Below are 68,498 nucleotides of genomic sequence, written 5' to 3' on the forward strand. Positions count from 1 at the left end.
GGGTCTTGGTGTTGTGCTGGGGGAGGAGGGGTGTTAGGGGCTGGGGGTCACCTTATATTTACATGAACTAGAGCACACCCTTGTTGTCATGGTTAGACCCAACAGTGAGAGGCAAACCCAGGGTGTCCATGTCCTTAGGATGCTCCAGCCTGCTCTGGGGCCACGAGTCTCACATGAGGACTGGCCGCCCTGTGTACAGGGGCAAGAGGGGGCCTCAGGGTGGGCCTTCAGGGGCCAGGTCCCTGTCCTGGCCAGGCTTTTAACTGCAGGTGCCCACAGAGACCACTGCCCTCCCCTGGTTTCCCCGGAGAGGGGCTTGGCTTCTAGCAGTCAGAGCAGGGCTCTCCCAAAGGGTGGGGCCTGGCTGACGAGCCACAGCACAGCTTCCTGGGAAGAGAAGGAGCCTCTGTGCTTTTAAAATACAACAGAAAAACAGCAGCAAGCACTTGTGTAAACGAATACAACTGAAGCCATGTAGAAGCGGAGAAAATGAAGATGACCCTTCTTTATTTAATCACACGCGTGTACAGCCATGTGGCTGGCAGGGTCCCCAGTGTGATCCTGGCGTAGTTCTAAGTCAGCGCAGGCAGACCCCTCCATGGAGTGCAGTGTGGTCCCCGTAGACTGGGGACAGTGTGCATGCCCGTGGAGGGAGACACGTGGGTCTGCCACACCTCTGCTGCTGGTGCCGCCTCTGCCCGCAGATGACCTGAGCAGGTGGGACCCAGTGGCTGGGTGGGTGTGCAGCGGGCGCATGCCCTGACTGTGTCTCTGTCCCCACAGACAGTACTACTGGTATGACGAGCGGGGGAAGAAGGTCAAGTGCACGGCCCCACAGTACGTTGACTTTGTCATGAGCTCTGTGCAGAAGCTGGTGACGGATGAGGACGTGTTCCCCACAAAATACGGTTCGTCTCCCCCAGCACTGGGCGATCATCCTCGCAGCGGGGCAGGGAGCATTCAGGACGTGTCTGCAAGTGACCAAGCCCCTGTGCTGGGAGGGGCAGAGGCACGGAGGGCGGCAGCTGCACCACCCCAGCCCCTGCTTAGCATGGAGCCACCTGGGCTGTGGGGTGAGGCCGGAGCCCTTGGGCAGGGGTCAGCCAAGCCAGGGCCAAGGGCCGTCTCCCTGGCCCTCTGGGCCATGCGGCTCCACTGGGCCCCTCTTGGTTTCTGCCGCTCATGCTGCTCTCACCATCCAGCTTGTGGGGGCTTGGGCTGGGTATCAGCCACCGAGCCTGTGTCCAGATTTTGGTGGGATGTGGGAGGGGCTCCACGCCACTCCCGTGCTGCCAGAGGGACAGCAGGGGACAACAGAAGAGGCCTGTGCCACCATCACCACCTCCGTCCTGGCCCGGGAGAGGGCCCCAAGTGTCCATCAGGGAGACACGGGGGCCCGAGTGCCCGATCACAGGCCCCTTCCTGAGGAGGTGGCCAGGATGGCCCAATGAGTGCCCAGCCCTCAGGGCAAGTGCAGCCTCCGGAGCCTGAGCTCGCAGGGAGGTCTCAGCAGCCCAGACCTGGGGTTGGCAAGTCCCTGTGGTGCCTGCTGGTGGGCAGAAGCTGTTGCTGCTGGGGCTTTGTAGGCCCTGAGGGTGGCAGGTCAAGGTGTGGGTGGCAGGCACCAGACCCACCAGGCTGGGTGCCAGGGGCCTGGCCTCTGTTGGGGCCAAGGGATGTCTGCAGCTTGTGACACGGTGGCCTCCCCCAGGCAGAGAATTCCCCAGCTCCTTTGAGTCCCTGGTGAGGAAGATCTGCAGACACCTGTTCCATGTGCTGGCGCACATCTACTGGGCCCACTTCAAGGAGACGCTGGCCCTGGAGCTGCACGGACACTTGAACACGCTCTACGTTCACTTCATCCTCTTTGCCCGGGAGTTCAACCTGCTGGACCCCAAAGAGACCGCCATCATGGACGACCTCACCGAGGTGCTATGCAGTGGGGCCGGCGGGGTCCACAGTGGGGGCAGCGGGGATGGGGCTGGCAGCGGGGGCCCGGGAGCACAGAACCACGTGAAGGAGAGATGAGCCCCCCGGGCCGGACAGGGGCGCACGTGTGCAAAGAGACGGTGGTGTGTGTCCTCTCCTGCATCTGCGTGTGCACACATGTGCTGGGCACGCGTGTGGTGAGGTCTGTGAGGGCCCCGGGCTGCGCTGGTGTGGGCTGCACAGACGCAGACGGCCCCGGCCGTGTCCTGTGGCCCCCTGTCGGAAGGATGCGTGCCATTTGTAGAGAAGAGCCTTTGGGCCCGTTCACTCGTGCAGCAGACACGCATGGGACTGATGCTTTGAGTTTTCTTCTGTGGGGTTTTCCTTTCTCTGGTCTCCGTGCAGCCCCTGCCCTCCCTCCGGTGCTGCTGGCCTCAAAGGAGGAACTCGTGGGGGGAGGGTGTGATTTGCAGACCTGGGTCTCTGCTCTGCTCTGGGGGTGGGGCTTGCTCTCACAGAGACCCTCCTTCCTTCTCGCCCCTCCTCTCCCGGCCTCGCTAGGAGTCTTGGCTGTTGGCAGCTCAGAGGTGGGGGAGGCCTGTGGTGCGGGGTGCCGTGCACCTGCTCCTGTTCCTGTCACCCCTTCCTGCTGCCTCCTCCATGCCTAAGGAACGCCCATGGTGCAGTCCTCAGGCAAGGCCAGGACAGGGCTGAGGCCCTGCGTGGAGATGCTGCACCAGCAGAAGGCTGAGACCCGCTTACCTTAGTTCATCTGTTCACTCGTAATAAAAATAATTCTCTCAGGTCAGAGCCTGTGTGCGTCTTAGTGTCTTGGTGACCCCCCCCACACTGTGGGCAGCCCGACCACTTCCTTGGTGGGCAGCCCCAGCAGCAGGCACCCCGGAGGCTGCCCCGAGAGTGGGGGTCAGAGCAGACTCGCCCCTGGCTGCCTGTGAGGGTCCATAGCCAGCCTGCAGGTGCCGTGGGGGAAGCACATACCCCGTGTCACTCGCTCTCCGCAGCTGCCTCAGCCCCCTGCCTCTCCCCATGCTGGTGGCGGAGACCATCAAATGTTCTTCTCCAAAGAGCTCTGGACCCGAAACAGTGGCTCTGCCGCAGGGGCCATTCCTGGCCGGGACAGCGTGGCCCAGGGGCAAGCAGGTTTGTGTCCTCAGCCTGGGAGTGGGTGGGCACGTGCTGCAGGAAGAGGGGCCCTAAGCTGAAGCCTGGAGCTTATCAGGACCTGAGTGGGCTGAGAAGCGGGAAGAGAGGGCTTCAGGTCAGGGCCTAGTTGGTTCAGACCTCAGGACTGTGGGCCCCTGCCAATGGTGCCTGCTGCACAGTGACCTCGGGCAGTCCCCCACCGCCCCCCCCCCCTTTAGCTAGTGGGGCCTGCCCAGGTCATGGTGCTCCCCTGGCCTCGGGCTCAGCCTGCATGATGCACCTGTGGCCAACAGGCCCCTTCTTGGCTTTCCCAGGGACCAAGCTGCAGGTCAGAGGCCCTTCTCCTGCCTTGTCTCTGCCTCCCACCCCGAGAGCTGACAGCCTCTGGGCTTCTCAGAACATGGCTGGAGTCAGCTGGGGGCATCTCCTCCGACATCCACACGTACCCTAAGGCCTTCACCGCCTGGTCCACCACCTCCCCACGAGGGCCCGCACTGACTCTGTGACCCTGGGCCACATGGTGAGTCAGTGCCTGGAGCCAAGCCCAGTTCCCAGAGAGAGGCCTACTGGGTGCCACCCACCCTTGTCTCCTGATGCTCTGCGTGGACCCCCAGAATGGAGGCCCCAGGACACCTACAGAACTTGACTGAAGGGGCTGAGTGTAGAAGGCTGAGGCAGGGACCGGCGCTGGCCTAGGTAGCAAGGAGGTCCACTGGCGAGGGAGGGCAAGAACGGGGGTGGGTGGCCTGGTGGGGCCACCCTCTCTGGCTGAGGCCCTGGCTGGGGTGTGCAGGGAGCTCCTGGCTGAGGACACAGGGAGCCAACCGGGCACACAGGCTGGGTCGCTGTGTGCTGGCGAACCTGGGGTCTGGCTGCGGAGCGGAGGCCGGGTGGAAGATTGGACTGAGAGTGCTGCGGGGCACAGGGGGCTGGGGGCCAGCTCCACTGGGGCTGAAGGGGCTAGGAGGACACCGGGATTCCAGCTGGAGCCTCCAAGGCAGCCTCAGATGGAGTGTGCGTGGAGCCTGCGGGACAGCCTTAGGAGGCGTCCAGGGCACGCGTTCGTGCCAGTCTCACACTCAGAATGCAGCTGCAGGGTCCCCAGGGCACATGGGAGTCGCGGGCACGAGTTCCTTTGGGAAGGGTGCCTGGGATGAGGGCTAGCGCTGGGCATTGGGGGTGCCTGCTTTTAGGCCATAGTCTGGTGGCCCTGTCCCGCTCCTGGGCTGAGGGGGACATCCCAGTGCTGTGCGCTGTCCTCCACTGGGATGGGTTCTTGCTGTAAGACCTGGAGTCTTGGTCAAGCCTTCCTGCCTCTGACTCCGTTTCCCTCCGTGAACAGGAGGCCTGTACGCTGAGGGGGGTCTCAGTGCTAAGGGCTCAGCCCTTGCCCCCAGCTGCAGCCGTGGCTCACTCAGTCTCTATGGTAAAAGAGATCTGTGTCCTAATCCTAAGAGACTGTCTCCTTAGATAGCACAGCAGGATGGAAGCTGCAGATGGAATCAGGTTCCCAGTCACTGACCTGAGGACGGGGAGGTTATCTGGATGGGCCCAGTGTTGTCAGGAGAGCCAAGGCACTGAGCAGGGAGGCAGTGGAGGAAGACAGCGCGGCGTGGGAAGGGCCTGAATCAGCAGTGCAGGCAGCTCCTAGAAGCTGGGAAAGGAAGGCACCCAGAAAGATCCGGCCCTGCTGACTAGCCCAGTGAGGTCCGTTTGAGGTAAGTTCGTTTTGCCTCCAGCCACGAAGTTCATGGCAACTGCAGCAACAGATGAAGGCAGATTTTGGTTCTAGGCCTGAGGTGCTGCTGTAGCAAACACCTAGAAAGGTGGAAGTGGCTTTGGAATTGGGCTGAAAGAATTTTGAGGGTGATAGAAAAAGCCCGTGATGTTGTTAAACAGGTGGTAGAAGGATAGAGGCGTGTGGGGCTCGAGGGGCTCGGAGGAACCAGCCTGGGCTTTGAGAAGAGTCAGAGCTGCTGTGACCCGCCCGTCCTTGGACATGTGGGGTTAAAGGTGCAGGTGGGAGCTCAGAGGGAAAGGAAGGAACGGGAGCCAGGGAGAGCCCCGTCCATGGGGGCAGAGGTGCAGCTGCACTCTCCCGTTGCCATGTGCGGGCAGCACTCGCGGGTGGTCAGCCTAGCCCCCTTGCGCTGCTCAGGTTGGCCGCCGAGTGAGGGAAGGACATTAGCAGAGGGGTGAGCACCCTGCCGTCGGGAATTCTCAGCTGAAGATGCTGATGTCAGGAGATTCACTGTTAGGAATGTGTGCTTGGAGTAACGGCCACACCAAGAGCTCCTGGAGGAGGGCGAGCCTGTGGCTGGTGGATGCCCCGGGTCACCCAAGCAGATGCTGAAAGCAAGGACAGCTGTGGGAGGTCTGTGGACGAGCCTTGGGTCTTATGGATCCAGTGAAGCCCCATGAGAACCACGAGGGGCTCTTACACCATCAGAAACTTGGCTGGCTTGGACTGAGGCAGAGGGGATGTGATGAAAGGCTCTAGGGCCCCCAAAAATCAGCAGGCAGGAAGCAGACTAAACTGTTCAGCTGCGAACACTTGCCACATTTCATAAAAAGAGAGTGTGGCCCTGAGGGTGGAGGTGTCAGCACAGAGGCAGAGTCGGGACCCCCAGGAGTTCCCAGGCCTTGCTGGGACGGAGGAAGTGTGCCCAGCTGGATTTTGGATTTCTTGGGAGCAGCGACACAGGCACCTTGCAGCTTTCTCTGTGTGTCACGTGTGTATGTATGCATGTATAAATGACTGGGTTTCACCATCACCCAAACTGGAGTACTGGGTAATCCTAGCTCACTGCAGCCTCAGACTTCTGGGCTCAAGCGATCCTCCCCCTTCAGCCTCCTGAGTAGCCAGGACCACAAGTGCGAGCCACCACGCCTGGCTGATTTTGAAATATTTTGTAGAGTTGAAGTTTCACTACCCAGGCTGGTCTTGAACCCCTGGGCTCAGGTGATCCCTTCTGCCTCAGCCTCCCAAAGTGCTGGACCATCACACCCAGCCAGACTTTCCTTGAAAACAGGAATGTCTGTGACTGGCATTCCACGTCTGTTCTCTGGTTGTATTTTGGGAGCAGGTAACTGGTTTTCCAGCTTTCGGGGTCCACAGATGGAGAGGAAACTGCCCCAGGGTGGAATGCCCAGAGTGTCACCCATACCTGATTGGGGTAGCTTAGAGGGTGCAACTTGCGACTTGTGAGCTGATGAGCTGTACGTGAGGTTTGGGACTGGACTGGGTGCTGTGTTTGGTGGAGACTGTTGGGGCCGCGAGGGGAGGGATGCATTTGCACATGGGATGGGTGTGAAGCAGTGGGAGCAGGAGGGTACTGTGGTCGGCCTGAGACATCCCTCACCACCGGTGATATCCACATCTAGTCCCATGGAAATGAACGTGCCACCCAGCAGCAAAGGGGAATGAAAGCAGCGATGAGATTAAGGCAATCAGCTGACCTTGAGAGGCAGAGATGATCTGGGCCCAGTGAGAGCATGAGGCCTTCATCGTGGAAGCTGGACGCAGGCTGGGATGCGCAGGACACAGCTGTGAGGAGGCTCCACCCACACTGCTGGCTGCAAAGGTGGAGACCCCAGGCCACAGGATGCAGGCGGCCACAGGTCCTCCCCTGGAGCCTCCAGGAGGAGCACACCTTGATTCTAGACCAGGGAGACCCCCTTGAGTGAGACGTGCCCAGTCCTTGACTCTGGGACTGTGAGGTATTGGTGTTTTAAGCTTCTTAGTTTGTGGTAACTTAACTGTGGCGGTGATAGGAAACCATAGGAGACAATGCATCTACCAAGCAGGCCAAGGCGTTCTTACATGGTCCTGGGGGCAGGTGCACAAGAGGGCCCAACTCCCCGGCATGTAGTCTTCCAGGTCCGGCTGGCACGAACATGGCTCCCTGGGTACTGTTCCCTGCACGTCTGTCAGCCCTGCCCGCTCTCCAGCAGGCCTCGCTGCCTGGAAGGTCGCCACTGGTTCTTCCTCCTGTTGCCGGCCTTCTCCTCTCTGGCTCTCTGCTGACCCTGACCCCTTGCCAAATCACACCAAGAGACTTGGGTTGGTGGTGGGGAGTTGGGGTGGGATGGGGAGAAGTCACGAGTGAGTGGGGTGGCACTGGACTTAGGGCAGAGGGCCTGGGCACACCACCACTGGAGGGCAGGAGGCAGGCAGGACGGGGAGGCAGGGCCAGGCCACCTGTGGTGAGCTCCCTGGCAGGGGATGGGAGCAGGGGAGCTGGAACACCCCACCCTGAAGCCAGCACACGGGCATCAGCCTCCTGGAAGCTCTGAGGCTTTGTGACACCAGGAATTGTTCCATCTTACAGCTTAGGAGGCTGGAGCTCTGTGCCTCTGCCTTCAGCTGATGGAAAAGCCCAGGGCAGGCTCCCCACGGAGCAGAGCTAGACCTGGACTGCTATGTGCAGGGCCCCTCCCTGGAGCACCCACCTCCCGCCTGCATCCTGTGCAGGAGGTGGGTCAGACTGTCGCCCCCTGCCACCCACCTGCCATCCCATGGATGGGCTCACCAGTCGGCTCGTTCACCAGGGCCCCAGCTCTCAGGCCAGGCCGTGGCAGGCTCTGAGCCCAGATGCGCCCATCAGATTAGCCACCTGGGAACTGAGGACCAGGACTGTGAAGCTGTCCTCTAGGTGGGCAGACCAGCCACCACATCCTTTTTCAATCTCCATTTTAATTTCTTCATAGAAATGATGTGAGGACTGACTGGTGTAAAGTGAGACTAGTGTCTGCCACATCAGAAGTCCTGCCATATTTGTTTTCATTTTTTATATAAACCAGCAGATTCTGGCTTAGCTCGCTTTGGGTTCTGTTACTTACAACCAAGAGAGCTTGGTGTCAGAAGTGGGACTGCAGGACACAGCCCCTTCCTGAGCAGTGGGGAGCTGGCAGGGCTCTTGACACACAGTTTCCTTTTGGGCCTCCAGTCATGTGCCTGAGAAGTCTGACTTCTCACCGTGAATGTGTAGAGGAGGACCAGGAGTGTGTGTTATCGGCTGCTCTCAGAGAAGCAGGTGCAGGACCGTGGGTCAGGAAGGCTTCCGGTCCAGGGCCAGTAGCCTGTGACCCCACAGACTGTCCTGTGCCTCACTGAATTGTAGCAGCCAAATTCCTTTCCTCAGCCTGTTTCTTAAGGTAAAATGAATGGGGAAACTGTAATCCAGGGATTGGAATGGATCCTAATTCCCTGGTCCCCTCCCAAGTGCCTTCTCTTCAGGGTACCAACCTCCTGTGAGCTCAGCCACTTGGCAGTCCAGGGTCAAACGGAGGACGGCTCAGCTTCCCTGTGTCCTGGGCTCTGAGCGGAGCCCTGAGCTAACTAAGCCTGACAAACATGGTGACCCCCTGGCTCCCTCCAGAGAGATGGGTACAGGCACAGCTTGAAGTTCAGGGCAGTGGCTCTCACCTGGGGGTGATTCTTTCCCCTACCAGGAGACTCATGGCAATGTCTGGGAACGTTTTGTCACAATGGAGGTGGGACAGCTACTAGCTTCTGTTGGACTGAGACTGGGGATATGGCCCCCACCGCATCGTCATCCCCCCGCCCCCACCCCAGCCACCGTGTGCTTAGCACCTGCTCCAATGATAGACAGCTGGGTGCAGTCCGGCCGCATCTGAGTCCTTCACATGGGAGGGGAATGTGGGCGTGCGCCTCCCAGGGCAGCTCTGCGGACGCCGCAGTCTCTGCCTGGACCCTGCTGAGGCCTGCTCCTGGCCTCCTCCAGGCTGCGGTGGACTCCCAGCCGCTGGCCTCACACAGCATTGGCCTCGACTCGCCCTTCTGCTGCGGCGGCAGAAGGGCAGCTGGGCCAAGGCGTCGTGCCAGTGGAGCCCACGGCCCTGGCTGCCCTCTGTGGCAGGCATGGCTGGGACCATCCCCGCTCTAGCTCCAGGGGCTGTGCTCAGCCTGGGCCCCTCACTCCCAAGGCTGGGTCATGGCACCCTATCCGGACCCTTCCCAAGTAAGGAGTGGGAAAAAGGCTCATTCTCCAGGAAAAGGCCCAGGCCCTGGGTGGCCCGTGCAGGCCTTGTGGGGTGGCAGAGGTGCCGTGCAAAGAGTGCTCCGCCCAGGCCCTGGCCCTCAATGGGAGCCCGCCTCAGGCTGGGGCAGCCTCGGGGGATGGCCCCACACATCGGAAGTGACCTCTGACCCTGGCCGCCTGGAATCTCGCCCTCTTCAGCTGGGCAGAGGGTAGCTGCGTTCACACTGGCGCAGCCCAGGGGCTGCAAGTGGGGAACGAGAAGCTGTCCCGGGCTGTCACAGAGCCCTGCGCGCCCGCCCTGCCCAGATGAAGACCTGCGTCGCTGTCTTTGTGGAAGGGATTTATTGTTCTGGAGCTGCAGTTGCTCACAGTTATGACAGGGGTACACTGCAGGGGCTTGCCCATTTCCATGGCGCCTGCTGGAGTCCGCATGTGTCCGAAGAAGCACAAAAGGGGAAGGCGAGCAAGAGGCAGTTTGCTTCATGTCCTCGATCTCCGTAGAGAGCCCCTTCCCGCCTGTACCGCCTGGCGTTGGCTGTCCTAGGTGTTTGCTTTTGTTCTTATGTATAGAAATCCCAGCCTGTGGCAGAGGTCTAATGTTAACAGAAGCGTTAAAATCTATACACGAGGTGGGTGGGAGGCAGGGACAGGCACCAAAGCAGACAGACTCCACGGCAGAGGCATGCATCAGATCCGCCGCCCCCCCATGGCCGCTGCACCTGGGCTGTGCCCACCTGGGAGGGCTGGGCACATGGGCGGAAGGGAACAAGAAGCTGGAGCTGGGGTGAAGCACGGCGGTGGGCACTGGGCAGGGTGGGCCTGCAGCCCTCTCAGGGCTGCGCCCTGAGCCTCGCTCTGCACAGAACACCCTGCGGAGGAGCGCCACCGACTCTCTTTTTTTCAACTTTTTTTCATTTTAATAAGAAAAGCCCCACAGTGCCCCTGCCATCCTGTGTGTGGGGAGGGCCAGCTGAGGACCTTCCTCTTACCCCTTCACCTTTGGACACAAAACCAAGAAAGATTGCCCCAGCCTGGGTCTTGACAGAGGGGCGCTGGCGCTGCTGCCCGCTACGAGACACTGCTCCTCTGCCCTGAGCCCCCACAGAGGCGGAGCTGCTTCTCCACAGAGAGAGACCGAACCCATGACAGCGAACCGCACCGTCTTTAGATGTGTGTGTAGAAAGAATCAGGAGCAAGGGACTAAAACACAAAACCTGGCCCTGCCCCAGCGGCGCCCCCAACCCCACACCCTTTTCCAAAAACCACCAAGAAAAAAAAGTTTATAAAAATATCTTGCAGGAATTCTTTAAAGTTTACAGTAGCTTGCCAGCCCCCCCGCGCCCCACCAGCTGTCCTCAGAGGGTGCCCTGGCCCCAGACCCCCTGCCTGAGATGCACAGACCGCAGGGGATGTGGCCGCCACCCTTCCCTGAACAGAGGTGCAGAGAATCCATAAATTAAAACAGCAAATAAATAACACTGATCCCAGCCCAGTGGCCTGGCCTGCTGGGAAGGCTCTGGTGCCCCAGGGTCTCTCTGTTTCCACCTCAGCCAGAGAGGAGCGCCAGAGCCCACAGCCGCCCCAGATGAGGCAAGGGAGGCGCGGGTGAGACGAGAGGACGGGAGGCAGCCTGAGGAGGCCAAGACTACACGGAGGCGGCGCGGCCAGGGAGGCGGCGCGGCCAGGGAGGCGGGGCACGGGCCTGCGAGGAGGCCTCCAGGTGCGGCGTGGAGGCGGTGGACAGGGTGGACAGGGTCTGTTCCTGTGGCTACTTTGCCCACCGGGGGTCCCGGCCCCAGGCGGCCAGGCAGGCTGTTCTTGCCGAGGGGTCAGGTGACCGGGAGTCCGGGTCGGCCGGGCTGGAGGAGGCTCCCCCAAGCCTGGCCCTCCTCCCATGGGCCGTGCGGAGCTGAGGCGAGGAGCTGCCGCGGGGTAGATGGGGCGCTGGGCTGGGCCTCACTGCCCGGCAGCAACAGCAGGAGCGGAGGGAGGACGGGTCCGCAGCAGCTGCCTTCGGTCACAGAGGATGGCCTCGTGGAGGTGACATGTTAACTTTTCGGGATAATTCCTGGTATCAGAGTGGAAACAAGCGATGCTGTCAGAGACAGGCAGAGACAGAAACAGGAGAGAGAAAAGAGAGCGGGCGCGGGTGGCGCAGCCTGCAGGCCGGCCCCGGCGCCCCTTTCCTTTCCTCCCAGGCTCTGAGAACAGTCTGCACGGACGGGCGGCGCGGCCGCGGGTCCACTCGGGGCAGGGCGGGCGGCGGGCAGCAAGGCAGCCGCTGTCAGTGCTGTGCTGGGGGGGGGGCTAGTGTGTCTAAGGCTGCTCGCGGCGGGCGGCGGGCGGGCCCATCTTGGCCGTGTCCTTGCCCGTTGGGTACTCGGCGTCCCCTCCGGGGCCAGGGCCAGCGGCCGCGGAGTCACCGAGTGGGCCGTGGGCACTCCGCTTGGCGGGCGTGCTGGGGGCCTGGGCCGCCTGCCCGTTCTTCTCGTCTGAAAAAAGTTGTTTAATTACGTCAAAGAAGTTACTCAATGGGCTGCCTGGGTACACAGAACAGAGACAAAAAAAAAAAAAAGAAAGAAAGAAAAAAGGGGAGAGAAAGAGGAAGGGAGGGAAGGAGAGAGAAAGAGAACAAACAAACAAATGAACAAAGGGGCCTCGACGAGGGAAAGAACCCAGAGATGAGGCTGAGATGGGGCGGAGCGGGGACCAGCGGGTGGCAAGCAGGGTGGGCAGGCAGTGGCCGGCAGGGGCCCTGTACACTGGGGGCTGTGCGGTTGGGGAGCTGTGCGCCGTGGGGCCAGGAGCTTAGGACCCCAGCGCCTCCGAGCTGTTGCAGGGGACCCAGCGCTCCTTTGGCGAAGTAAGGCTCGGGGCAGGTGGTGAGACCTCTCCCTCCCCACCAAGGCCTGGCCCGGAAGGCCCTGCCCCACCCCCCCTTCCCTCCCCACCTCGCAGCCGTGAGGGCCGACCCACCCCAACTCCGGAGATGATAGCGTAAAGAAAAGGGCCTGCTGGGAGCTCTGAAGCCTCGCAGGACCCTGGGGGCAGCTGCTGGACCCACTGCATGAGGCCCAGTGGATGATAGGGAGAGGGTGTGCCCACCACACCTCTCCAGAGAGGCCTGAAGCCCGACCCCCTGGCCAGCTTTGACACAGTTTAGCAGCAGACAGACAGATGGACAGATGGGTGGACAGGCATGGAGGAGTGGGTGTGGGAGGCAGGCTGGGGGGCTCGGGACAGGCAGCTAGAGTCATGTCCTGGGTCCCTGGGATGGGGCAGTCCTGAGAGGAGTGGAAATGGGGAGCCCACCCTTCTTGGGGCCCTGTGCTCACTGCCCAGGTGTGTCGATGGAGACCCCTCAATCCCACTTCCTAAGCCTAACCCCCACCTGAGCCCTGAGCTGTGGGCCCCTCTGCTCCCTGCCAGGCACAGCCTCCAGTGGACAGAGGGATGGGCACCTGCCCCTGCCCTAGGCCACAGCCTGCACCAGCGGGACCAGTGGGACCAGTGGGACCCTCACTGGCTTCAGGCCTTGGGAGCCCCTTCCTGGGCCTGCCCTGATCCTAGGGCCTGCCAGAGGTGAGTCTGGCCAGGAACCCTACCTGGGCTTGCTGTGGTAGGGGAGTGACCTGGGCTGCTTGTGGTAGAGGATGGGGTCGGGGACATCTGGGCTACCAGGTGCCTACATCTACACAGGGAGGCCGGGACAGCCCGGGCGGCGGGTGGCAGCCACAGCGGGCTGAGGGTGAGCAGTGGAGTGGCAGGCAGAAGTGCCAGGTGAGCGTGGGGGATTCTTACCACATTTGGAAAGCCGCCCCGTCATCATTTCCATACAGTTAGTGGTGTCTGGAGCACAGAATGGAGAGAGGAGGGAGGGAGTGAGTGAAAGGCTGCCCTGGGCCTTCTGGCTGGACGCCCACAGCCTCCATGGGGAAGGGGCGGAACCAGGAGTGGGTGGGGCCCCAGAGGCATGGGTGGGGAAGATTGGGCGGGGCCAGAGCCAGAGGCGGCAGGGCCTATAAGGGGCAGTGCAGGGGCAGGGCCTGGAGTGAGGCAGGGCTGCGGAGGCAGGGAACAAGGTGGAGCCACCTGGGCAGCAGCCGGACCTCCTGGGCAGCAGCCTGAGCCTGAGCCTGAGCCTGAGCCTGGATATGGCCGGCGCCCTGGGTGGGCCTGGACCCTCCCCTGGGCCGACAACCCTGCCCTGGCTGTGGCCTGCGTCAGTCACTATGCATCCTCACTGTGCCACTCGACAGCTCCAGGGCCCTGTGGCTTCCAGCTGCCCCTCAACTCAAGGCAGGCACCCTCTTCCTTGGCCCTCTCCCCTTCTGCTGGGCCTGGGGATGTTGGTGCTGCCAGGCCAGGACTGGGGTGGGAGCAAGGCCCTGGGAGGGGCTACTCCCTCGAGGCCCTCACTGGTGCCTGCACAGGGTGGACACACGCCCTGGTCTGCCTGTGCCTGCTCACTGGGGGCTCTCAGCCTCCCCTCCCTCGGCCGGGCTGGGGTCTCTGGGAGAGTGGGCAGTGCCTGAGGAGGCCCCCTGCTGGCTAGCCACCTTCCACACGTCCTTGGAGCTGGGCTTACTAGACAAAAGCGTCCAGTGTGGGAGGGGGGCAGGGCTGGGAAGGGCTGGGCGTAGCGAGATCACAGGGACAGGGTGGGCTCCCCAAGTCCAAAGGGAGACAGATGGGGCCCAGAATAGGCCCCAAGAGCCTCTGCAATGGGCTCCACTGAGGTCAGAGTCCAGGGCAGGAATGGAGAGGGGCTTGGAGTTGGCTCCGGGAGAGTGGTGCGTGCTGACAGCCGGGACCACACTTTGCAGGGCCAGGCTGGGGGAGTTCTGCCCACAACCCACACAGGGGCAGACTGAGGCACCCAGGTGGCTGCTCAGGTGCGGGGACACCCTGGGCAGCACCCCAGGGCCCGTTTCTGCTTGCTCTACCGGGCAATCCCTGTCCATCCCTGGCCTTGGTGGCTGCCCTGTCGTTCTCTGGCCTCGGTTTCCCTTCCTAAGATGAAGGCTTTCAAGGCTGAGAGAGCCAGAAGCTGCTGCCGGCCGATGGCATGGCCTCCGCTGTAGGGCAGCACCACGTGTACCTGCGGGGCCGAGCACCTGGAACCCTGCTCCTCCTTGCCCGCTGTGCTAGCCTAGCTCCCAAAATCAGGAGAAGGGGGCCACTTCTCCACCCACTGGGGCATCGGTTAGGGCCAGGGCTGTTGGGGGCCTCAGCCCCCAGCCCGCAGCAGGGTGAAGCACACTCTGGGGGGCTCCCACAGGTGATGGAATGATGATGGAATGAGGATGTCATGGGGAGGGGCAAGGGGGGGCCCTCTTTGGCCTCCAGGACCCCACACGGAAACACAGGAGGTGACCCTAGCATGCCACAGAGCTGCAGAGATGCAGGCTGGGAGAGGGACCCCCCAGGGTCCAGCCAGGTGCTCCTCCCACATGACGCCCAGCGCCCCCACGCCGCACTGCCATTCAGAGGCACGCCCACACCCTTGCTGACAGACCAGGCCCATGCATGTGCCCAGTGCTCCGCCCTGCTCCCACTGCACGTGGGCTCAGGGGAGTGGGGGGAGCCCTCCGTGCCAGATGCCGAGTGGCACGGACCCTTGGGCTCCTAGACCCTGGTGGTTCCAGGCCGGGGCAACCTCCCCTGCACGAGCCCATGAGGCTGTGATGAAGTCCCCACTCTGGCTGGGCTCAAGCCCCTCTGCCCTGCTGGAGGCATGGCCCTGGGCTGTCAGGAAGTATGGAGAGATGAGAAGTCACAGCCCGTCAGGCAGCCCGTGGCCCTCCTAGGGTGCCATGGCGGGGAGCCCCGAAGGCAGGGCCTTGTCACTGCTCTCCCAGGGCCTGTGCGGGCTGCCCTGTGTCTGGCTCCCTAGCAGATGGGCCGCCCGGGGCATGCTTGGCCTGTCCAGGGCTGAGACCTGTGGGTGGGCACGGAGGGCCCTGCTCAGGGCCAGCCTGGCTCCGCCGAGGACCTGCCCGCAGCCCCTCCCCGCCCCAGCACAGGCCGGGCGCCTTACCTGCCAGCGTCAGAGGCTACTCTCGTAGCTGGTGGCCACCTTCTGGCCCTTAAGCCCAGCACCCCAGCTTAGTCCTGGCGCTGGTGGGGGGGGTTCTACGGTGGACAAGAGGCGCCTTTCAGTGTGGTGCGGCTGCGCCCTATGTCCCTGGCGTGCAGAGGCGAGGCGGGTGGTCCCGCCGGGCCAGGGAGGGGCCCTGCTCCCTGAGGGGTGCAGCCACAGCTCGGGGCAGGGAGGTGGGAGCGTCCATCAAGAGGGGCCAGGAGGCTGCGCCTGGGTCCTCACGCCTCCCGTCCGCGCAGCACCAGCTGGCCACGCCCCACTCGCAGGCCGCAGGTTGGCCGGAGCTGAGCCTGCCTCACCTGACAAGTGCTGGGCCGCAGGCGGGTCGTGTGTGCTCAGCAGTTGGGCCTGGATGGTCTCCACCACCCTCTTGAAGCGGCGGCTGGGGCCTAGGGGAGACAGGGGGTTATGCCCTGGACGGGCCTGGGCCCGGAGCCACCCCGGGGGCGCCAGCTCACCTGAGAGCAGAGTGAAGGTGACAGAGTAGATGCCGTTCTCCTTCTGCGCCTCCCCACCCTCCGTGTAGGTGATATCCACCTGGAACTTGACTGGCTTCTGGAACACGGCTGGTCCCCCTGTGGCCTTGTACTCGGCCCGGAAGCTCGTTTGGGAGATGACGCTGTGGCTGAGGCTGGGAATCTGTGGAGAGGAAGCAGCGTGAGCGTGGCTGGCCTGGCTGGTCCCACCCTGGCCCTCTGGGGAGGCAGCCCTGGGGCGAGCCAGCCCCACCGTGTGCACATCGTGAGCACCCAGGCACCTCTGCTTCTGTGGGGGGGGGGGCACAGTGCGGTTGGAGACAGTTGGAGCAGGGGGAGGGGCGTTTCCAGCCCCCACCCTCCAAAGCTTTGGTCTACTCAGCGGGGACAGCTAAGCCCCTGCTGGGCTTTTCTCACGCAGCCGCAGCACAAGACGACCAGGACCTTACAGAGGAGCCTTAAGGGCAAAGATGGAGGTGGGAGGTGACCCCTGCAGCCTGAGGTGGGGGTCCAGGGTTGAGCTGAGTGGGAGGTGGGGGGTCTGGGAGCTGCCACTGAGAGGGAGGTGCAAGGGCGGGGCTGGAGCCGTGCCCTCCTGCTGGGGCTTCCTGGGCTCCCACTGCTTGCGGGACCTATGGTGCTGGGCACTGGCTCGGTGGGCTCCACAGTACCGAGGGGGCAGCTGCAGGAAGCAGAACTCAGGGCCACCCAGTGCACAGGGCCCAGGCTGGCACACAGCCACCTCACTGGGGCCGGCATGGGGAGGGGCTGAGGCCACTGCTGAGTCTGAGGTTGGCCGTGGCAACCAGGGGCAGCATGAAGGGATGTGGTGAGGAAGGAGGCTGAGGAAGTGAGCAGCCTGTGGGGACGGGGACGCAGAGTGCCCCTGAGGCCAGGGTCCAAGTGCAGCCTGAGGCCTGCCCAGCCCTGCCCAGCGCTGGGCTCTCCTGGCCCCGGAGCCTTCTGCAGGTGCTCCAAGCTGTCCCCACGGCGCTAAGGGAACCTCAGCTGCAGCCAGGGCAGCAGTGGCCTGAGGGCCTGGGGGGCAGAGTGTCCGGTGGGGTGGAGGCCAGCCCCTAGCTAGAGAGGCCGCCGCAGCGAGCCACGGCCTGATCTTGCCAAGATCCTGGGGCTAGGGAGGGCGCCTGGGTGGTGGTGAGCACGGAGCAGGACAGCAGCCCTGGGGAGGCAGGCTGGGGGTGGTGGGGGAGGCGGGTGGGGAGCAGCCCCTGCAATGCCTGGGCGCTGGGTGCAGCACAGGGTGGGGCAGGGCCGGCAAGGAAGGGGCGTCCTGATGGGACTGGGTGCTGGAGTCCTGGCAATAAAATTTCTCCATTTGAGGCTTTTAGGGGCTTTCTGCTCCTCCTAACCCAAAAATGCCCAGCAAAGACAAATGAAGCCCACCCAAGACCCTGAGTGCGACCACTCTGTGGAGAGCCACCGGCCTCTGAGGGCAAGGTGAGACCAGGGAAACTGGGACACCTGAGGGCTGGGGGTGTCCACTGAGGGCCAGCAGAGCCCCATGGGTCCCTGGGGCCACAGCCTCACGAGGGCTTCTCCCTGTGTCTCATGGAAATGTCCCCCTCTGAGACCCACCCAGCGGGAGCCTTCCTTCTGCCCCATGTGCCAGCTGCCAGGCCTGCCCAGCACACACCTAGGGCTACTGGGGACCAGTGAGCAAGGTCCTGACTCCCTCTGCAGGCCAAGCGCCCCAGATGGGCAGTGACCCCTCCCTCATGAGGGCGGGCAGGAGAGAGCGCCTGTCCAGTGAAGGCGGCCAGGCAGGCCCACGGGTGAGCGGACGTCCATGCTGTGTGCGTGGACATGTCCTGTCTAAGTGAGGAGCCTGTATTCTCGGGGCTGGGCGGTGTGGGGTTGGGAGGGCTGCCCGCCTCCCCCGGCGCCCTGTGGCCTCACCGACAGGAAGGCGTGCACGATGTCAGCCTTGATGGAGCTCAGAGGTTTGTCTTTGATAACCACGAAGATCTGCTCCTCCTTCTCTAGGCTGATGAAGTTCCCAAACCAGGACTTCTTGGCCAGCCTGGGCAGTGGGAGACAGGCTGTGAGGATTGAGGCGTGGTAGTGTCCACACCCCTGCCTCCCTCGAATCGGGGGTTGGAACAGCGGAATCCTCAATTCCTGCATGATAGAAACGGCCGTCTCCACAGTGCTAGCAGAACCCATAGCCCTGACCCCAACACCCTAACCCTAGCCCATATGCCCTGACCATCACTGTGGCTCCAACCCTAACCCTAACCAAAACCTTTATCCAAGCCCTAATGCCCTCACCCGGCCCATGGCCCAACCAGGTTCCACAGCCCTAACTGGCCCCTCTTGGCTCCCTAGAGTTGTTCCCGGGCAGCACTCGCAGGAGACCCCATTGGGAAGGAAAGGAGAGGGAGTCGGGTGACCCCTGCTCCCGGCCTTGCTCCTCCGTTTCTGGCTAAGCCCTAGTCAGGTGCCCAGTGGCATCCTGGCAGAGGTGCCTAGCCTGGAGCTGGCAGAGCCAGGGAGCTGTACACAGGCAGTGGCAGGACAGGTGTGGTACGGACACTGGGAGCTGCGTGCCCTCCTACCCGACAGGGCAGCCTCAGCAGACACCAGGGGCTGCAAGTCCTCCCACCAGACAGGGCAGCCTCAGCACCCCTGGGGCCGCCCTCCTGTGTTTCCGGACGTGTGGCCATGTGGCTTCCCTGTGGCTCCAGCCTCGTAGGGCTGGTCCCTACCCTGTAGAGTAGAGATCGCTTCCAGACCTCTGAGGCTGGCTGGGGCAGGGCGGTTCAGGGCTTGCAACAGCCACGCAGACCCTGGCTCCCAGATGCCACCACAGTGGGTGGTCCCCATCCCAGGCTGGGGCAGTGCTGCCAACCTCATGACTGGCAGGCCTGACTGACATCACTTCCTCTGCTGGATGCAGGGCCCAGTGACAACAGCTGGCACCACCTACCTGCCCAGCCCGCCTAGGCACCCCACACCCCTTCCTACCCCTGGCCCGCCTGCGACCTGCCACCTGCTCCCAAGTCTGGGGATGTCCCTCCACAGGTGAGCCCTCCACAGGGGAGCCCCCCCTCACCAAGGCCGCTGTGAGAGGTGACTAAAGCTGGGCTCCTGAAGTCACCTGTGCCCCCCACCCCCAGGAGCAGGCGGGGCCTGCAACTCGCTTCCAACAGGAGAGGGAGAGGCGCTTCTGAGGCCACAGGAGGCTACTCCTGTCTTGCTGGCAGGCTCACCCCAACTTGCAGAGGCCCTCTGCTCTCCAGCTCAAGAGCACCCGAACCCCACCCACCAGCGCGGGGGCTGGGAAGCCCAACTGTGAGAGGACCACGGCCAGAGGCGCCTCTAGCACAGCCCCTGAGACTCTCAGGCAGAGCATGCCTGGGTAGCTGTTCACAGTGGAGGCGCGCGCTGCCGGCCTCCCATGCCGCTGCTGCCTGGAGGCGGAACCAGGTGCACTGAGAGGCAGAGGCAGGGACCTGGAGGAGGGGCCGGCGGGGCTGGGGCTGTGGTGCCCTCTCCCGACTGATTCTGAGGCCCCTCCCAGCGGCCTCACAACTCCCCTTTCCCTTGCCCATTCCTGGAGCTGCCTCCTCGGCCACTGTGTGGCCTGGGAGTCCTGCCAGACAAGCACGGGGACTGGGTCCAACCATCGCTCAGCCCCTTGACGCCTCCTCAGTGTCCTGCCGGTCTCGGCGGCTGTCTGTTCTGGGTTCAAAGCTCCGAGGGCCACCTCTGGCCCTGACCTTACCCCAGCCCCATGCCAGGGCCTGGAGCCAGGAAGTGCACGGGGCAGCCGGGCAGTTCTGGAAACACAGGTGAGTTTCTGCATGGTCGATGTTCTGCCCGACGAAGAGACAGGAAAGATGGTACAAACGTGACTCTCTGCTTTGAGGCCCAGGGGTGCAGCATTTGGCAAAAATAGTCCCATGTGTGAAAGATGCTGGAGGGCCCAGGGAGGCCAGGCCGACAAGGGGTGAGGGGCCTGCGCTGTGACTCCAGCACCCACGTGGCGGACAGTGCACAGCCTGGCCGGACGCTAGTCTGGGTGTTGCTGTGAAGCTATTTTTAGATGAGATGAACTTAAATCAGTCGCCTGTTGAGTCTGGCAGGAGACCCTTCCTCACAGGGTGGGTGCATCCACCAGGTTCAGTCTTCCTGGGGAAAAAACGCCCCTCGAGGCTGCAACCTGGAAACTGCCTGGGCTTCCAGCCAGGGCTTCAGACTCAAGGACATCAGCCCTGAGTGTCCAGCCTGCAGCCCTGCATGTCCCAGACAACCGCATGCGCCCCTTCCTGAAGCCAGCTGCCTCCCTTGGTGCTATTCCTCTGGGGCGCCTGGTTGACATGGGGCTGGCAGCAGCTGGGGCTGGCGGTTATCTCAGGTCCCCAGCAAGTGAGTCATCACCAAAGAGGGACTGTGGGAGGCATCCGTGCTGGACCCTCGTCCAAGGCGTCTGTGCAGGACCCTTGAGAAGGGCTGTCCCAGGCATCTGTGCCAGGCCCTTGGGCGGGGCCGTGGGAGGCGTCCGTGCTGGACCCTCGGGAAGGGCTGTCCGAGGCGTCTGTGCCGGGCCCTTGGGTGGGGCCGTGGGAGGCGTCCGTGCTGGGCCCTCAGGAAGGGTCAGGGCCTCCAGGCCGTCTCAAGATAGGGGAGGGGAGAAGCGCAGGCAGCGGCAGTGGCATCAAAGCCACCTTCGCGGCTTTGATGTTTTCCACCTTCTCTGAGGAAGATAATTATGAGTCTGTTCATGAAAGCTTTTGGTAGCAGCAGAAACGGCAATGTCAGGGCCTAGGCGGAGGGTTCCCAAGTCTGCTGAGCCCTGTGCATCTGGGCTTGAGACGATGCTTACACACCTCCGACCTGGGCACCCAGCTGGAAGGGCCACCTGACTGGCGCAGAAAGGCCACTGGGGTGGGATCCCGGCAGACTGCAGATGCTGCTCCTGGGGCTTAGCATTGAGCAGTTTCCACAGGGGCCCCTGGTTTAAAGCCAGCAGCAGGATGAACGTTCTTCTCTTACTCAGTCCACAGCTGGCCACACCTCCATTTCCCGGGGTCTCCTGTGAAGTGACTCAGGCCTGGCCGCCGCTCTCTGTAGCTGCCTGGCCTGGGGTCACGCTGCAGGCTCATATGTGTACACCAGCAGTCGCCTGGTCTCCGAGACACTGCCCAGTGACTAAGGCCATCGTGAAGGGGAGGGAGAGGGCCTGGGCGCTGGGAAGGGGTCTCTCTGGGGACATTTTTGCCTAGACACCGGTCACAGCAGCCCCCAGAGCATCTCGGTACTCGGGCGCTGTAGTCTCTGCAGTGGCACCTCTTACGGCTCAGAAAGGCGGTGGGGCCAGGCCTCAGCTTGGCTGCTCTGCTCCGCCCCTGCACACATGTTCCCACCAGGCCTGCTGCCCCTCTGTTCTTAACACGGGCTGTTTTCTCCTTGAGACCTGACTGACCCCGAGTCTCTGCCCTTGGCGAGCTCAGGCCCTGGGGAGACTCTGCCCAGTGTACCCCCTGCTCGCCTCCAGCCAACCCCAGGCTCTCCCGAGGTCTGAAGCTTCTCAACAGGGCTGGGGGCTCCTCCCCTGGCTGGCCTTCCCCTCACAGCCGGGCATTCGAACTTCAGAGACTCCGTGGCTGAGACAGGCCTGCCTGCAGTGGGAGGTGGGGCCACGTGGAGAAGGAGCCCCCGTTGGCCATAGGGGAAGGGTTCCATGCCCCTCCCCAAGCCAGCCTGGTGTCAGGTACCAGGAGGCCTCCAGCAGGGGCCACTTACTCTGGGGACGACTCTGGGGTCAGGTTGGACATCTCCTCTGGCGTCGGAACTGTGCACACAGGATGAACAGGAGGGAAGGCGTGGTGACCGCTCCATCCTTCCCCTGCCCCAGCCACCTTGCGCTGAGGTCAGGGTCATCAGGAGTCCACCCACACACACCAGGACAGCCCCCCAGGGGCACTGGTCACCCCAGCTCCTGGCCACCTTAGAGGACCCACTGGCTGTGGCGCCCCCGGGCTAAGGGGAGCTGTCCCCGCCTCTGGTGCTGAAGTCGGCTGTGCCTTCTCCAGCAGCACTGGCTGGCCCTCAGTGCCCCACACATGGGGCCTCCTGACTGGCAGTGCCCCCTCGGTGGCCAGCTCTCCTTGCTGTGTGCCTGGCCCCAGGACACAGAGTGAGTAGACTCGGGAACACAGAATGTCTGGAGGGGATACCAGCCTGTGCGACAGGTAGGACACAGGCTGCTGCTCGGTGCTTTCGGGACAGTGAGCCGTGGGCAGGCCCAGGCCACCCCTGCAGCTGCAGGCCCTGTGGACTGGTCTGGCACTGCCGGGCGGGGCCCTCCCCAAGGCAGCCTCTGCTCTCTCCACTCTGGCGCCTCTGGGCAGACACTCACCTTGGAGTTTCCGGCGGTGGAAGCGGGGTGAGCCCAGAAAGCTGTTCTTGATGGAGTTGAGACGCGCCCTCCAGGGCACCCCTCCGACGCTGGGGCTGGATGGGGGTGTGGGGTTGGGCGTGCCGGCCGGGCTCTCCTTTGGCGTGTGGACAGGCGTCCCCTTGGGGGTGGGGAGGGGACTGCCCCTTGGTGAGGGGTGAGGGGTCACCTGTATGGTGGGGACAGATTTGGTGTTTGGTTCAATCCTGGTGGGTGGGGGCCGGGGGGGCACCCGCAGGGCAGGCGGGCCCAGGGGTGGTACCAGCTGGGGACAAAGGCTGGTGGCAGGAGGCCGGGCTGGGGTGCTGGCCGGGAAGGGGTTGGACTTGGTGCCCTGCAGAGGCTTGTCAGTCAGCTTGGCCTTGCACGGCAAGGTCTGGGTCTTGGGGTCGGGCCGCGGGGCGGCCTGTGGAGGGAGGACGTGTCCAGGCCTCGAGGCGCTCCCACAAGTTTCGGGCTCCGTGGAGGTGGCCAGGGGGTGGGCCACGAAGGGCAGCTCGGGGGGCGGTGGGGGCAGGACAAGCTTCCTAATAGGCTACAGGGAGGCGCAGGGAGCGAGTGGGGTGGGGGCAGCCACGCGGCACATGCACCCCAGTCCCCCGCATGCACACGGCACAGGAGGACCAGAAAGAAGCAGGTGGGAGCGGGAGGGTGGGGAGGCAGGCAGGCAGGGATGGGCAGGAGCGTTCGCCACAAAAGAAAACAAGTGACACACAAGAAAACAAACAAAACAAAACAAAAGAGCGTGCAGTTAGCAGAGCAGCCTGCACACAGAGCAGCAGCCGCCACAGGAGCTCGGGCATGGGGGGCGCCTGGGGCTGCTTCCCAGGGTCCGCGGAGGCTGCCCCCACCCTGGCACACGCTGACTGGGAGGGTTGGGGTCTCTGTGCATCCGAGCTGGGTGGGGGTGGGGGGTCACTCACCCGGGGGCTGCTGAGTGGGCTGGTGGAAAGGCCTGAAGAGGCACCGCTGATGGACCGAGACCTAGAGGTCACAAGGTACAGGGCCACGGCTCAGCCAGGGGGCAGCGGAGCAGCAGGCGCTGGGCTCTGCTCCCCCCAGGTAAACCCTCCAGGAGGCCTGGAGCCTGGGCCAAGAGCCTCGAGGCCCTGGGTCCTGCTGCACACCCTGTCAATTCAGGAGGGCCCAGGGTGCCTGGCTGTGCCCAGAGGGCCCACATGTGGGGGCCACCCCATGCCAGCAGCCCAGGCACAGCACAGGATACGGCATCAGACAGCCGCAGCAAGGGACCATCCAGCGTGGGGGTGGACGGAGGGACGAGGGGACAGACGGGGGCTTCCTGTGAGCTTCCTGTATCCAGCCCCTTCTGCTCCAGGCCTCGTGCTGGCTCCAGCCTCCCATGTGCCAAGCACCCCCCACGGCTGAGCTCTCACAGGGCCTGCAGCCTGGTCCTCCATGTCCCTAGATGCCCGTGAGGGATGCCTGGGTCAGTGGCCGGCCCTTCCCTTGTCCACAACCAGGAGGGCCTGGGCAGGGCCAGGCTGGGGCAGCCGCTGGCAGGGACGGTGGGGCCTTGTCGCACCACTGCCTTACTTGGCCTGAGACCTGCACACAGCAGGAGGGAGGCCCTGGCCCAGCGTGCCCGGCTGAGACTCCGGTGTGCGGCCGCCACCCCCGTGCAGGGACCAGGACGGCTGTGCGTCGTTCCACCACACTGCACGGACGAGCCGGTGCCCACGCGCCCAGACAGTGGCAGCTGCCATCTTTGGAGGAAGGAAATGCAGGGAGGGGCCGAGGCAGCCGCCGAAGAGAAGAGGACAGAGAAGAGTAAAAGCCCGGCCTGCGTTGCCCACCAGGCCTGCCCACTGCCAGCCGGCCACGAGGGGCCTCGCTGGTCCACACCACGGCCCAGGTCCTGGACCGTGGAGAGCGCCACGCTGGCCACACACCTGGCTCCCAGACACCCGGGGGCTGGGCCCCACGGCGACGACCCTCCAACTCCCTCACCAGACACAGCCAAGGGGCAGGGAGGCGGCGGGGACCCCATGCCCAACCCAGCCTGTCTGGGCCAGGATGACACCCAGGGCTGGGACTGGACCCAGAGCTTTCAGGGCTGAGCTGGGAGTGTGGACAGCCCTCATGGGGGCAGCAGCCACCAGTGAGGCCCTGGACCTGCGGTTCCTGTCAAGCCCACCCAGAGCTCGTGACTGGGCACGAGGAAGACAGAAGAGGCGCTGGAAGCCCCGGGGTGGAGGGGCCGAGCCCTGGTCCTGTCCGGCCAGGCAGCTGCTGGGAACGCTGAGCTACAATTGCTGGGGCAGAGGCAGGAGAGACGGCGCCAGCCCTGAGGGCAGCCAGGGCACGGGCACACGGGTGAGAGTCACAGGTAGGCGCAGGGCCAGGGCTCAAAGAGAAGGGGCCTGACCGGCAGCCAGCACAGTGCAGCCTTGGGAGGGTGGCGCCACCCGCCCAGGCTCCCAAGACTGGCCCCGGGTAGAGGCCTCTCTGATGGCGGCACCTCCTGCCCTCCTCAGTTCCTGCAGGTGGGCACAGGACGGCTGCTCGGCTTCAATTCTGGCCGGCCCCAGGGGCAACAGGGCCACCGAGGCCCACTGGACACAGCACAGGGGCTGGCAGGAGGAGGGGCTCGGCCTGCAGCCATGCCGGGCTCTAGCCCCAGGCCCTGTGAGCCACGGCGCTTGGTCCCTCGCAGGCAGGCGTGGGCCACGCCTCAGCAGCCCCACCCCTCCTCCTTGGCCTCTGCCTAGCCCGCGGGCCCTTGCCTGGCTTGCTGGCCAGCTTCACCGCTGCAGGAGCGCTGCAGCCCAGCCCGCCACCAGACCCGCCCATGTGCCTGCCCGGCCTGAGGCAGGACAGCGTGTCTGGGGCTGGGAGGTGCGGGGATGGGTGGTCGGGGTGTATACCTGTCTTCTTTGCTGAATTGGGGATGGGCCTCAGCGATATCCAGGCTTTTACTGAACATTGCTTTACTACAGCAGAACAGAGCGAGAAAACACAGTTACTGACGGCCACACGCGGGCACAGGGTTGGCCCCCAGGGCCCGGGCCACACCAGGTAAGAACTCCACGCGGCTCTGAGGCCGGTGCACAAAGATGGCGAGAGAGGAGGCTGGGCCAGACAGCACACTCCACACCGTGTGACTGCTGGGCAGGGTGGCCTGGTCGTCCCCACCCCAGCCCCCAGGACCCCTGCGTCCCCCAGCACCAAGCAGCTGGGTCTCTGCTGGCTGCACAGGTGGCCCCGCCAGAAGTGGAGTCTGGCTGGGACATGCCAGGACTAGTGGCCTTCCAGAGGCCCCGGAATGGTCCACACCCTGGCCCATCCCACACCTGCCCCAGGCAGCCAGGCCTGGGAGCTGCAGCAGAGGCCAAGAGGGCGGCCTCCCACACCGCTGACCGGAGGGGCCAGGCAGTGGGGTGGTGGGGCCTGCCCTGCAGGGTCAGGGGAGCCCAGGGAGGTTGCCACGCAGGCAGGAGGCAGGCACCTGGGCTGCAGGTTGAGGTGCCCCCATGACATGCAGGCCACTGAAGGTCAGGGCAGTAGAATGTAGATAGGAGGGCCCCTTGCTGCCCCCTAGTACTGGGGTCAGGGCTGCAGCTGACTGGGCCCTGGGAAGGAGGTTCTGGGGGCTGGGACCCCAGGTTGGAGGCTGGGCCAGCCAGAAACCCCAGGGAGGGCCTAGGACTCCCAGGGGGCCATGGACTGGGAGCCGCCAGAACTGGGACCACCAGTACTCTGGCCAGGGCTGGGGCTGGAACAGGTTTAGCCTGATGGCTGCCAAGCTACCTTGCAGTTCCCCACAGCTTCCGCCAAGTTCCCGAGGAACAGGCCTCGCCTGTCCCACCCCCCAAATCGCCAGTACAAGGAGGGGGCCCTGGGGTGCTGAGGCCCAGACCACAGGGCAGACCAGAGACTGCTGCCTGGGCTCCTGGACCTCCTGGTGTGCTCCTGGGCCCAAGAGCTGTCCCCAAGTGTTGGAAGGCGCCACCTGGTGAGGGACGTTTGAGCTCATCCCTAAGAGGCCACACTGGCTCCAAGGATTTGCTGAGGGCCTCGTGCGGGCGGCCCAGCCCTGCCCCCACCCAGCAGGGGCTCCAGAGGGGCTGGGTGCCCTTCCTCCGGCCACGGGTCTGCTCATCACTGCTGAGTTCTGTGATGTCCCTGGCCACACACACCACACTTGCCACCACCCGGAGCTGGGCCCAGCATTGCCGGGGCCAGGGGGACAGGCTTGCTGAGCTGATGGCTCTGAGCATGGTGTGACCACATCACAGCTCAGCCCAGCCAAGCTTGGGTCAAGCCAGCCCTGCCCTGCCCTGCCCAGCCCAGCTCAGCCCTGCCCAGCCTGGCTCGGCTCAGCCAAATACAGTTCAGCCCAGCTCAGCCCAGCTCAGCCCAGCCCAGCCCAGCCCAGCCCAGCTCAGCCCAGCCCAGCCCAGCCCAGCCCTGCCCAGCCCTGTCCAGCTCAGCCCAGTCAAATCCATCTCAGCCCATTCTAGTCCAGCCTAGTCCAGCCTAGCCCAGCTCAGCCCAGCCGAACTAAGTCCAGCCCAGCCCAGCCTTGCCCAGCTCAGCCCAGTCAAATCCGTCTCAGCCCACTCTAGTCCAGCCTAGTCCAGCCTAGCCCAGCTCAGCCCAGACCTGCCCAGCCTAATTCAGTTCAGCCCTGCTCAGCCGTGTAGTTCAGTACAGCCCAGCTTGGCTCAACCAAGTCCAGTCTAGCCCAGCCCAAACCAGCCCAGCCCAGCTTAGTCTAGTCTAGACCAGCCCAGCCCAGCTCAGCCCTGTCTAGTCCGGTTTAGTCCAGCCCAGCCCAGCCCAGCCCAGCTTAGCCTAGCCCAGTCCAGTCCAGCCCAGCACAGCACAGCCCAGCTCAGCTTAGCCCATTCCAGCCCAGCTCAGCCCAGCTCAGCTCAGCTCCCAGCCCAGTCCAGCTCAGCTAAGCCCAGTTTAGCCCATGCAGCCCCACCCAATTGCCTCAGCCGAGACCCCAGGCCAATGGGCAGCAATGAGCCAGGCAGCAGTGCCACGCAGCCAGGGCCCAAGGAGGGAGGCCCAGCAGCCTCGGGGCACACACACCTCTGGCCGTGCTGGGCCATCTCAATGGCCCGCCGCGCAGGCACCGGGGAGCCGCCGTCCGTCACGCTGAGCACCTCCATGGACTTGCGCTCCGGCCGCCGCTTGCCGTGCCGGTTCAGCATCGGGGAGTCCACACGCTTCCGGGGAGGGTCTGAGTACACATGAGGGTGAGGCCAGACAGCCCCTGGACCCCGGTGGGGCAGTGCAGCCTGGGCTGGAGGCCACCCCTGGACCCGTACCTATCTCATTCCGGGGGGGCAGGTCCTCGTCCTCCTGGCTCGGGTACCTTTCTTTCCGGTCCAGGAGGAGGAAGTAAATCATCTTCTCCTGGTTCTCCCTACAGCGGGCGAGAGGCGCGAGACGCGCTGGCACACGGGGCCACCAGCTCCTCTGTGGCGGCGCTCCCACCCCAGGCCCTGTGCCCCACCCAGGAGCAGCCCCAGACGCACTCCTCGGACAGCAAGTCCTGCAGCAGCTTGTTGCGGTCTCGGAAGCAGCCCAGTGAGTGCATGCTGTCCAGCACGTCAGGGTCGATGTCCTCCAGGCTGGGCAGCGAACGGATCTGCACCTTGCGAGGAATGGGCTGCTCTGGTTCCGGCTCATTCTTGCCCCCTCTGTGGACACAGGGCAGGCCGCCCGGTCATCAGCTCTAGCCGGGCCTGGGCGGCTGGGAGGGTGGGAGGCCCGCCCTCACCTGGGGCCCTGCATCCTGCCACTCTCCCTGTGCCCAGCCCGGGGAGGCCTCCTGCGTCCTGCCCGCACCCCGCACCCAGCGCAGGCCACAGAAGGCCAAAGGCCAAGGTGGGGCAGGGCTTGCGCTGGGCCGGCGCCCTCCCCCCGCCTTTCCTAGCAGGGCCTCCAGGCCACAGCAACAGGCAAAGCAGGCGATTAGTGGGTGGAAAAGCTACTTACATATACCATATGTGTTTCTGAATGTGCTCTAGCTACAAGGAAAGAGAAACAGGGAGTTAGTACGGACGAGGGACGGAAAGAGCCCACATTAGGAGGTCAGGGGGAAGGCTGGGGCGCTGGGGCCACGGAGAGAGCAGGAGAGGGTGAGGGCAAGTGAGTGGGGGGAAGGTGGGGGGGAGGATGGGGAGGGGGCTGCGTTCCTAGAGGCTCAAGGCCAGCACCCCTGCCCTTGCCTCTCCCAAGTGGAGAAGAAAACAAACCTCAAGGACGAGAGAAGTCAGGGGGGAGCCGGGGTCGGGGGGGTGCTCCAGGTAGGGACAGGGGCCTGGGGAGCGGAGGGACAGGGGGAGGGAGGGAAGCTGGAGCCAGGGCGGCCCCAGGTGCCTGTGCTGCCTGGGCTGGGCCCCTCCGTGGCTCTAGGAAGGAACCAAGGCAGGAGAGCAGGGAGCAGCCAGGAGGGAGCTGAAGCCAGGAGAACCCGGCCCACCTGTGCAGTGGGGCGGGGCTGGGTGCAGGTGCGGGCAGGAGGCTGGGAGGGCCGGCCAGCCACACGGCCCCTTCTCTCCACCCTGACTCAGGGACAGCTCGTGGGGTGTGAGGCGGTGGCCACTTGGGAACAGGGCAAGGCTACCCCGGCAGGGCCAGCCCAGAGGGTGACCTGCTTCTGTCAAGTGGACATGTGCGGTCCCCACACCAGGCAGCCCTGGAGGAGGTCGGGACCAGCAGCTGGAGGCTACCTTTGGCTCTTGCCGGCCCCCACAGCTGCCGGGGGCACTCAGTGGAACTATTCACGCTGCCTGGAGCTTGCCCCAGCAGCATCTGGAGGCAGGATGGCCGTGATGGGGAAGCACCAGTGCTTCTGTGTAACTTACAGCCAGGTCTCACCTACCTGTGCACACAGCCCCCCACACCTGTGCACACCCCACACTGGTACAAGTGCTCATATGCACCTGGACACACCTCCCCACACGTGCACATGCCACACCTACGCCCCCACCCAATCACATGAACCTGGGCATGTGTCCACACCTGGGTACCCCCACACCCTTGAACACACACCTGGGCATGTGCCTACATTTGTGCACCCACACACCTGAACACGAGCCCACACACGCCTGGGCACTCCCACACCTCGGCGCGCACACACACTTGAACACTCACCTGGGTGTGCACACACACACCTGTGCACACACGGGCACACGCCCACCCCTGCCCCCGCGCCCCCCCGCCACGCCCTGGGGCCGCCCCGCTCCGAGGGCACGCACCGTGAGGCGGCGCGCGGCGTCCACCTCGATCATGCCCCGCAGCAGACTCTGGCAGTCGGGCGGGATAAAGTGCGGCATGTGGAACACGCCCCGCTTCACCTTCTCCAGCAGCTGCCGCAAGTTGTCATCGTCGAAGGGCAGAGCCCCCTGCGGGTGGCCGGGTGGGGGTCAGCGTGGGCGGGCAGGTTGGGGGAGAGGCCAGGGCAGGGTAGAGGGGAGCCAGGGTCTCACCACCAGCAGGGCAAAAAGGATGACGCCGCAGCTCCACACGTCCGCCTTCCGGCCGTCGTATTTCTCCCCCTGTGGACAGCAGTGCCCAGGCTGTTGGGGGGTGCAGGGCAGGGCGGGGGCCTTGGCGGGCCTGGGCTCAGAGGGAGTCGGCCCGGGGACAGGCAGCCTAGCAGCACCTGGGGGTGCGGCAGGCTGGGGTCCCACCAGGGTCAGGTCCCCGCCACCCTGGGACCCACAGAGCTGCAAGCGGCGGCGCGGACTCACCCGGATCACCTCGGGGCAGGCATAGTGGGGGGACCTGCGGGCAAGGGCAGAGGTCAGCGGCGGGGCTCCGGGCGCTGCCAGGCCCTCCCCCCAGGGTGATGGTGCACTGCAGGGCCCTCAAGGAGGCTTCCAGGGCTGTGGTGCCAGACGCCCCCACGTTCCCTGAATCCCCAGGCGGGCTTTTGGGAGGAGACCAAGGTGGGGTGCTGGGTCTCTGCTGCGCCCAAAGCTGTCTGCCCACTTGGCTGGGCAGGGGCCAGGGGGTCCCCAGGAGAGGGGCATGTAAGTGGGTCCCAGCCTCACTCCCAGGCAGGCCAGGGCCAGGACTGTACCCCTACCCTTACTGTGCCGGGAGGCCTGTCTCCCCACCACCACCAGGCTGTGGGGTACTGGGAGGCTCAGGCACATTGTGGGGGGCCTGTCTGTGGGGTGCCGGGAGGCTCAGGCAGACTGGGGGCCTCTCAGCCCACTGGCTCCTCTTCCCCAAGCCCAGCCCGTCCCCCAGCCTCTCCCCTGGGCAGAGGGCCACATACCCACAGCTGGTCTCCAATAGGCTGTCGCCAACCTGCAGGGACGCCATGCCGAAGTCTGCGATCCGGATGTTGTTCTTCTCGTCCAGCAGGAGGTTTTCAGGTTTCAGATCCCTGTGGCTGGGGAGGAGGGCGGCGAGGCTGAACAGGGCCAGTCTCTGCCTTGAGCGCCTCCCCGCCCTGGAGACCCCCTGCCCAAAGCCCACTGCCTCTCCAAACGCCAATCACACAGAAGGGCCAATGGCAGCCCAGCCTGGTGATGTCATAGGCAGCCAATCAGAAGTCGCCTGCCTGGTCCGTTTGGCTCTGGCCTTTAGTCAGGCATCCCTGTTTCTCCTGCCATGCCCTCCTGCACCCTGGCAGGCTCCTTCCTGCCCCCTCCTGCTCCCTAGCACACCTCTCTGGCCTAGGCCAACCTAGGGCCCCCAGGCACATAGGGATGCAAGCAATGGTCCCTGGAAAGGCCGAGGGGCTCCCAGAGCCCTTGGGTGGGCGCCAGGCAGAAACCTTCCCGACACACTGCCCACTCGGGAAAGGGGAGGTGCCGGGGGTTGATGCTCCTCCGGGGAAAAGGGGAGCACCTAGTGCGCATGGTGCACTTGAGAGGTAGCTAATGGCGGGGGACAGTGCACTTGAGAGGTAGCTAATGAGGAAGGGACAGTGCACTTGAGAGGTACCTCCTGGGAGGGAACAGTGCACTCGAGGGGTATCTAATGAGGAGGGGACAGTGCACTAGTGGGGCACCTAATGGGGGGGAGGAGATGGTGCACTTGAGGGGCAGCTAATGGGGACGGTGCGCTTGAGGGGGCCGCTAATGGGGGGGAGGGGATGGTGCACTTGAGGGGCAGCTAATGAGGAGGGGGACGGTGCACTTGAGGGACAGCTAATGGGGGGCATGGTGTACCTCGGAATAGCACCATAGGGGGTGTAGTAGTTGGGGCACAGGGGGCGTCTGTGGTAGCACACTGGGTGTGGCGGTCCCTGGGGAGTGGGGGGCACCAGGGGTGGGGCTCACCATATGGAGTGGCTGTGGCAGAAGTCCAGTGCGGAGATGATCTGCCGGAAGAACTTCCGAGCCTCCTTAGGCGTCAGCCTCCCCTTCTTCACCAGGTAGTCGAAGAGCTCACCACCTGACACGTGTTCTAGCACCAGGTACCTGCAGGAGATGGGGCCACCAGTGCGCCCAGCTGCAGGTGCCCGCTGCCCCTCGTCATCCCAGGGCCTCCCACAGCCGCCTCCTGGCCCAGCCTCTCTGCACGCCACCCCCATCCTCCCGCTGGCTGGGGGGACAGCTGAGAGGAGCCCTGACTATGGCGGATCTCAAACCATCTGGGCTCCTGGGGGTGGACCTCAAATGAGTCTGCAAGGACCCTGGGGTGGGGTGGGGTGAGGGTGGAGGGGCGGGTGAAGGGATGGTTCTGGGGGCACAGCTGCCAGGGAGGGTTTGGAACCCGCAGACTGAGTGTGGCAGGTGCTGGGGCCAAGGCTCGGTGCATGGGGTGGCCTCGGGGCTCTGCCCTGCCTGCTGTGGCTCTCACACCCTGTGGTCCTCAGTGGCACGGGCACTGAGCAGGGAGACCACACAGCCACATCCAGGGGCCCAGGGATGGTCTGGGCCTCTGGGGGGGCAACAGGAAGTGTGAAGGCCAGGGGGAGGGGATGAGGGAAAGGTTGGCGTGGCCCTCCCCTTCCTGCCCTGGTGGGCTCCCAGCACCACCCGCATGGGGTCTCAGCCACATGGAGGGTCCTGAGGAGCTGGTTCCTGGTGAGAGGCCCGTGGGACGCTGGATGCAGCTGCCTGGGGGCCACTCCACCCAGGCTGAACCAGCTCCAGGGGGAGGCCTGTGAAGGTGGTGGCCCTGGGTGTGGCTATGGTGATGTAGGGGGGCTGTACAGGCCAAGGGGGTGGCGCCTTGGTGCATGCTCAGAGCTGCCACGGGGACTGGGGTGACCGGCTGTCCCAGGAGCTGGTTTTGGCAGGAGTCAAGGGCCCAGTGTGGGGATGGGAGCAGAGGTTGTGGTGAAGCCCCCAGGGCAGAGGGAAAGGTGTGAAGCCCCCAGGGCAGGGGAAGGTGGTAGGTGAAGCCCCCAGGGCAGAGGAGAAGGTGTGAAGCCCCCAGGGCAGGGGAAGGTGGTGGGTGAAGCCCCCAGGGCAGAGGGAAAGGTGTGAAGCCCCCAGAGCAGGGGAAGGTGGTGGGTGAAGCCCCCAGGGCAGAGGGAAAGGTGTGATGCCCCCAGGGCAGGGGAAGGTGGTGGGTGAAGCCCCCAGGGCAGAGGGGAAGGCGGTGAAGCCCCCAGGGCAGGGGAAGGTGGTGGGGGCCACGGTGGGAGTCCGGACAGGGGGGCGGCCAGGCCCAAGGCTCAGCATAGGCCACACGGTGTCCAGAGGGGGTGGGACAACACCCAGGGCCAGACCTCAGGAGAAGTTGTGAGCACAGCTGTGCCCACTTCCTGGGCTCTTTCCTGTCCTTGGGCCTTGGCCTGCTGTGCCCGTCCCCCCTGCACTCCCCTGCCCTCCCCTCCAAGAAGGCCTCCCCAGGACCCCACTGCACCAGCACTGTGTCACCATGAGGAAGCCGTGCCCCTCATCACAGTCCATCTCGCCAGCACCAGGGCCAGGACCACCCCTGCCCCCCCAAGTCTCTGATGACAGTTTCTCAGCCCCTGCTCATGGTGGGGCAGGCGGGCTCCCCACACCCCACCCCTGGGTTTCCTCTCCCCAGCTACACACGAGCTGGCCACCTGCACATGCTCCCCACGAGAATGCAGAAACCCAGGCCAGAGCGAGCATGGACGTCGCTGCTGGAGGAAGGGGAGCTGCTGGGTTTGGCCAGGCTCTCAGCCAGCTCACCCTAAGGGCAGCCCCCAGCCCAGCCCTATATGTTCCCTGCTCCCTCAGTGCCTGATGCCTCAGAGATGCCCGGCTGGGATCACCTGGCAGGTCACGACGCCACCCTGGGACCAGCGAGGGTCAGATGGGGCTCAAGGCCAGACAGCCCTCGGGCAGCAGCCCCTCATCCGTCAGAAAGCCCCATCAGAGTACACAGAGGAGACTGCCATGAGTTACCACTGTGCCCACTCCCAGGAGCTCCCTGAGGCTGGGTCTGGGGGGATGGGGTTCACAGCCAGGCATGCCTGGGACAGGGTGGGGATTTCTGCTGGCCTCGACAGCTGTGGGGGTGACAGGGTCAGCCACACTCGGCAGCCAGGGTCCAGGCATGGCGGGAGCCTGGTGGCTGTGCCTCGTGTGAAGGAGCCTCAGGGATGGAGACATGGCTCAGTGGGGCTGGGCAAGTCCTGGGCAGAGGCCAGGAGGCTCAGCGTGGCCATGTGGGGAGGGCCAGGTGCTTCTGCCCCTTACCCTGAAACTCCTGTCCCCCCTCCAGAAGGCCCTGTTCCCCCTTGCCGTCCTCAGGCTGGTGGCTCTGCAAGCCCCCCCAGAGCAAGTCTCTGGTCTGGTCAAGAAGCAGAGACCACAGCAGCCTGGGCTGAGACCCTACCCAGGCAGGTGTTCATGCTGGCAGGGCCAGGGCTGCTGGGATGCAGCAGGTGCCCCTGGCCTCCAGCCCCTGTGCTCCCCAAGCCCCAGACACCCACCCCTGCAGCGACAGCTGCCACCTCTGCCACCCCAGCTCTTCAGACCCAGCAATACCTACAAATATTTTTTGTTTTCATAAACGTCGTGCAGCTTTAGGACATGGGGGTGCTCGATGAGCTTCAGGATCGCAATCTCCCGCTCTACCTGCGTGGGAGAGACCAGAGCACGTCACGCTCACAGGGCTGGGGCACGCATCGCTCCCCACAGACACTGCCTTTGCTGCCAGCTGTGGGGGACGCAGGGGCCTTTGGAGCCATCCTGTGGGATGTGCAGGAACGTGGGCTGCTCAGCCAGGGCCCTGGCTGGTGGAGAGGGCAGAAGGCAGGGGCCTCAGTGGAGGGAGCCCAGGCCCCTGGGCTGACACCAGCCTGTAGGGCTGAGGACTGGGGACCCCTGGAGCAGGAGGGCCCCTCCCCACCCTGCCCAGGAAGGCAGGCAGCCTGGGCCTCTCTGTGAGCCCAGCCTCAGGAATGGGGCCTGGAGCTGCTGGAGAGAAGGCTCCCAGCCAGTCGGATGGAGGGCCCTTCCAGGCAGGCTATGCCTGGGCTCTGTCCTTCCTCACCGCGGCAGCCTCACAGGAGGAGGGGCTGGGACAGGCCTCTGTGGGCTCAGGACTAGCATGAGGTGGGGGCAGGCATCCTGTGTGTGTGGGACACAGAGTGGGTGTGCAGGCCGTAGGCAGGGCACATGCCCCCCATCCACAGGCTCCCAGCTGGTACTGTCCCCCAAGTGGGGAGGGCCCCAGGGAGGGGCAGAAGTGACCCCGGAGGGCACCTGACTCAGGACACCCAGTCCTGCTCTGAGGTAAGGGCAGGGCACCCTCCCTCAGACATGCAAGCCTGGCCACGGGCAGCCGGTGCTCCGCCCAGCACAGAGGAGTCGCCATGTCAGTGGTGGGGCCAGCCGAGGCCACGGCCTGGGGTACCCAGCACTCAGGAGCCAGCGTGGATGAGGCTTTGGAGCTGGGCCAGTCTTGTGATGGGGTCCCAGCCCTGGCGAGTTGGTCAGCCTGTCCCCAAGCCCTTCCCTCCCAGGCGGGCATCTGTGCACGATGCCTGCAGGTGACAGGGACACCTCCCCTCCCCCGCATCCCCAGGCCCTCCTTTATTTGGAGCTCACAGGCACCTCCCAAATTCAGCATGGGACTCTCCCCAGCTATGCCCCGCACTGGATCTCTCTGCCAGGCACTGTCCTGGCCCCGTCACTCTCAGGGCCTCTGTTTCTCCTCCAAGGCAGGGTGGGACCCTGCTAGCCCCATCCAAGGCAGCCCTTAATGCCGCCCCCACCTCCCCGTAGGGTCCCCAGGCCTCCCCAGTTTAGTCTGGTTAATTCCTCCACACCCCCAGCAGCTGGGGGGTGCTGAACATGTCACAGTGCCCAACCGTCAGCAGCTTCCACAAGCCTCCCCTCTCTCGGCTACTCCCACTGGCCCCATCCCCGTGTCCTGCCCCACTTGCAGCCTTGCATGCGAAGGAGCAAATGGAGAGGAAGGGAGGGCAGGGGGCTCGGCTGGCCCCGGTGCTGGGAGGGTCCCACAGTACCAGCCCAGGTCCCACTGTGGGCAAGACCCGGAGCAGCTGGGAGCCACAGCCTCTTCCTCTACACCCAGGGTCAGGCTTCCCAGCAGCCGGGGCAGCCCCCTCCCCACTGAGAGGTGGGTCAGAGCCCAGGAGTCCTCCACCCAGGGGGCCTGCCCGGTCCCCACGGTGACCAGACACCACCGAATGGAGCCGATGGAGGCCAGGCCCCAGTGGAGGAGGAAGGTGGGGCTCCCCTCTGCCAAGCTGGGCCCTGGTAGGAGAGGGGTGCTCTGAGGCAAGGGCCTCCTCTCCATTCTAGCTGGGGACACTGAGGCCCTGCCTGCTAGCACAGCAGGTCCGTGCAGCAACTGAACTGCCCAGCTGCAGCCTGTCCCCTCACGGGTGCCCACTCTGCTTGGAGGCAGGAGAAAGGTGGGCAGGGCTGGAGGGGAGAAGCAAGGGCAAAGGCGCCCTGCCAGGGGACCAGCAGGGGTGTGGCAGCCCAGGAGCCTGCAGGACCCCCCTGCACTCAGCTCTGCAGGACACTGCAACCTTGGCTCCCACCCCTGTGCTATTCCCTGCCCCACCCCACTGCCGGCCCCGCCTCCCCCCCAGCCCCACCCACCTTCATCAGCACAGACTCACTGAGCTTCTCACGGTTGACTATCTTGATGGCCACCTTCTGGCAGGTGACACAGTGAACCCCCAGCTTCACCAGGCCTGCAGGAGAGAAGCAGCCACGCTCAGACCCGCCCAGGGTGCCTGCAGCGAGCACCCGGCCGGACAGTGCAGGTTGGGGGCCTCCTCCCACGTCCTGGACAGCAGGGGCCCCACCCGCTCCAGGGCCGGACTTGGCCCCTGCCCGCCTGGGTCGCTGTCCGGAACAGCTCAGTGCTGGCGTCATGCTGCCCCTACAAAGCTGTGTCTTCCCTCCACGCCGGCCCTTTGGGTTTCTCAGGTCTCTGTGGCCCCACTTGCCCTCTCCTCTGTCCCAAGGCACCCAAATCCCTTCCCTCCAGCCTTCAGCCACCCTCAGCTGGGAGCCAGGGTGCCCTCAAGGCACCTGCCTGGCCCAAGAAGGCTGTCCCCCGCACACCCCGCCCTGAGACCCCCACCTGCAGCCTTCTGCAGAGATACCTCACCTGCAGCCCTCCGCTGAGACCCCCACCGGCACCCCATCTCTGCTGAGACCCCCCACTGGCACCCCTCCTCTGCTGAGATGCTGCTCTGCACCTGAGCCCCGGCCCTGTGTTCACCCCAGGACACCAGGACGGGCCCCGGGTGCCTCCCCAGGGAGCACTGCCCTAGACCTCCGTGGCCCTGCAGCACTTTCCTTCCCAGACCCACCTAAAAGGCAGGCAGGGTGCTCTGGGAATGTGCCTTGGCTGGGCACACAGTCCTGGTCCCCCTCCCTGCCTCGGCGCACCCTCCCTTTCTCCCCTCCCCACTCTTCACAGCCAGGTACTTGCCCCTGCCCAGGACAGCCCGGCCACACCCCCGAGCCCCACCTGGCCGAGCTGTGGCCTTGACACTGGAGATGCCCCCGGGCGCCCACAACCCACGCCCTCTCCCACCATCAAAGGTCCCCAGGTGCACTCATGGGCCATTCCGTGTTGGGGCATGTTGGAACCATGGGGGGCTCACGTTCTCACAGGGGACCCCACTCCTAGGTGCACCCAGACACCCAGAGCCGGCCCAGGTTATCACAAGGGACCCCGCTCCTAGGTGCGCCCAGACACCCAGAGCCGGCCCAGATTATCACAAGGGACCCCACCTCCTAGGAGCGCCCAGACACCTAGAGCCTGGCTGGCGTTCCCACTGGGCTTCAGTGGACGCCATCCTTCCGTGCACGCACTGTGCTCAAATTTCACCAAGACTCAGCCTCGCCCTGGTGACCCGCAGGATGTCACCAGTGTTTACTGACTGTGTGAGTTTGCTCTGGGCTCCTTTCCTTTTCCCGTTTTTATCCTGGTCCACACACGTGTGCATTTTCTTACCAATTTGCAAGAGCCCTTTGATTTTTATGGGAAATCAATCCTTTATTCGTCTCACGCGTCAAGCCTCCATTCCCCCGGTCCCATCGGCTTTTAGCTTTATTTTGCTCTTTCGGTCAGTTTCATTTGTGTGGCGTCACGCCTGGATCTGGGTGAGCCCAGGCCGAGTGGGGGACCTAGGACCTTGCCGAAGACGTGGGCTTCTCCAGAGGCAGGGGGAGCTGCAGGCCCGGCGGGGACACAGGCTGGGCGCAGAGGGGAACCCAGTGCCAGGGGTGGGGGGTGGCCTCGGCAGGGTGTGCTCACGGAGGAAGAGCTGCCACTCCCTGAAGGCCTTTGATCCAGCACAAGGCTTGTGATTCGCTCAGCCAGGGGAGCACTCACGAGGGCCTGGCGCCCTTCATCCACAATCCAGGGCGGCTGGAGGTGCCCACAGCACACCCCTCCCCAGGCACGAGGCTGGCCTGCACCCCAGGGCAGGGGTCCCTGCAGGAAGGACTCAGCCCCACACATGGAAAGGAGCGAGAGCTCAATGTCCCCCAAACGTGGCTGCAAGGCTAAGTCATGGTCCCTGACAAAAGCCTCTGGTCCGAACGCCATCGAGCTCCTAAAAACCCTCAGGACAAACTCCCAGGAGGATGCAACCAAAGGCCAGGACACAGGCTCCCAAAGGAAGGAAGAAATGACCCAGAAATGCCCAGCATGAGGCACCCTCAGGAGACCCCAAAGGATGAAGAGCCCACACCCTGCCCCAGGGCATCATGAGGGTGCAGGGGTGAAGCACGAGGGAGGCTGTGGTCAAAGCCCCCAAGGGCACCGGGACAGCATTCCCAGGGTGGGTGACGAAGCCCTGGTGGCTCTGCATTTTCACAAAAGATGGCCTCACACGGAAAGGAAGTCATTAGGGCACAGCCACCAAGGGCGTGGGGCAGCTGTTAAACAGTAGCAAAACCTGATCAGACCGCAGAAGACACTCACTGCTGAGCGAGGCAGGATGCTGGTTACAGAGCAGCATGGCCCTGGGCAGGGACAGCACGTGTGGCCACATGCACAGACACGCACCTGTGTACACCCCTAGGTGTGTGCATACCTCTATGCGTGCACACACACACCAGTGCACACACCAAGTGCACATGTGCACATGCACCCAGGACACACCCAGTGCACATGCACCTGTACTCACACACCCATGCACACACACCTGTGCACACGCCCACATGCTGAGTGCACACACCCTGTGCACACATGCACACGTGCATGCACCCAGGACACACCCATGCACACACACCCATGGGCACACGCCCACACCTAGTGCACACACACCCGTGCACACACGCATGCACCCAGGACACACACCCAGGATACATACCCAGTGCACACGCCCACACACGGAGTGCACACGCCCACACACTACACACACCCTGTGCACACACATGTGCACACGTGCATGCACCCAGGACACACCCATGCACACACACCCATGGGCACACACCCAGTGCACACACACCTGTGCGCACACACCTGTGCACACATGCACACACCCAGGACACACACCCACTGCACACACCCAGGACACCCGTGCACACACACCCATGCACACACACGCACCCAGGACACACCCAGTGCACATGCCCACATGCCAAGGGCACACACACCCATGCACACATGCCCACGCACCCAGGACACACACCTCCAGTGCACACAAGCACCCAGTGCACACTCCCAGTAACCCGTGTGCACACACCCATGCACACACACTATGCACGCCTGTACACACGATTGCACACATACACCCCAGTGCACATGCACACAACCTGCAGTGCACACTCGTGCGCATACCATCATGCACTCATAACGGACAAACATGCAGGCACACTCCCAGTGTGCGCACACATCCTTGAATGACAGGAGCCAAAAGGTGTGGAGAGCACAGTCCTGCCTCCAGAAAAGGAAAGAAGTGGGGACTGAAAATGGGAGGGAGCCTGACAGCCACCTGGGCCAACTTCCCAGAAGCCGATATTGAAAGGACACTGCTGGGCCCACCACAAATCAGGACAGCCAAGTCTCGGAGCACTGGCCTTGCTCCAGGCGCTGCTTTGAGTGGGGCCCCTTCACCCCATTTCACAGATGAAGAAACAGTGGTTTCATCCCCTGCCAGCACATGTAGCTCAAAAGGGCTGTGAGGACAGCAGACCATGTGGAGAAAGGTATTCCTGGCAAGCCTCCACCTTCCCAGAGGAAGTTATGGAGGGGATGGAGCCACTGGGGGTGGGCCTGCCGCATCCATAGAGCCTGCCCGCGTCCTTGAGGCTGGAGTCTGGGGGCTGCAGGTGGCCTCTCGAATAGCAACAGTCACATAGGAGCCACAGCCACCGAGAGCCTCCTGCCTATGCTCAGGAGCCTCACAGTGGCTCAGGTAAAGGCAGCCACGACGCAGCAGGCTGGGGTGCAGGAGAGCCGTCCCCAACTGCGTCCTGGAGCTCTGGCCACTCCTCCTGCCTCCATCTTCTTTCATTTGCTGCCCCTATGCCTAGAAAGTCCTTTCCCATTACTGTACTCTGATGACTCCTACACACTCCTCAGAGCCCAGAATGGAGGTGTCCCTCCTAGGTAAAGCTTCCCTGGGGCCCTAGGCAGCAGTGCAGGCCTCTGCGTCCTGGTATCCCTCAGCTCCAAGGTTCTCTGAGCGGAATGTTTGGGTTATGAGCAGTTTTGCCACTTTCTGGAGGCAGGGAGTGGGGAGTGTGCTGTGAGAGGCCCTCCTGACTGGGCCGTAGCCCGGAGGATGGGGGACGGGAAGCTGGAGCGGGGAAGCCCAGAGCCACTCTTCATCATCTCCCCCTGCAACTCATTGTGGCTTATTTTCCAATTGAGAGTCCATCTCTAATTACTGTCTTTACACAAACACAGGCTTGGCTGTCGAGAAGGAAGGCACGCAGTGCCACAGATCACTGCCCAGGGCCCTGAGGGGGCAGGCGGCGCACAGCAGCGGGGGCCAGCAGCTCACGCCAGGCCCCATTTCTGTGGGAGTGTGCGCCAGCGGGTGCCCAAGAGTGCTGGGTCTCCCTGTGTCCCCAAGAGTGCTGGGTCTCCCTGTGTCCCTGGGCATGTGGAGCCCCAGGGCATCCCAGGGAAGCCATAGGTATGCCATGAGGATGCTGGGCCTCAGGGAGCAGACTAGCACGTTAATACGGGTGCCCCCAGGTTCTCCTGAGCCAGCCAGGACAGTCAAAGGGAGCCCCAGGACTACCCTGCACGTGGTATCTGAGAGCAGACTCTGACTCAAGTCCCAGGCCGGCCAAGAAGTGAGGGGCCTTCTCCTGCCTGGGCCGGGCAGGGCAGCAGGACAGCCCCTGCCCCTGCACTCAGCTACCCAGGAGGGCTGGCAGGCAGGGTTGTGCCAGGAGGGCTGGCACTTTCTGGAGGGGCAGTGAGGGCTCAGTTCTGCAGCTCTGCCGGCAGTGCCCTGCCCCCAGGAAGCCAGTGGGGCTGTGGGGAGAGAGGGGATGGCGGGCTGCAGGTCCAGGAGCCAAGCCAGCCTAGGGCTGGACCAGCTGCTCTTTAGTTTGGGTAGGGGTCCCTGGGGCAGGTGGCAGTGTTGGCACTGGGGAAGGACCCTGCACAGCCTCCTCACCGCCCTGGCACGCACCAGACTAAAGTTGCGCAGCAGGTATGGGGACAGCCTGGGGTGCCGCCCCCCCCATCCCCCGCATGCAGATCCAGGGGTCTTCCCACCAGGCGGAGTGGTCCTGTTTCATGGATTTGCCTGCTGCTGGCCACTCCAGGGCCCTCCCCACCTGCACTTGGCTGAAGGATCCTGAGCTCCTCCCCAGCGGCCCCGCCACATCCTGACTGTGTCTGCACCCCCAGGCCCTCTCTGCTCCCCACCACGTGGTCCATCCATTGCCCCCACCCCCGTTGCCAGCAACCACCTCCTGGAGGGAGGACACCTCACAGGTGAGAGTCACACAGAAAAGACACGGGGCACCTTCACCCAGGGCCAGGCAGGAGGCACGCAGAGAAGACACGAGGCGCCTTCACCCAGGGCCTCTGCGAGTTCCCGGCACCCCAGGGCCTTCCCTGCACACCCTAGATTTGCTGGGACAGACCCAGGCTCGAGACCGAGATTTGCCAGGACTGGGCACCCCCCGAGGGCTACATGCATCGTCCCCAGCGTGTCCTGTCTCCTGCAGAGTCTGAAAGGAATAAAGTGACAGCTCAAGCCTCTTCTTTCCCCTGGAGGGACCGTCTCAGGTATTTACACCCCACAGACCCAAGCCCAGCCACCAGCAGAGCATGCCCCGCACACATCCCCAGTGCCCGCTGCGTGCCGGGCCCCCATCCAGGCCCTGATGGCCACGTGGCCCTGCCCGTCCCACGCAGCTGGGTGCCCAGAGCACCCAAGGCCCCACAGGGACTGGTGTGTGCTGGTGTTTGCTTTCCTGAATGGGCGCGCACAGGCTAGGAGCCAGCGGCCGGCCCACCGTCTGGAGCACTGGGTTTAGGGGGAAGGCTGGACAGGTGAGGTGTGCTTCCCATGGCACCACACAGGCAGCAGAACCTCAGCCCTCCCCAGCCATGAGGCTGCAAATCCGCCCTCCAGAGGCCTGAGGCACCAGCCCCGGGGCAGGTGTACCCAGGAAGCTCAGTGTCCCCCCCACGCCCTCCCCCACCCCACGCCTCTTCCCATCTCTACAGTGCACATCCAGTGCCACGGCCTGGAGTGCCACCTGGGGACCCTGTTGGGTATCTGCTACCCACCCTCACCCAGAAGGGGGTGGGTTCCAAGAGAAAGGACAGGGGCAGCTCGTCTACCCCAAGGCCAGAGGAGAGGACGCAGGGCGGGAGAAGAGCGGGGTGTGGGGGGCTCGGGATGGGCTGCTGACCTCGGTGCTCAATGTGTCCCCTGTAGGTGAAGAGCCTCCTGTGGCCCCTGGCCCAGGCTGCATGGAGGAAATGTCCTGAGGGGGTGGGGTCACTGGACAGGCCTGCCCGGCCTCCACCCCACCGAGGCGGCTCCCAGAGACCAGGACAGGCGACAATCTGCCCTGTCGCTGTCACCAACCTGCACCTCTGGGACCAAGTGGGCCTCATCCACAGACCACAAGGACACCACAGCTTCCACCTCGACTCTGGGGAGCTCAGGGGAGCCCAGTGGCCATGTCTTGCAGCAGTGCCCCGCAGGGTGTCCACGTGATGAGGACCCGAGGCCCCCACATAGCCTGTAGGACCCCCCAGGAAGTAGCCCCTCCTGCCCAGCCTGCAGATCAGGCAGCCCTGGGTGACGCCTTCACCAGAGCCACCTGAGAGGCCTTAAGCCAAAGCCACCTGCTGAGTGGCTTGGACTGATGACCTGGGGAGCTGAGACTCCAAGCGCTGAGAGTGTCGGGACCGACCAGCCACGCAGCGCAGGACGATGCAGACGTCAGGCTTTCCATCCCAGGCCTCGGGGCAGCACTCAGGACCGGGGTCCGAGTCCCCACGCCTGGCAGGAACAGCCTCGCTGAGTGGGAAACACGTGGCCTCGAAGCAGGGCCTGGGCGCCAATCCCACCAACCCCACGGTCTCTGACAACGGCCCCAGATTCTTCGCCCATGGAGGCGAGGAGAACACCTCTCCCACCAGCACTCTGGGCCCACAAGGTGCTGTGTGCGAGCCCCAGGAAGGGGAAGCATGAAGGCCAGGGGGTCCTGCTCCACCCCTGCATCCCACCCCCCTGCCAGCTGGTCCCAGGGAGCCCACCTGGCAGAGGCCCAGGTCCAGAGTCCCCATCTGGCTGAACAGATGCCAGCAGGCTCCACAGGGCCCTGCCTGGCCCCCAGGACTCCCTCCGTTCAACCAGTCCCAACAGGTCCTGAGCCTGGGCCTCCCAGGCCAGGATGGAGGGTGAAGCGTGGGAGGAACGGCCTGTTGGCTGGATGCAGATGGAGGGCGGGGCAGCAGGTGTGTAGCTGTCCCAGGGCACAAAGCAGCCCAGGTCCTGGCAAAGTGTCCTGGACCCTTCTCCTTTAAATGTTGGGGGAGTTCCTGCTGCTTGGCCCCACCCCAGTGAAGGGGGTCCCTCACCTATCCCCAACTCCCACACTGGCCACACAGCCCCCACTGTCTGCCTGGAGGGATTCTGAGGGCAGGTGGGGGCCACCCCGGCAGGACATCTTGTCCCCACCTGGCTATCCCTGTCCTTCTTCCTCTTGCCCCCACACTCAGACCCACCCAGTGCTGGGGCACCCCCTACATGAGGCAGTGAGGGGTGAGGGCCTGGCAGGTGGACACCCAGCAGAGACTTCCCTCCACCTGGCCGGCAGGACCTGCTGTCACTCCAGGGGAATGGTGGGGCTCCCTGGGGCTCACGGAGCAGCTCCGGAGGCCACAGGGGTGCCGAGGGGTCCACCATGGCCCCACATCACAGCTGGAGGATGCGGGGGTGGAATGGTGGCCCCCAAAAGATGTGTGTCCCAATGCCTGGGGTGCATGAATGTGACCCGACTTGGAAAAACAGCCTCTGCAGAGGTATTTCTCAGTTATGGATCTCAATATAACACAGCCCCAGATTCAGGGTGGACGCTAAACCCAACTACCAGCCTTCCTATCAGAGAGAGGCCGAGGAAAGTGTGGCTGGGGACACACGGGGTGGGGTGGGGGCGCCACATGAGGGTGAAAGCAAGATGGGGGTGGGGGAGCGCTTCTGCAGGCCCAGGGGCACCGGGAACGCCCGGGGGGGAGGCCTGGGGCACCGGGAACGCCCAGCGAGGGAGGCCTGGGGCACGGGGAACGCCCAGGGGGGAGGCTTGGGGCAGGGCTTCCTTGAGGCCTCCGAAGAGCCAGCCCACCCTGGACCTTGCACTTCCCGCCTCCAGAATGTGAAAGAGCACGTCTCTGCTGTTCAGTGATCGGGTATGGGGAGCCCCAGGGAGCTCACAAGTGCCGTCCTCTACTCACACGACTGTCCATGGGCAGCGTCCCTCATCATGAACCTCCTAAGGCACCTTGAATTCCAGGACCACTGTGGCCGCCCGCAGCACACCCCTACCCCTCCCACAGTCTCAGAACTCCCCACACACACTCTCCATGTGCCTGAACCCGACCAGAGGCCTCGGCTCCTAACTGAAGGCTCTGCACTGAAGTATTTATGAGGTCTTGAACCCACCCCTAGCCTCAAGACACTAAGGACAGGACATGGGGGAGAGTCCCTGGTTCTGCCGTCTCTGAAGCCTGGACGGCCATGACTCCACCGTCTCCACCACGTCCCCCACGAGGCACCATGTCTCCCATGAGGCACTGCGTCCCCCACGAGGCACCGCTCTGGGGGAGGCCCTGGGGTACCCGGAGGCACAGCTCTTGGGGAGGTCCTGGGTGCATGGGCCCTGGAGGTACCTGGACATCAACCCTCCGGGCTGCTCTCTGGCCGAGCTAAGGCTCCCAAGCTGCATTGCCCTCGCCTTGATCTTCGCAAAGCTCTGTTCCCTTTCCCAGGAGGGGACAGAGACACCTGAGGAGCTCAGAAACCCAGGTCTGTGAGACCTCAAGGTCCATCCTCCAGACACCACATCACCAGGCTGGGGCTGGCTGTGGGGCTTGCTGGGCGGGCAGTGGCCCCCAGCTGGGGCCGGCACCAGCTTCATCTCCATCACCCCCTCAGTCCTGGCTTGGGGAGTGGACATGGCGCTGGGCAAACAACTGGCAAAACTGAGACTCTGGAGGGAGTGTGTCGAGTTCCCCATAGGCAGCTGGGCCTTGGGCGGTCAGGCCTGCCTGCTCGTGGGGTCGCCGGAGCTCTTCCAGCACCACGGACAGGACTGTCAGGGAGGAGTGCCCTCAGAAGCAGGTCTTCAGCACCTCGGAGGCCCCGCCCTGGCCACACCCTTGTTGAGGCCACCCAGTGGAGACTGTCAGCCATGCATCCTGGGGGTGTGGGCACCATAGCAACTGCAAACTCAGGAGGCGCACAGGCCCCTCTGCACCGTCCCCACAGCTCCTCACTCGCCAGAGCCCACCATAGAGCCTCCTGCATCCTGAGCCAGCCTCGGCCCCATAAGCTGCTCCCCTTGTTGTCAGCACACCTCCCTCAACGATACAGGGACCCCCGCCCCTCCCCAGAGCAGCCCATGGGTGGCACATGGCAGACAGGGTGGAGGAGAGGCTGGAGGAGGGCAGGCCCCACCTGGGACTCTGTGCACACACAGGGCACCAAACAGCTCAGGAGGGGACTGGGGGCTGCGAGCTGCGATGAGGCCTGGCCAGCCCCCGCCCCCCAATCTACTTGGCTCACCCCTGATCATCCACCTGCATGCTCCTGTGAGGGGCTCATGGCGGGCCCACAGCTGGGGCTGGCCTGGGCTCTCACCCAACACACAGTTGGCTCTGACCCCGCCTCGAATACACCCGATGATGTGGCACAGGCACAGGCGCCACCCTCCCCCAACGGGGCACCCCAACCTCAGGCTAGACCCCCAGCAGGACCAGTGACACCCCAGCCTGCCCCACCCCCACCTGCCCCCTCCTTTCCCGGGCCCTGGTCAGGCCGCCATGCTCACATCTCAGGCAGAGACCCCAGTGCAGGGCCGGCAGGTTTGCTCCCCAGGCTGGGGGTCCTCCCACCTGCCCCAAGAGGGGCCTCTGGAATTGCCACAGACATTGAAACCTTGTTCCTTCATTAGCGCCCAGGCCCTTGCTCCCCGACCCTTCGGTCTCCTCAGTCTGGGGACACCCAGGCTCTATGCACCCCCACCCCGCACACCCACGGTAACAGCCCCGACAAAGGAACTGGGGCAGGGGACAGGAAGGAGTGAGGCCCTCAGCATACTCTCAGAACATCAATAGATCCCATGGCCTCCACTGCCCACCAGCTCCAGGCGCAGAAGGAAGGGCGGCACATCTCTTGGGAGACAACTGCTCACGTTGGAAAAGAACCTCTCTAGTTAAATTCATGCCACCCTGAAGCATTTCACATGCACCGCAGCCACTCCGCTGCCTCTGCCTGGCTCCCGCCTCCTAACCCAGCACCCAAACAAAGGTGGGATGCAGCTCCCACTGGGGACCAGAGTGGAGGAGGAAGCAGCTTCCCAGCCCTAGGCTGTTCCAGGACCCAGGTCCCTTCCAAGCAGAGATGGGCATTTCTGCAGCCGGAGATGGGCAAGGGTGGGCCTGAGCCAGGGCCAGACTGCAGATGCCTGCCTCCCTCCTGGGTGTGACCCCGGACGTGCCCAGCCTCAGGGGTCTCCTGACACCCTGTCCTGGGGGGTAAAGATTAAATGAGAGCCCCCACACTGTCCCTCCTCTCCAAAGCACAGCCTGGGATCCAAAGCACGGCCTGGGACGGCACCAGGAAGAGGTCCACGGTCGGCCAAGCCAGGAGCCCACAGGCAGCCCAAAGACCTGAATCCTGAAGATCTGAGGGTATCGCTGTGAGCGTCCCAAAGCCCCTGTCTGCTCTGCACCCAAATGAAAGATGCCGGTGGGAGATCCCAGTCAGGCTCCAGGGTTGAGACCTACTTGCCAGCACCCAGCCGGAGGGCTGAGGGGGCCCTGGGGGGCACAGGCCCCTCCCCATGAGAGGCTCAGGCCAGGCTCTTAAGGTCAGGCGGAAAAACAGGGAGTTGCTGGGCACCTGCTGGATGCCACACAGAGGCTGAGCCCCCAGGACTGCCAGCCCCACCTAGAGCTGAGGACAGGAGCAACCGGAGGAGTCCCCAGGCAGGCCACGAAGAGGGTGACAGCCAGGGAGGAGGCTGCAGGGAGGAGGTGTGTCCTGAGGGGAGGGCCCAGGCAGTGGAGGAAGAGGCTAGAGCTGGGGACCAAGGGGGTGGAGACAGGACTTGGGGGAGTCACAGGGGGTCCAGGCAGGGCCTGCATGGAGCGGCCCAGGCCCAGGCTGGCGGACCTCATACTCACCTGTCAAACCTTCCTGAATTAAACAAGAGGGAGCCTGGCTGTGACGGGGGAAACTCAAAACATTCAAGAACCTTCTAGAGGCAGGCAGGCAGAGGAGGCGGGGGGTGGGCCTAGGCCTGCCTGTCTCTAGGGGACCTGGGAAACTGAAAATGTCTGTGTCAGCCAGAGCACAGGGCAGGCCTCAGGTGGGGCTGCAGACACCCTGGAGCATCTGCCAAGGGCGTGCACAGGTGTGGGGCAGCCCCAGCCGGCCTCTCCCCTCTCGGGGCCAACAAGAGGGGTAGTTGGGGTCACACTCAGCAGAGTGGGGGCCAGCCCTGCGGCAAAATCTTGTCTCATCCTAACAAGGCTGCCCCACTTCCTGCCCATTAGGCCGTCACACATGCGTGCACGCACACACACACACACACACACACACACACTCGCATGCATGCATGGACACCAAGCCTCCGGGCAGAGGCCCTGCCTTCCAGAGACTCAGACAAGACAACATTCCCTCTTATCCAAGAGAGAGGAGGCTCTGCACTCAACCAGGCTTCCTTGGAGACCAACGACCACGTGCCCGGGTGTGGGAGGAGGCGCAGAGCCTGGAGCAGAATCAGGAGCACTAGCCCTCAGGAAATTGGGATTTCAAACATTCTTGTTTCTGTTTTTTTTCGAGATGGAATCTGACTCTGTCACCCAGGCTGGAGTGCAGGGGTGCCATCTCGGCTCACTGCAACCTCCGCCTCCCAGGTTCAAGTGATTCTCCCACCTCAGCCTCCTGAGCAGCTGGGATTACAGGCGCATGCCACCACCACACACACGGCTAATTTTTGTATTTTTAGTAGAGACGGGGTTTCACCATGTTGGCCAGGCTGGTCTCGAACCACTGACCTCAAGTGAGGCACCTGCCATGGCCCCCCAAAGTGCTGGGATTACAGGCGTGAGCCACCATGTCTGGCCAGAAATGAGTATTTCAAAAATTCTGTTGATTGCACCACTGTGCTAGGATTTAGTGAGTGGCTGCATCTATAAACAAGGTCTACAAAAATGACTAAGAAAAAAAAAAATGCTCTAAGACATGAAAAATAATAATAACTGCTAAAATAAGAAACTATTTAAATAAGGACTGAAAAAATGAGAAAATTCCCAGCAAAGCAGAACAAGATAACAGAAAGATGTGGAGAGACCACCAACCCAACAGCTCAATGCTCGGAGCTGCCCGGGCAGCCAGTGGCTGGAAACACCACCCAAGAGGAAATCACGTCCCAGGGCCCACAAACACAGCTGAGCAAAGGCCCCCCGGTGCCCAGACTCACACCTGACATGCACCTGCAGAGCCCACAAACACAGCTGAGCAAAGGCCTCCCCCAGTGCCCAGACTCACACCTGATATGCACTGCAGTGCCCACAAACACAGCTGAGCAAAGGCCCACCCCGGTGCCAAGACTCACACCTGACACACGCTCCCAGACACTTGCTGCATTCAATCAACCAACCCATCAATCAATTAATCAATCAGGTATTCACTGAGCTTCCATTAGTGACAGGCACTTATGGCACTACAGAAAAAAAAAGAAAAAACTTCCCCACCCAGGGGTTCAGTCCTTTGGATATGTGTTAGAGCTGAACAGAAATTTGCTGGAGGGACCCCCAGTCCCAGCCCAGCTGAAGTCCTGTTTGGATCTGGCTGAGCAGCCCCCCACATGCCCGACACAGGCAGGGAGCCCCTCCAGGATGATGGCTCCTACTTCAGTCTGAACTCCTGCTCTAAATAAACAACATGCAGTCTCCAACAAAACATTACAGTGTATGCAAAGAGGTAAGGAAATGGGACCGCCTCTCAAGAGAAGAAACAGCCAACAGAAGCAGGACACAGTGTGACCCACTCTCAAGAGAAGAAACAGCCAACAGAAGCAGGACACAGGTGACCCACTCTCAAGAGAAGAAACAGCCAACAGAAGCAGGACACAGGTGATCTAAATGCTAGAATTTTCAGAAAAGGGTAAGATAATATCACACATATATATATTTCATTGGAGAAAAAGACGAACGAAAGTAATTCAGTGGATTGGCTGAACAGCAGCATGGGTACAATAGAACAGTGACCTCGATGACCGGCAGCAGAAACTATCCTGACAAGCACCAAAGCAAAAGAGAGAGGTGGAGACCTCACAGCATGTCAGGCACCTATGGGCCCCCCTCATAGTCTAAGGCACTTGTTTCTGGAGTCCCTCAACACAGGAAAGAGCAAATAGGGAAGAGGGCACGTTTTATTTTTATTTTTTTCTGAGAAGGAGTCTCGCTTTATCCCCCAGGCTGGAGTGCAGTGGTGCAATCTCAGCTCACTGCAACCTCCGCCTCCCAGGCTCAAGTGATTCTCCTGCCTCAGCCTCCCAAGTGGCTGGGATTACAGGTGCCTGCCACTACACCTGGCTAATTTTTGTATTTTTGGTAGAGATGAGGTTTCACCATGTTGGCCAGGCTGGTCTCGAACTCCTGACCTTGTGATCCGCCCTCCTTGACCTCCCAAAGTGTTGGGATTACAGGCATGAGCCACCGCGCCTGGCTGAAGAGGCCACGTTTTAAGAGACAGCAATGAAGAATTTCCCCAAATGTACTAAATACATCAGCCCGTGGATCCACAGGGCTCACTGAACCTCAAGCAGGACAGACACCTGGAGGAACACACCAAGGCGGGTCACTGCAAAACTCACAAAGCCGAAGGATAAAAAGAAAACCTCAAAAGCAGCCAGAGACGCACATCACACCTGGGGCCTCAGTGGCAGCTGCCTCTCACCAGCAGAGGACCATGGTGTAGCACCTGCTAAGCACTCAAAGGAAACCCAGAATTCTACATTCAGCAAAAGTATCCTCCAAAACTGAGGCTAAATACAGCCATCAGTAGTTAAATGAAAGCTGGGGGAACATGTTGGACACAGACGTGTGGGAAGCCCTTTGGTCTGAGGGAGATGAGCCCAGGCCACAGCCTCAGCGAGGGGTGACGGGCACTGGGAAGGGGGCACATGAGCCTAAAAACCTGTTCTTACAAGAGCATCTCTCTAAGACTGACTCTGCAAAACAGCGGATTTTGCGGATGTGCCACCCAGGAAACAGAACACTCAGTGCTGCAGTCCACGGGCTGCGTGGCTGGAAGGACGTCCTCACGGGCATCATACTCTGTGCCCATGAGACCCCCCAGCCTCAGGACCCTCCATACTCTTAAGAGTTACTGACAAAATCAAAGTGCTGTGGTTTGTGTGTTTTTATCTGCCAACATTATTGTACTTGAAATTAAAACAGAAATTTTATTAACACATCCCTCCCCCTCCCCTTGCCCTAGCTCAGGTGGCCCCAGGCCCTGGCCATTGCAAAGGTCCCCATGCACCAGGTGAGCCCTGAGGTTGCCGAGAGCACCAATGAACTTGGTTCAACTTGCCTTGTTCCAGTTCCCACTGGCAATGGACTTGGAAACTCTCAACTTTTCCCAGTCTGAAAAACCTACATCACAGAACACAACTGCCAGGGGCACTCACCTGCCCAAAGCTGGGAGCTCCGGACTTTACCACAGCTGCCCTCCCAGGGGACAGCGGCCGAGGAGGCTGTGGTGGAGCCCGTGCAACAGAAGGGGCAGCTACTCCAAGTCTTCTGCCGGGACCACCCTGTGGGCAGCGAGCAGGTAATGGGTTCCTCCAAGCCAATGAATTCTATGAAGGAAAGTGAGGGACCTGAGGGGGTGGAGCAGGCCCTGGGCAGGCAGGGGTGCCAGCCGTCCAGCAGGGACCAGGGCTGCCTTTTCTGTGGGGCCTTAAAAAACCCAAATAAGGCTGACTAAAACTGGGTCCAATGAGAAAGTCTGGCAGCTCCTCAAAGTTAAATACAAGCCAGGTGCAGTGGCTCAAGCCTGTAATCTTAGCATGTTGGGAGGCCAAGGCTGCAGTGAGCCAGAATCAAATCGCTGCACTCCAGCTGGGCAACAGAGTGAGACCCTGTCTCAAAAAAATAAATGAACTAATTTTTTAAAAAAGGTAAAGACAGGGCCAGGCGCAGTGGCTCATGCCTGTAATCCCAGCACTATGGGAGGCCGAGACGGGCGGATCACGAGGTCAGGTGATCAAGACCATCCTGGCTAACATTGTGAAACCCCCTCTCTACTAAAAATACAAAAAATTAGCCAGGCGTGGTGGTGGACACCTGTAGTCCCAGCTACTCAGGAGGCTGAGGCAGGAGAATGGCGTGAACTCGCGAGGCAGAGCTTGCAGTGAGCCGAGATCACACCACTGCACTCCATCCTGGGCAACACCACGAGACTCCATTTCAAAAAAAAAAAAAAAAAGGTAAAGACAGAATTACCACTCCCAGGTCTATGCTCCCAGGAACTGAGCTCGGGGACCCAAGCGGGTACTCACACACAGGTCCACAGTGCGCCACTCCTGAGAGCCACAAGGTGGAGGCAGCCACGTGTCCATGGCAGACGACGGGCAAACAACATGGTCTGTCCACAAAGGGAAGCACATTCAGCCTCAAAAGGAAGGAAACCCCAACAGGGATGACAACAGGGATGGCCCTGAGGACGTTCTGCTGCGTGAAGGAAGCCAGACGCAGACGGATGCATGGCGTGGGACCCGTGTCTGTGACACGTCCAGAAATGGAAGGCAAGCCACGCTCCCACGGATGGAGGAGGGGCAAGAGGACGTGTGGCGTAGGGTCCCTTGGGGTGGAACGTTCTGGAACTAGACGGTGGTGGCCGCATAGCACCGTGAATGCGCCAACTACCCCTGAATTGTATGGTTAATTTCATATTTTGCGAATTTCATTTTAATTAAAAAAATTCAGTCTACTTCTTATCACCCTACACTAAACAATGTCAGTGATAAAATATATGCCATTTCCAAAACACAAACCTTCCTTGGCCTAAGTTCCAAACAATTGCTGCCTTTGAAGCTGCACCTTAGCACACTCTGAGGCTCCTTAGCTTCTAATGAACACTGCATTCCACACACAAGTTCATCCTGGGATCCCAGTGAGGTGAACTCTCTGCAGAGGGACGTTCCTAGCGCCCTGACATCCCCGGAGCACACTGTGGGGCAGTGGCATCCCCAGCCTCAAACTGCCACAGGGGCATGGAGACAGCTGTCCAGGCGGAGAAGCAGCCTGGACACTCCCAGGCCGTCCTCCTCCTGCCCGGCCTCTGGAGATTCTGTTTGCACGTAGAATTTTAAACAACAGAACAATGGCAACTTTGGGGTGTGGTATTTTTGACCAGTGCAAATCTTAGTTCATACAGAAAAATTTGAGTATCTTTAATTTGAATATCTTTATGTTTGAAGGTAAACTCTTCCTTTTAAATTAATGAACAGTTGTTTTTAAACTAAGGACAGATGGAGAAAACACAGTTATTTAATCCCTGGGGATCATGTGACTATTTCCAAGTCTGGCTACAGTAAAGTGTGTGAGGAAGTGGCCGGCGCTGCGTGTCCAGTGTGGGAGGCAGCCCATTTTCCTCGGGGCGGAAGGCGGAGCCAGGCGCTGTGGCTGCCCACCACTGTGCAGCAGCAGCCCCTTACCCACCCGTCCTCGCCTGAGCTCCAGCCCCTGGGGCTGCTCCTTGGCTCTGGGGCCACTGATGCCCCCACAGATGGCAGGAGGGGCTGATGGGGTGGGGGTGCCAGGCCCCACCACCCCGGGCTCAGCTCAGGCCCCTCCTCTTGGTTCCCCCGTTCTGCCCAGGCCTTGCAGTGGACCTGTGTGGTCAGGGTCAGTGGGTGGTGGGAGGTGCAGGGAGCTCAGGCCACATGGCTCAGCTCCAGGCACACAGACCCCAGATGCCCATGCCCACTTCCTTCCTGGCTTGGGGAAGTTCTACTGGGGAGATGGATGCCAGGGCCCATGTGGGCTGTAGGGCTCCCAGGGCAGAAGGCCAGGGCACAGCCTGGGCACAGGGCCCCTCCACCCGCAGAGATACCACTGCCAGGGCCCTCAGGGCTGGACAGAGACAGCTCAGGCCCTGCAGAAGCCCCCGGCCTCCGAGAGGGATGAGTCTCCTACCATGGTCGTGGGGCACTGCCTCTGTGAGTCTCCCCATGGCCCCCGCAAGGGGCTGCAGGGGTGGCAGGGGTGGGACAGAGGCAGGGTCTCCTGGGCTGACCCCAGTGGACAGTGGGGTCAGGGCACACCACACCCCAGGAGCCGTCCCCAGGGGCCATCTGGGAGGCAGAAGCCCTCAGGGGAGCTCATGGCAGCTAGACATCTGGCTGCCTCCAGCCAGAGATCCTGGCTTAGATCTGAGCTGGTGCCATGAGATGGGGAGAGACCCACCCCAGTCCCTGCCCAGCCCCATCCTCCCCAGGAATGGGGGTTCTGAACGTGGGCTACTAACATGGGAAGAAGGAGGCCAGGGCCTGGGGTGCTGGGGGCAGCGCCTGCAGTGAGCCCCACCCGTCCACCCCTCAGGCCTACAGCAGTCAGGGAGGGCATCCATGGTGGGAGGCCATGGGCGGTCCCACCCCTCGGGAGTGACTGCCACTACTGTGCCCTGGGCCCAAGACCCGATGGGCCTGGGACGTGGGGTGGCCTGGGACGCGGGGTTGCTGTGTGCGGCCAGGGCAGAGACCCGACAGGCCTGGGACGCGGGGTTGCCTGGGACACGGGGCTGCTGTGTGCGGCCAGGGCTAGGGACCCGATGGGCCTGGGTTGATCTGTACAGCCAGGGCACCGTTGCCCACTCCCAGCAGGCAGGAGGATCCCATCTGGGCTGGGGCTGCCCTATCTGACCCCTCAGCCACTGTCCCTGGCTCAGTAAAGGTTTTCCCACAGACACCCCAGCTCCACTGGGCCCCTCCCACCACTGGACGCCCTCCCCGAACCCCGACCCTGTCTTGCATTTTCCGAGGGCGCCTGCTCCCTCGGCCCTGCCCACCAGACGGCTCAGACTTCACCGACCAGAGGACAGAGCAGCACAGCTCAGAGTCCACCCACCACAGGACGGGGCAGCACAGCTCAGAGTTCACCAACCACAGGACGGGGCAGCACAGCTGAGACTCCACCAACCACAGGACAGGGCAGCCCAGCTCAGAGTTCACCAACCACAGGACGGGGCAGCACAGCTCAGAGTCCACCAACCACAGGACAGGGCGGCACAGCTCAGAGTTCACCAACCACAGGATGGGGCAGCACAGCACAGAGTTCACCAACCACAGGACAGGGCAGCACAGCTCAGACTCCACCAACCACAGGACGGGGCAGCACAGCTCAGACTCCACCAACCACAGGACAGGGCAGCACAGCTCAGAGTCCACCAACCACAGGACGGGGCAGCACAGCTCAGAGTCCACCAACCACAGGACGGGGCAGCACAGCTCAGAGTCCACCAACCACAGGACAGGGCGGCACAGCTGAGAGTTCACCAACCACAGGACGGGGCAGCACAGCTCAGAGTCCACCAACCACAGGACGGGGCAGCACAGCTGAGACTCCACCAACCACAGGACGGGGCAGCACAGCGCAGACTCCACCAACCACAGGACGGGGCAGCACAGCGCAGAGTTCACCAACCACAGGACAGGGCGGCACAGCTCAGAGTCCACCAACCACAGGACCAGGCAGCAGAGCTCAGACTTCACCCACCACACGACTGCTGTTAAGGCCGGTGACCAAGGCCACGTTCCCTACAGGACGGGGCAGCACAGGGGCAGAGCTCTTTTGGGGAGGGCAAGACGAGGGCCCGGATGCCAGGCCAGGCCAGTGGGCAGGAGCCTCCCCACATAGGGGCAGGCAGCGCCAGTGTAGGAACCCGCACAGCTGGCCCTCCCAGCAGGTGCAGCCCACCAGGTGCTGGCGAGGTCCCCCGTCCCTGCTGCAGGGGCTGCATCCCTCACGCGTGAACACACTCCTCCCCCGAGGGGCCCTGGCCAGCCAGGGAGTGTGGCACGCACCTACTGGGCTGGGCTGCAGGCAGAGCCAGGTCTGGCCTTGAGGAAGGTGGTGGTGCGGCTGGAGCATCTGTGGGCCGGGAGTGTGGCCAGCTGGCACTCTGTGATGTGCGGCCCCTCCCCTGCCCACTGCTGGGCCAGACCTGGGCTCTGATGGGGAGCAGAGGGAGGAAGGGTGGGGTGCAGGGCCGGCGGGGACATGCCCATCGGCTGGGGTGGCCCTCAGGGCTCACAGGGTGAGGCTGGTGCCCTGCCAGCCTCCCTCCCCAAACTCGGGCCAGATGGGGCAGAACTGTGCCCCCTCCTCCGGCCCCAGCTTCGGGACCCCACCCAGGCAGGCCATGGTGGGGCACTGGCTGCTTTCCTGCTGATCTGGCCCAGGAGCAAGGCTGTGAGGACGGAAGCTCAGAGCACGTCCAGAGCCCACTCTCCCCTCAGCAAGGCTGGCTCAGTGACCGGGGAGGAGGAACCAGCCAGCCTGAGGCTGGAGCTCCCACCCTAGGCCCCTGAGGATCCCCAGCTGGTCTTCAAACCTGGGCTGCCTCCTCCAAAGCCCGCCCCCTCCTCCTTCCTGCCAAATCTCCATCTGTTGCCATGGTGATGGGAGCAGAAAAGGCAGACGCACTGCTGCTGTCTCCGCCCCTGCTCCTGCCCGCCTCAGTGGGGCCCTGGGCTGGAGCCCCCACTCCAGCCAGCAAGGGCCCTGGCCTCTGAGACCGGGGAACACCCACCTTCTGCACAAAAGGGCCATCGAAGGCCCTCCTACCAAGTGGCTGCCGAAGCTCCTCCTCAGGCCACGGTGGTCTGGGTGGTGCCCTGCTGTGCCTGCCTGGGGAGGCCCCACTTGTGGCCTTCTCAACCAGAAGGGGTGTCCCCCAGCCCCTGAGAATGGAGGACAAGCCTCCCCAGTGGCCCCACCCTAGGCAGGCGGGGGCTCCTGAGGGCGGGTGTCAGGCAGTGCTGGCTCAGGGCCACAGGTGTGCCTGGGTGGGTGACCAGCCCTCGGAGACACAGTGTGCGCCCCTGCACTCGCAGCCCCCAAGTCCACTCCCGGGGACCAGAGAGCCTGATGACAACAAAAGTGGCGTCTCATGCTCAGCAGTAGGGCCTTTGAAGCACCGAGGTCTGCAGGCCCAGCACCCATCACACACAGCAGCATGACTCTGCTGGGTGCTTTCACAGCACCCCCAAACACGGACTCTGCATCCATCACCACTCTGCGAGGCCAACGTCACAAACCCCCCCAAACACGGACTCTGTGTCCGTCACCGCGCTGCGAGGCCGACGTCATAAACCCCCAAACACGGACTCTGTGACCATCACCGCTCTGCTAGGCCGACACCATGAGCGCCCCACCTGCACGCAGGGCTCTTCCCTCTGCTTTTGGAGCCGCCAGTGTGCTCAGAAAACCTGTGTCTCCGGCAGGCTCCCCATCTCGGCGGTTCCTGAAGCTCTGTGAAGGCATGACTGACACATGATGGCCAGCACGCATTTAAAGCACACACGTGTGAAACCACGACCTGGGGGCCGACACACCTGACACCCCCAAAGCGTCCTTGTGCCCTTCATACACCCCCCACCTGCCTCAGCAGCGGCTCTGTCTCTGGACGGCGCCTTCTCTACAACACCCATAAACAGAACCACACGGCACAGACGCCAACTTCCGCGGACGCCACGCAGCCTCCAAGGAGACACGTTACGTGACTCAAAACCCCCGGCACACCCTGAGCAGGGGAGCCCGGGTGAACTGGGGGAAAAGGCCCTTCTCATGGAAGGTGCTCTGACCAGTTCGTTACAAAACCACCAACACTACAACTGTTTTAAATGAGCCAAGGATAGGTAAATCTCTAAGGAAACACAGATGACTAACACCTGTGCGGAGGAGCTCCACTCCCACGGCCCAAGCAGCACGACTGAACACAGGGAGAACAGGCGGGCACGGGAGCATGAGGATGCCAGCTGCCCTGTCTGCAGCCCCAGCCTCTCCCTGACTCCCCCAGCTCCAGGCTGCAAGGGGTGAAGGGGATGGCTGGGGCAGGGCAGAGAACCAGAGTGGGAACTGCAGGCCCTGAGGAAAGCCAGGCCCATGCCTCCGGGGTCAGACGGCACACACAGATGTGTGTATACACACCCTTGCTCAGACAGACACATACACACACACCCGCACAGGCAAACGTGCACACACATCCCTGCACAGGCAGACACATACACCACACACCCCTGCACAGGCAGACACACATACATCCCTGCATAGGCAGACACATACGCACACCCCTGCACAGACACACTGCACAGCCAAACACAAACACACCCCAGCACAGGCAAACACACACACACTCCCGCACAGCCAAACACACCAACACACCCCAGCACAGGCAAACACACACACACCCCTGCAAAGTCAAACACACACACACCCCCTGCACACACACACACCCCTGCACAGGCAAACACCTGAATACAGACACACACATACACCCTTGCAAAGGCAGACACACATACACCTCCACGCAGGCAGACATACACACCCCTGTACAAGCAGATATGCACACATACCCCAGCACAGCCAAACACACAAACACACCCCAGCACAGGCAAACACACACACACACACCCCTGCACAGGCAGACGTGCACACACATACCCCTGCGCAGGCAGATGTGCACACATACCACTGCACACACACAGATGTACACACACACACACCCCACCTGACTCACTCTCAGATCTAGGAAGGACCAGCGGGGAGGGTTCTGACGTGAACCCTGACTTGTGCCATCAGGTTGAGGGTCTGCGGTGAATTCCGCCTGTCAGGATGGCAGCCACAGGGGTGTCCTTGAGGGTCCAGGCCCTGAACCTGACAAGGAGTGGCTGCAGCACTTAGGTGTCTCCTGGGAAGACGGGACTTTGCACAGGCTTTGACCTCAGGATACCCCCAGCCTGGGGGCCGCTGTGTGAAGACCCCCACCCCATACAGCCTTCTCCCCAGTTCTCCCATGGCTGCTGCCCTGGGGCTGGACGCTGGACTCCTAAGGTGGATGGTGACTTGGGACCCTGGACTCCACCCTCCCCAAAGCCAGGGGCTATGAGAGGATCAGCAGTTGGATGGATCCCAGGGGCCTGAGTGTGAGGCTGCAGAGGGCTGCTGGACACAGGGAGGGGAACTGGCCAGGTGGCCAAGAGAAAGCCCCAGCAGTGGAACTGTGGGCTCTAGGAACAGGTGGAGGGAGGCTGGGGCCGGAGGCCAGGCCCGCCCTGTGCTCCCCACGCCATGAGCCTCACAGTTCGCCCGAGGGAGGCCAGAGGATGGGCTACAGAGAGTATGGGGCTCAAAGGTGGATTCTGGAGTGGAAGGACCTGGGACCAGGAACCCCTCCACCAGGAGGTGATGGAGCAGCCCCTGCCCCCTCTAGCTGCAGGACAGGTGGGCTCAGCTCCAGGGTGGGCAGGAGACCCAGGCGGCCTTCCCTAGAGGGCACAGGTGCCCTGAGGCTGTGGATCTGAGGGCACACTGGGCAAATGGAGCAGCAAACAGCCCCTCCCTGCCGGGCCCCCCCCACACTCTGGGAAAGCCCTCCTGGAGGCGGCACCTGCCTGGAGGCGGCGGGACCCAATCCCAGAGGAGCCAGACGATCACGTTAGGCTTCTATTAACTGGTTTTCACAATTCAATATTGTAAGATTAGCCCGATGAAACATTTTGATTGACTCCTGTAACTATTTGGTGATTCAGTCTCTGAAGCTAGTGTCCTAGTTTAGGGGCTGCGTCGAGGCCCCAGAGGGTCTAGAACCCCTGCAGAGCTGCTAGAACCAGGCTGCTAGAACCCCTGCAGAAGTGGGGCCTGAGGCACCCCATGAAGGAGGGGGTCTCCTGGGGGTCAGCAATTTCCTTGAAGGTCATACAGGGCAGGCGGCAGAAATAACGGCCTCGGAGAGGAGGCTCGTGCAGGAAGACGAGGGTGACACTGTGGCCAAGGGTCCAATGTGAGAAGCCCCCCAAGTGGACCAGGAACACACTTCCTGTGTGGACACCACGGTGTAGCCAGAGGGCACAGGGGGCAGCAGGGCCCTCTGCAGGCAGTGGGGCTGTAGTGGACACAGCAGAGGTAGCCAGCGGGAGCCAGTCAGAGCCGGTGACCTACACCACACTCAGAGAGGGCTGGGGTGGGAAGGAGACAGCAGATGTAGGGGGCCCACACAGACACCGCAGCCACCACAGCAGCCTCCTCCAGGGCCTCCAGCTCCCTCCACTCTGCACCTGCCAGGCCCCACCCTCAGCAGCCCAGGGGACTGCTACCAAGTTGCTGTGGTGACGTTGGGACCCCCTTCCCTGGGAAACCCCAGGAGCCTCCGCCTGTCATCCTAGGTGCAGGCAGACAAGGATGCACAGACCTGCACACACATGCATGCGCACACGTTTGCATGCACAGGCAGGCACACACGCACACACTTGCACATGCAGACACGCCACACACACACAGACGCACACAGACACACACACACACAGACGCAGACACACACACACACACACAGACGCAGACACACACACACACATACAGACGCAGACACACACACACACATACACACACAGATGCACACAGACACACACAAAGGTATGCAGGCGCACACAAACCTGCACACAGACATGCACACACATGCGTGCACCTTGTGGAGGGAGCAGATGCCTGGGCTCCTCTTTTCCAAGCTGCAGGCTGACACTCTGCCAGCCCCTCCCCAGGCCCTAGGATGTGGCCCAGGGACAGGCCCACCCCCGCACCCTCCAGCAGCACAGCCAGCAGGGGGCCGAGTGCTGGACACACAGCTGTCCTGGCCTCTGCAGGCCTCCTCATGCCAGCCCCGTGCGGCCCATCCTGAGAGCCTGGGGCTTGCTGGCATCCTCTGTAGGGGTTTGGGCCCTGCCCTCCTGTGTCGCCAAATACCAGCTCCGCTCCCCACCCCATGCAATTTGCTGAGCTCTCTGGGGTCCTGAGTGACAGGGACAGCCCAGGTGTGGCTCAGTTTATCTTTTTTTTTTTTTTTTGAGACAGAGTCTAGCTCTATCACCCAGGCTGGAGTGCAGTGGCAAGATCTCAGCTCACTGCAAGCTCCGCCTCCCGGGTTCACGCCACTCTCCCGCCTCAGCCTCCCCAGTAGCTAGGACTGCAGGCACTCGCCACCATGCCCGGCTAATTTTTGTTTTTGTTTTGTATTTTTAGTAGAGACAGGGTTTCACCGTGTTAGCCAGGATGGTCTCCATCTCCTGACCTTGTGATCCGCTGCCTCGGCCTCCCAAAGTGCTGGGATTACAGGCGTGAGCCACCGCACCCGGCCCAGTTTATCTCCTAAGAAGGGGCCTCTGGTGGCTGGGCAGGGAGAGGAAGGCCAGGCAGGAGGAGGAGAAGGCCAGGCAGGAGGAGCCGCTGGCCGAGGGACACCCTGACCTTGGCAGGGGTGTGGGCAACAAAGAGGGTGAGGAGCTGGGACAGAGTCGGGAGGGTCCTGTCTCCGTATCTTGGGTGGGTTTAGGAGCCTGTGGGGGCTTGTGGGGGTCTGGGAAGGCTGGGGATGGAATGGCACAGGTACGGACCAGGGTCTGACATGGACAGAAGGGGCGCCTGGGGCTGGGCCGGTCACTCTGCAAAGGGTGTGGGGCCTGTGGGGCCAAGGAGCAGGGGCTGGATGGGGTCACTGCCACACAGGCAGTTGGGAAGGACCAGGCGCTGGAGATGCGGGCCGCTGGCTGGGGCCACACTCAGGAAAGGATGGACCTCCCCACCTCGGCACAGAGCACAATCTTCAGGCTGCCCTGAGCCCAACAGCTCCGCACCCATCTTCCTGGCTCAACCCTGGCTCCTCAAAGCTGGGGAGCAAAGGTCAATGGCCAAGCCTGTGCCCTTGGGGGCAGCTGGCGCCGCTGGTCAGTCCCCCATCCCAGACCCCTGGGCAGGACAGGGCGTGTTTTCCTAGACGAAGGGGCTGGGGCTGGCAGCTCGCTGCCTGTAACTGTGGGGTGCTGGCTGCAGGCAAGCCCTAGGATCCCAACTTCTCATCTATCACAAGGTGGAGCTGCCACCAGCTCCCCCAGCCATCCTGAGCTTCACGAGCCACCGGGGGAAGGCTGGGCAAGGCTGGCACCTGCACACACAGGTGGGCACGCACGCACACACCTGCAAATGCAGACACGCCACACACACATACACACACAGATGCACACACTTCCCACCCCAGCTGGCACGCAGGGCTCCAGGAGCAACGTCAGCTCCTGTCCCGAGTGGGGAGAGGTGGAGGGTCCTGGGCATAGGGCTAGGAGGGCAGTGTCCATACTCCCTGCCCCACTGACTGGCCCAGGGCTGTGGATGAGGCAGCCTGGCCTGGGCCGCTCCCAAGCCCCCTCCCAGGGCGACTGACCTCCCTGGGGAGGGGCTGGAGGCTGCTCAGGCCCCTCAGAGAGCACCCCCCACAACCCCCTAGACCACCAGAGATGGAGGCCCACACCCCTCAGAGAGCCCCCTCCACAACCCCCTAGACCACCAGAGACGGAGGCCTGCACGCCCGCCTGCCTGCCACACCTTGGGGGCTTTGTGCCAGGACACAGGAGCAGCGAGGGCTGGGGAGGGACTCCAACGCAGGGCCCTGCGGCCACCCTCCCACAGGGCGGGAGTGCTGAGCCCTGCCCCCAACCCGGCAAGCCTGCCTGTCCCAGAGGAGCCGCTGCAGCAGTAATCTCCAGGGCATGGTAAGAATAGAGCTGCTTAGCGGGCAGTGGGTAGCAGGCGGCTTGCGGGAAGGGCAGAGATGGGAGAGGCAGGGGCTGCACGCCCACGTCCGTTGCTCCTGCCCTCCCAAACGTTAGCATCTGTCCCTGAGTGCCTTGTGGTCTTGGAGGCAGGGGCCACATCAGGAACCAGGGCAGGGCATCCACCTCCGGGGTGCCCCCTCTGCCCTCCCGAGGCCGGTGCTCTGTGGCATCCAGGGAGGGGCCATGCAGATGGTCTCCCCCGAGGACCCTTCCCCACCCCAACCTTCTCTGGGTGCTCGGACAGGGACGGAGGGGAAGACAGAGCAAGGGCAAGGATCAGAGGCAGGTGCAACTCTTGGCCAAAGGGACGTCTGTCCTGGGAGGCTGAGGCAGGGGGAAGGCTGGCTGGACGACGGCCTCCTCCCGTGGCCACTCCCCTGAAGAGGGGACGTGACAGGAAAGCAGGGTCAGGAAAAGGGGCGGCATCAAGGACACGGGGCCCAGAGACAGGAGGGGAACACAGAGGAGTGAGGCCCTGGGCAGGGAGCCAGCTCTCCGCGCCCGGATCCTGTGGCACCTGCAGGCAGCTGGGGCAGGGAGCAATCAAAGGATGGCCGCAGGGCTGAGTCTCCAACCTCTCGGGGCCAGGCTGGAGGCACTGTGTACCCACACTGGCTTCTGTGGGACAGGGGAGAGGGTGCTGGCTCTGAAAGCTTTCACCCAGACAGATGTGAATTCTGCTCACACTTCACTGGTCAAAGCGAGTCAGTCCCTGACCTGCAGCTGCCACCTGACTTGGAAGGGTAGGAAAACGGGTGGGAGGGAGCCGGGACACCCATCACAGCCCCAGAATCCAAGCGGAGCTAGGCAAGCCCCTCTAAGGAAAGCCCAGACAGACCTAAAGAGGCCAAGGGCCCTGGAAGGTCTCCCAGCAGGTGAACGAATCCCAGGAGAGGGGTAGGGGCTTGGGTACAACTCCAAGCCAGGCTCACCCCGTTCGCCCCACCTGACGAGGTCCGCTGCCCGCCTCCTATCCCAACTCCCGTGATGCCACCACCCCAAGCTGGGCAGTGAGGCCTGGAGCCCGGCCGCCTCCCCACGTGGGTAAGCGCTCAACGTGTTTCCCCCAGAGAAGCCTGGACGCTCCCAGGTCACCCTCAGCACAGGCCCTGTGGGGGCCTGGTTTATCCAATGCCACCAGGAGTCACACAGCCCAGAACAGAGCCCACTTCTGTCTCACCAGCATGGGGTCCACAGGCGACCATCAGTGCACCAGGTGCCACAACAGGACTGTCACCCAGCACCAGCAGGTGAGGGACCTAAGAGCGTTGCCAAACGCCACCGAACTGGAGTGACGGGAGCTCAGGACACACTGTCAGAGGTGGGGTGTCAATTATCCCCCTTTCACACAAATAGCTCCAACCGCCTGGGCCCCTCCTCCGCTGCCCCTGCCCATCCCATGAGCCTGCCGGTTTCGTGGCCTCCTGAGTGGAAGGAGCAGAGAGGGGGCTGAGGCCAGGAGCGCAGGGCCCCTGGGCCCGAGAGCAGCCTTCAGCTCCAACCCCCAGCACCAGCAGGGGCACCAGCAGGGTAGCCCTGGTGGGGAGGACCCCACAGTGACCGGTGAGCCAGTGATGCCGTGGCCTGGGGTGAGGGGTGGCCGCCTCACATGCTCTGCCACACACAGCAGCCTCCATCCTGGGCTGGGGGACGACTGCCACGTTCCCTCCAGCAGGAAAGGCTGGCTGGTCCGGTCACAGCAGGCAGTGACAAGGGCACTGCCCCAGGGGAAGGGTAGCGTGACACAGGCTCCCTGAGGATGAGGCCCCATGCCAGCTGACTCCACAGGCGAGCTGTGGGATGGGGGACTCAACACCCCGTGGGTGAGGGGCCCGGCAGAGGCCTGCAGCCAGGCACCTCCCCCGTGGTGGCCCCGGCGGGCCCCGCCCATCCTCCCACCCACACCATCTGCAAACGCCCTCGGCCACTCTGGCTTTTGCTGGAGATGGCGCTCATCTGTGCACTTTACGATTAGTCACAAATCCCCAGGGATTTGGGGTTTAGGGTCAACAAACCTCCAAGCTGATCTGAGCCCTCTGTCTCCTCAGAGGCAATCGCAGTCCCTCACTCTGCCAAGCTCAGCACCCCTCCCGCCTCCTCTGCTGCGGGCTGGGCTCCCGAGGCCTGTTCCCTCCCTAGGCGTCAGCTGCCCCCCACTCCACTCCCTCTCCCTTTGGCAGGAGACCCTCTGTCCCTGAGTGACGGGCTGTGGGCCTGAGTGGTATTTTCTGTCCTGGCCTCCTGAGTCCTGGCCCTCCACCAGTGCCCAGGCAGGATCAGAGAAGGCCCTAGAGGACCCTCTCCTGTGTGTGGGGACCTCCAGGGAGACGCTGCCCCTCACCCCCCAGGAAGAGTCAGGAGGGCTGGCTGGGCTGGCCTGAGGGGCAAGTCCCCAGAGGAGGATGGGGCAGCCAGAGGGTTACATGCAGCACCACCCACCCTCCGTGATGCTCCTCCCAGGAGGCGGGGCTCAGGCATGGACAAAGCTCAGGTGGGGGCAGCCTGGAGCTGGGTTTGCAGCAGTAGCTCCTCCGCCCACGCCCATCTGCCCCCAAGGCCACCTCAAACTCCTGAAGTCACCTACCCTCAGGCCACATGAGCCCTGAAACAAGGTGACTTGGAGGAGTTTGTCACAAAGGGCTCCCAGGAGTGAGCTCCAGGGGACATGGACCAGACCCCACCACAGCCTGTTGTGCCTGCCCCGCCTCGGGGAGCCCTGACACCCACCACCTCTGGAGAGCACAAGGCCAGGCCCCCCAGCCTTCCCCAGGCTGCTCTATGCCTGCTCTCCGGCACCCACACGCAGGGGCACCCTCAGCTCTGCCGGGCCCTGGCCCTCCCTCTCCCCTGCAAGTTAAAGACAGCGAGGCCCTGGAGGGGCACGAGGGGTGGGGCCTGCGGATCTGCTCAGGGCACAGGGCTGGGGGACTGGCCAGCAGGAGGCACCGAGCACATTTGGTTTCCTTCTGCCCCTCCTCAGCACAGAACCAGAGACCCACAGCTGAGGACAAGTTTGGGATCTTGCCAAAAATCACCGGGCCTCACACATCTCTTTCCAGCTGCAGCTGGGCTGTGAGGACCCAGCGCCAAGGCAGGCGCCCTCGCGGGAGGCGGAAGCTGCAGACTTCAGCACGGCTGGCGCTGGACAGCTCCCTGGGGCCTCTCCGCCTCCCCAACAGGGCGCAAGGTCCTTTCCTCCTCCTCAAAGTCGGCGAACTCCCTGCTGTGTCCCTACAGTCCGCAGCAGAGCAGGAGCTTCCATACCACCCACGGCCGCTGCCGCCTTCCCTGGAGACCAGAGAGGACGGGCAGGGGCTGCACCGGCAGTTGCCGTGGGCCCGAAGGGGCTCTGTGCAGCCTGCAGGAGGCGGGGCTGCTGGCCCAGGAGTGACGTCTCCCTGCTCCAGGAACATACTCCGGGGTACGATGGTCCCAGGGGCTCCTGAGCGCCCCGGACCGTGCAGGAAGGTGGGGGACTGGAAGAGCGACCTATTCTTCCAGGTTGTGACAATCCCGGGCAGACAGACTCACCGTGAGACACAGACACACCCGGGAGAGCACCCATACCCTGGGCGTGAGCCCTGACTCACAGACACCGGGCAGGAAATCCCAAAATACAGACACGTAAGGGTAGCCGTGCATCAGCTGCTCACGGGTGAGGTGTGATGCGGGGTGGGTGCTGAGGACACAGGCCAGGTGCCTCGGCAGGGGAACTCCGTGAAGACAGGAGCCTAGAGGCCTGCGGAGTGGGCAGGGTGTCCCCTGCCCCGTGCAGCTCTGTGACCGGCTCCGCCACTGTTTTGTCTGCTCGTCCTCCCTGCTGCCCGATGGTGGCTGTCCTGACACTCATGTGGCCTGAATGAAATGAGCCCTCATGCCCCGCATTGAGGCCAGGCTGGGAGCTGGGCACCAGCAGGGATGGAAGGAAGGAGGGTCACACAGCCCTGCTGCCGGCAGCCACTGAGCCAGAGGAGCAGATGCCACAGGAGCAGGTCCCAGCATGAGGAGCCTGGGGAGGGCCATGGCTAGATGGGAAGGGCCCTAGTCCTGGGCCGGCTCCTCAACTGCACCCCTCCCAGGGCCAGAGCGTCGGGGGTGGGTGGCCGCAGGGCCCAGGCAGAGCCAGCAGGTCCTCCACTACCTGCCCCCCGCTGACCACAATGGAGAACAGAGCTGATGGGGGCCTACTCCTCCCACGTGGCATCTGCCCCCCGAGACCACCTGCACGTGTGTGACACACAGTGAACGTTCCAGAATGTGTGTCCCGAGGCGGGCAGGGTGTTTTGCAGGCCCCATGCCTGGCTTGGTGCTGGCGGTGCCCAGGAAGGATGTGGACGGGTGGAAGACGGTACCCACGGCCGCCATACAGGGTCAGGGGTTATGGAAGAGGAGGCCACTGCCCAGGGTCAGGGGTTATGGAAGACGAGGCCACCACCACCCCAGCTCTCCAAGTGGGGTCCCCCAACCAGCATCAGCATCACCTGGAAACTCCTGAGAGATGCAGAGCCCAGGCCCACCCCATGCCCAGCCTCCGGGGAAAGCTGAGGCTTGGGGCGCCTGGGAACAGCCCCCAGCCACGGAGGGGGGCAAGAGACTGAGTCCACGGCCCCACGCAGAGCCCAGCACCTGCCCACTCCCTCCTGCAGGGAGACTGGGCTGGGAAATGTTCTTTTAAAGTTAAAATCCCAGCATCTGACTGGCTTCCTGCCGGTTTCTAGAAATCAGTGCTAATTTCTCAGGGTGATAACGGCCCTTTGGTTTTCAAGAGTTTCTCTGTTATATGTGCAGACCAAATGTTGACAATAAACGGTGCCTGGGACTATTTCTGCGTAACGGAGGCGGGGGATGTTGCTGGCGGCTACGAGCGGTGCTCGCCAGGCTTGAGGCATTCTCCTCTGCTCCCGTGTGAAAACGCCAGGACCTGGAGCGAGGCCTCCACCCCAGAAAAGCCTCGGGAACCACAGAGCTGGGGCTCAGCCACCACACACCCCAGGGTGCCAAGGAAGAAGGAGGCTGGGACCGACGGCACCGGGGAATTTGGTCAGGCCCAGAACTCACTGCTCCCCTGCACCCCAAATCCCCCATGTCCACCCGGCAGAAGGCAGGGCCACAGCAGGCGACATGGGATGTGTCCGGGGTCACTGTGGCAGCAGAGGGACGGGCAGGACAAGCTCCTCACCAGCTCAGAGCCCTGGGGGGGCAGCCGCCAGTTTGAGCCCCGAGGGACTGTGCAGCCCTGGCATCCCCAGCTGACTGGCCCGGCCTTGCCACAATCCCTATCATGGCTCACAGCTCACGGCTCCCCTCATTGTCCCCAGCAGAAAGAGCTCCACAAAAATCTCATCGGCTGGGGGAGGGCAACACAGTGATGCCGTCTGAGCTGCTTCTCCCCACCCTCGGGCATCCTGGCCCACAAGCCATCTCCCCTCCTCAGCTCTGTCCTGAGGCTGACGCTGGCCCCAGCGGCAGGGCCAGGCCCTGGGCTCAGTCCCGGCAGGCGCAACCCCCTGGCACCATCCCACCATCCTGTCCAAGCCACTTCACAGATAGGGAAACTGCGGTGTGGACACAAGTGACCACTCAGCCAGCGTCTGGAACCAAGTACCCTGGAGGTGGCCCTGCCCTGGGGGGCCTGCCCACAACAGACAGCACAGGAATGTCCTGGCCAGAGACCGCCAGTCACAATAGCTCTATGGCCCTGGCCTGGGGTGGGGCTGCCTTCCCAGCTCCTTCCTGGCTAGAGGTACCTGTGTGCTGTGGAAGGGACGGAGTCATTCCGCAGCCCCCCTGCAAACTCTGTGTGCAAGAAGTCACCATGGGGCTGGCAGAGGGACCCAAAGACCCAGGACAGCGCAGGATGAAAGCCAGGGACGGCCGCGGGTGCCAAGGGCCAGTCTCCGCCCCAGACACCAAAGGCAAGCGGAGGGGCTGGGGGGCTCCAGGCTCCGGGGGACCCCACGCATCTCCTGGTGCCTACCAAGGACCTGGGTACACCCAGGCCCCATCACAGATGAGCAGGAGGAAAGCTTGAGCGTGGGGACCAGGGCTCCTGAAGCTACCACAGCAGGGCCTGCAGCCTAACCCTGGGGAAGGGGCTGCCCTGGCCTCTGTGGACTGGGGCCACCGCCTCCTGCCTAGACCCCTCGGAGCTTGTGTGGGAGGGCAACCTCTGGCCCCCGGCCGGGCTGGCCGTCTGTGCTGCCCTGCACTCTGCAGGAAGTTAATGGCACCAAGGGGCTGCACAGGGGGCAGCTGAATGAGCCCCCATCTGACCACCCCAGGTCTCTGAGAACCCAGCTTTGGGGCTGCCTCTCCACCCCCTGTACCCCCAGGGGGCAGGGCCAAGGCACCTGACATGGCCACCCTGGCCACCACCCTTCCCGGGGCGGGTACCACACCTATTACCTCCGTCCGCACAAGATA

The 68,498-nt window shown here is 63.1% G+C and overlaps 3 protein-coding genes across 15 annotated transcripts in view; 1 reads left to right on the forward strand and 2 right to left on the reverse strand.

Annotated features, from left to right (window-relative positions):
* MOB2 (MOB kinase activator 2) overlaps nucleotides 1–2,732 on the forward strand; it is a 69,691-nt gene extending 66,959 nt beyond the window's left edge. For 2 of the 4 annotated variants that reach the window (XM_032153865.2, XM_032153863.2), the window contains exons 4-5: nucleotides 784–908; nucleotides 1,712–2,732. In XM_032153865.2, the coding sequence (XP_032009756.1) occupies nucleotides 784–908; nucleotides 1,712–2,028 (442 nt within the window). In that variant the 3' untranslated portion in view covers nucleotides 2,029–2,732. The remainder of the gene's footprint in view (nucleotides 1–783; nucleotides 909–1,711) is intronic. The other 2 variants (XM_058439087.1, XM_058439088.1) reach the window with 1 other exon arrangement.
* A 7,566-nt stretch (nucleotides 2,733–10,298) lies between these two features.
* On the reverse strand, nucleotides 10,299–11,390 carry LOC116469166 (uncharacterized; the record flags this gene model as incomplete). Its single annotated transcript, XM_032153867.2, is given in 1 exon segment — nucleotides 10,299–11,390. A coding segment is annotated over 1 exon segment (1,092 nt), but the record flags the coding sequence as incomplete, so codon positions are not given.
* BRSK2 (BR serine/threonine kinase 2) lies at nucleotides 11,036–36,202 on the reverse strand. Of its 10 annotated transcripts, none has more exons than XR_004248219.2 (21): nucleotides 36,101–36,196; nucleotides 34,018–34,099; nucleotides 31,377–31,517; nucleotides 30,365–30,481; nucleotides 29,832–29,865; nucleotides 29,568–29,636; nucleotides 29,337–29,483; nucleotides 28,072–28,103; nucleotides 27,609–27,773; nucleotides 27,399–27,496; nucleotides 27,160–27,310; nucleotides 24,984–25,049; nucleotides 23,022–23,082; nucleotides 22,060–22,267; nucleotides 21,444–21,492; nucleotides 17,595–17,718; nucleotides 15,660–15,840; nucleotides 15,501–15,590; nucleotides 15,139–15,233; nucleotides 12,900–12,947; nucleotides 11,088–11,166 (listed from the first exon to the last, which is right to left on the reverse strand). XR_004248219.2 is itself a non-coding variant. In XM_032153861.2 (20 exons), exons 1-19 carry the CDS (start codon nucleotides 36,108–36,110, stop codon nucleotides 15,148–15,150), a joined length of 1,911 nt encoding a protein of 636 aa, XP_032009752.1. In that variant the 5' UTR covers nucleotides 36,111–36,196; the 3' UTR covers nucleotides 11,036–11,166; nucleotides 15,139–15,147. The 10 variants fall into 10 exon arrangements, 6 of the variants coding, with proteins under 6 accessions (XP_032009752.1, XP_032009749.1, XP_032009747.1 ...); XR_004248220.2 differs by lacking the exon at nucleotides 11,088–11,166 and adding an exon at nucleotides 11,551–11,590; XR_004248221.2 differs by lacking the exon at nucleotides 11,088–11,166 and adding an exon at nucleotides 11,600–11,638.
* Between the last annotated feature and the right edge of the window lie 32,296 nt (nucleotides 36,203–68,498).

The sequence above is a fragment of the Hylobates moloch genome, unplaced genomic scaffold, assembly GCF_009828535.3.
Source record: "Hylobates moloch isolate HMO894 unplaced genomic scaffold, HMol_V3 SCAFFOLD_5, whole genome shotgun sequence".
Taxonomy (NCBI): domain Eukaryota; kingdom Metazoa; phylum Chordata; class Mammalia; order Primates; family Hylobatidae; genus Hylobates; species Hylobates moloch.

Bases quoted from the DNA above. Each gene is read 5' to 3' on its own strand.
- BRSK2 (XM_032153855.2), bottom strand. The intron at 29,866-30,364 runs GTATGTGGCCCT...CCTTGCCCGCAG, and splicing joins CTATTGGAGACCAGCTGTGG to GTCCCCCCACTATGCCTGCC. The intron at 27,311-27,398 runs GTACGGGTCCAG...ATGTGTACTCAG, and splicing joins GCCCCCCCGGAATGAGATAG to ACCCTCCCCGGAAGCGTGTG.